This window comes from Ranitomeya imitator, chromosome 5, assembly GCF_032444005.1.
Source record: "Ranitomeya imitator isolate aRanImi1 chromosome 5, aRanImi1.pri, whole genome shotgun sequence".
In the NCBI taxonomy this organism is placed as follows: Eukaryota; Metazoa; Chordata; class Amphibia; order Anura; family Dendrobatidae; genus Ranitomeya; species Ranitomeya imitator.
This window is the reverse complement of record NC_091286.1, coordinates 675,956,690-676,028,778: the sequence shown is the minus strand read 5'-3', so window position 1 is coordinate 676,028,778 and position 72,089 is coordinate 675,956,690. Positions and strand designations below refer to the sequence as shown.

General features: G+C 42.1%; 1 protein-coding gene across 1 annotated transcript; it reads left to right on the top strand.

Annotated features, from left to right (window-relative positions):
* The first annotated feature begins 27,367 nt into the window (after nucleotides 1-27,367).
* On the top strand, nucleotides 27,368-64,961 carry LOC138680976 (serotriflin-like). Its single transcript, XM_069768161.1, has 8 exons — nucleotides 27,368-27,429; nucleotides 28,798-28,866; nucleotides 31,804-31,920; nucleotides 37,542-37,632; nucleotides 41,536-41,681; nucleotides 43,275-43,369; nucleotides 56,293-56,381; nucleotides 64,710-64,961. Exons 2-8 carry the CDS (start codon nucleotides 28,804-28,806, stop codon nucleotides 64,853-64,855), a joined length of 747 nt encoding a protein of 248 aa, XP_069624262.1. The 5' UTR covers nucleotides 27,368-27,429; nucleotides 28,798-28,803; the 3' UTR covers nucleotides 64,856-64,961.
* The last annotated feature ends 7,128 nt before the right edge of the window (nucleotides 64,962-72,089 follow it).

Below are 72,089 nucleotides of genomic sequence, written 5' to 3'. Positions count from 1 at the left end.
TTAAATACCCCTACCCTATTGTATGACTGTTCGCGTATGGTGTATGGCTGCTATCTAGCGCCCGACTAATCACTCAACGTGTCACACACGTATCAGCGTCTATTGCTGTGACCGCCAGTGCGGTGCCACGCGCCAGTGTGCGCTTCCTGACCCACGTCTGGGTGCTTTGTGGTACCTGCCAGCACGGCACAGTTCGCATTTCGGTGCTATAATTATATATTTCCTTACACACCCAGTAGCGGTGTAGTGCCAGCAAGGGTCTAATCGGACTACAATCCCTGTTGGGGTTAAGTTCGCTGACCACTTGCTCGCGCTCTATGTGCGGTACCGCGGTCCTGTGACGCAACAGGATCGCTTTCTTCACGCTGGGTGAGGTTTAACCCACGCGTGTATACTTTTGGATACCGCCATATAGTCTGTCATTTCCTAGCAGCAGGTTTCACCTGCACGGTGGACCCCGGACTGCGAACGCATCTATATCATCTCTCTTGGTGCGTTCCGCCAGTCCTAACATTACACTAGCGCAGGGTCTGGCTAGTGATGACAGACAAACAGCAATCTCTGCGGTATATCCAGCAGCTGGAGGGTAGGTTGGCGGCTCACGAGAGCGCGACTTCAGCTGTGGATGTTACTGCAGTAGCTGTACAGGCTGCCAGCGTGGCTGCAGCTACTATGTCCATTGCCACCCCTGTTCCGACACTATCTCGCCTCCCGCTGCCAGAAAAATTTTCTGGTGATAGCAAGTTTTGTAGGGGATTTGTGAGTCAGTGCTCTATTCACCTCGAGCTCCTGGCTGCACGTTTTCCCACAGAGTGGGCTAAGGTGGGATTTATTCTGTCTCTTTTGTCGGACAGGGCGTTGGAATGGGCTACGCCGCTGTGGGAGCGTGGCGATCATGTGGTGCAGAGTGCTCCGCTGTTTCTGAGCGCTCTGAAACAGGTCTTTTTAGGACCTCAAGTCACCCATGATACTGCGCTCCAATTGCTGGCATTAACTCAGGGTGAGTCCTTGGTCAGTCATTTTGCCGTCCAATTCCGCACCTTAGCATCTGAGCTGGATTGGTCGGATAAAGCTCTTATCCCCATATTTTGGAGGGGCTTGGCTGACCACGTAAAGGACGCTTTGGCCACTAGGGAGATTCCTGCCACACTGGAGGAGTTAATAACTGTCTCCACTCGAATTGACCTCCGTTTTAACGAGCGGAGGTTAGAGCGAGCCCAGTGTAGGCAGAGGTTTCGGCTGGCTCCTACTTTCGCCAAACCTCTGGAATCTCCGGTCCTGGTTCCTGAGCCACATGAGGCCAGGGAAGTGTCACAAGCAGGATCTAAGTCCCGGACCGCTTGTGCACTCAGGGTCTGTCATGTTTGCCAGCAGTCAGGACATCTAGCCACCAGATGTCCTCAGCGGTCGAGGAAACGTCAGCGTCTAGTGGTAGTAGGTGGAGGTACACTAGACACGGCGACGTTTGCCTCTAAGTTGTCCTTTAAGGGGACAATTACTATTGGCTCATTCTCCCACTCGGTAGAGCTCTGCGTGGATTCTGGGGCGGAGGGCAATTTTATGTCTTCTGCCTTCGCCCAACGTCACGCAATACTCCTGGTAATGCTTGCTCAACCAGTAATGGTGCGAGTGGTGAATGGGTCGACATTGCTCTCACAGATAACACACCAGACCATCCCTTTTACTCTGTCCATGTCGCCATCTCATCAGGAGATAATTTCTCTGCTCGTCATTCCGGAAGGAATTGATGAGGTCCTGTTGGGAATACCTTGGCTACGGTACCACTCTCCTCATATCGAGTGGTCCTCAGGCAGAATTCTGGGTTGGGGTGAATCTTGTGGGGGTAGATGTCATAGGGAGTGCGTTCAGGTTGCTACTACTGAGGTACCCGCAGATCTATCCTCTCTCCCCAAGCAGTATTGGTCTTATGCAGACGTGTTCTCCAAAAAGGCGGCGGAGGTCCTTCCGCCTCATCGCCCCTATGACTGTCCTATTGATCTCTTGCCTGGTGTTGAGTCTCCCCGGGGTCGAGTTTATCCGCTATCTCTCCCGGAGACGGAGGCAATGTCACAGTACATCCAGGAAAATCTGGCAAGAGGATTCATTAGGAAGTCAGTGTCTCCTGCTGGGGCAGGGTTCTTCTTCGTGCAGAAGAAGAATGGGGAATTGCGCCCATGCATAGACTACAGGGGTCTTAACGCCATCACCTTTAAGAATAAGTATCCTTTGCCCTTGATATCTGAGTTATTCGATAGACTTCGGGGAGCAAGGGTATTTACTAAATTAGATCTGCGGGGTGCTTACAACCTGATTCGCATCCGTGAGGGGGACGAATGGAAGACGGCTTTTAACACCAGGGATGGGCACTATGAATATCTGGTGATGCCCTTCGGGCTCTGTAATGCCCCAGCCGTTTTCCAAGACTTTGTGAACGATATCTTCCGGGATATGCTTTCCACCTCGGTCGTAGTCTATCTGGATGATATTCTCATCTACTCTCCAGATATTGACTCCCACCGGAGAGATGTTTGCAAAGTCTTCAACCTCCTACGGGCAAACTCCCTCTATGCCAAGTTGGAGAAGTGTATGTTTGAGCAGGAGTTTTTACCTTTCCTAGGCTACATCATCTCGGCCCAGGGATTGGCTATGGATCCTGCCAAACTACAGGCAGTGATGGACTGGCAGGAACCCCATTCTCTGAAAGCGGTGCAGCGCTTTATGGGGTTCATAAATTACTATCGTCAGTTCATCCCCCACTTCTCAACTCTGGTAGCTCCCTTGGTATCCCTCACCAAGAAGGGAGCGAATCCTAAATTGTGGTCCGAAGAGGTCTCCAAGGCCTTCACTTCTATTAAGTCCCACTTTGCTAGCGCTCCCATCTTACATCGTCCCGATGTGGATAAGCCATTCCTAATGGAGGTGGATGCCTCATCCGTTGGTGCAGGAGCAGTCCTCTGTCAAAAGGATGCTCAAGGTCGGAAGCACCCATGCTTCTTCTTCTCAAAGACCTTCTCACCAGCGGAGAGAAATTACTCCATCGGGGATAGGGAGCTGCTGGCAATGAAGTTGGCCTTTTCGGAATGGAGACATCTCTTGGAGGGTGCTCAGTTCCCATTCCAAGTCTTCACGGACCACAAGAATTTGGTCTATTTACAGACAGCCCAGCGGCTGAATTCTCGTCAGGCCAGATGGTCCTTGTTTTTCTCCCGGTTCCACTTCACTCTACATTATCTCGCCGGGGAGAAGAACATTCGTGCTGACGCTCTCTCTCGCTCCCTGGTGTCAACTGTGGAGGAGGAGGACGAGCCTCGGCTCATTGTCCCTTCAGAGAGTCTGAGAACCGTAGCTCCGGTTTCGCTTGAGTCTGTGCCTCCGGGCAAGACTTTTGTTCCCATCAATTTGCGTCCGGAGGTTCTCTCGTGGGCTCATTCGTCCAGAGTGGGTGGACACTTTGGGGCAAAGAGGACATCTGAGTTGTTGGCGAGAATGTATTGGTGGCCACATATGGTTCGTGACGTAGGAGACTACGTTCGGGCATGTGTCTCTTGTGCCAAAAATAAGTCTCTCCGTCAACGGCCAGCTGGGTTTTTATACCCTCTGCCGGTGGCAGACAGGCCCTGGGAGATGGTCGGGATGGACTTTGTGGTGGGTTTGCCCAAGTCACGTGGCTGTACTGTCATTTGGGTTATCACCGACCATTTTTCTAAAATGGTGCATTTGGTGCCGCTTCCTCGGCTACCATCTGCACGGGTCTTGGCAGCATTGTTTGTTAAACACATCTTCCGTCTTCACGGTATGCCAGACAAAATTGTCAGTGACCGGGGTCCCCAGTTTGCGTCTCGGTTCTGGAGAGAGCTTTGTCGCCTTCTCAGTATCGAGTTGAATCTCTCTTCGGCATATCATCCCGAGACGAATGGGTTGGTGGAGAGAGCCAACCAGACCTTGGTCACATATCTGCGACATTTTGTCTCTGCTAAGCAAGATGACTGGGCATCTTTGCTACCGTGGGCGGAGTTTGCTCTTAACAATGCTGTAGCTGACTCCACTGGACAGACTCCATTCCTCCTTAACTATGGTCAGCATCCGCGGGTACCTGTGCCCATACCCGTGTCTTCCGCCGATTCCAGGGTGGCAGACTGGGCTGTGGAGGCACGGGACATTTGGGATCGCACTCAGGATGCCATTCGGGCTTCCAAGGAGAGAATGAGGTCCTCCGCCGATGTTCATCGGCGCCCCGCTCCGACCTTTGCTCCTGGCGACTTGGTGTGGCTCTCCGCCCGTAACATCAGGCTGCGAGTTGAGTCCACTAAGTTTGCTCCTCGCTACTTGGGTCCCTTCAAGGTTCTCGAACAGGTTAATCCTGTGGTCTACCGCCTGGCTCTTCCTCCTCGCTTGGGTATCACTGACACCTTTCATGTGTCCCTCTTGAAACCCGTATACATGTCCCGGTTTTCCGAGTCATCTGCCGGGACATCGGGTTCGTCTACGGACGATTACGAGGTGAACGCTATTTTGGGGTGTAAGGTGCTACGTGGCAAAAAGATCTATCTGGTGGATTGGAAGGGTTATGGTCCAGAGAACAGGTCATGGGAGCCTGCTGAAAACATTCGGGCCCCACAGCTCATTGCTGCCTTCGAGCGTAGCGAGGCCCAAGGAGGGGGGCGTCCTAGGGGGGGGGGTAATGTTAGGTCTCGAGTTCCCGCTTCTGCACAGGGGGAATCTCGAGCCGTCTCCGCTGCGGTCCCCCATTCCTATCCAGCCGCAGTGGAGCCTGCTCAGCAGGGACGTCGGTCCCAGCGTCTTGCTCGGTCTCACTCTGTTCAGAGAGTTACTGCTGCTTCTTCAGCTCCTGCCATTAAAGTCAGTGCTGGTCAGCAGCGAGTGGACTTCTCTGGGACTAAGTCCTTGTCTGCGCACACTGAGCATGCCCAGGGCAAGATCTCCCATTGGAGATCGAGGGTCATGTGCTCAGACTCTGCAGCGCATTCTATTGGTCCTCTTGGCAGGTCTTGGAAGGGCAAAGTTTCTGTGGCCACTTCCTGTCCTGCAACTATATAAACTGCGCATGACCGCACGGCCATGCGCTAGTGTACAATTTAATACGTGTGTTTGTTGTGAGTGCAAGTCGTTCTTTAAATACCCCTACCCTATTGTATGACTGTTCGCGTATGGTGTATGGCTGCTATCTAGCGCCCGACTAATCACTCAACGTGTCACACACGTATCAGCGTCTATTGCTGTGACCGCCAGTGCGGTGCCACGCGCCAGTGTGCGCTTCCTGACCCACGTCTGGGTGCTTTGTGGTACCTGCCAGCACGGCACAGTTCGCATTTCGGTGCTATAATTATATATTTCCTTACACACCCAGTAGCGGTGTAGTGCCAGCAAGGGTCTAATCGGACTACAATCCCTGTTGGGGTTAAGTTCGCTGACCACTTGCTCGCGCTCTATGTGCGGTACCGCGGTCCTGTGACGCAACAGAATCGCTTTCTTCACGCTGGGTGAGGTTTAACCCACGCGTGTATACTTTTGGATACCGCCATATAGTCTGTCATTTCCTAGCAGCAGGTTTCACCTGCACGGTGGACCGCGGACTGCGAACGCATCTATATCATCTCTCTTGGTGCGTTCCGCCAGTACTAACAAAGGGTTTACCAACTTTTGATTGTGGTTTTGAGAACTTTTAGGGGTGCAGTTCTTAGAATGCTATCACATTTGGGTATTTTATGTTATATAGACCCCTCACAGTCACTTCAAATGTGATGTGGTCCCTAAAGATAATGGTTTTAGAAATTTTGTTGTAAAAATGAGAAACTGCTGTTCAACTTTTAATCCTTATAATGTTTTAACAAAAAAAAAATGTTAAAAAATTATGCAGATGTAAAGTAGACATAGTAAAAGTTATTTTTTAACTATTTTGTGTACCATATTGTAGCTCTCTGGTTTAAGGGCATAAGGATTAAAAGTTTGGAAATTGCAAGACTTTCAAAAATTTTTGCCATTTTTCAAATATTTTCTTGAATAAATGCAAGTAATGTCAAACAAATATTACCACTATCACAAAGTACAATGTGTCTTGAAAAACAATCTTAGAATCACTGAAATTTGTTGAAGTGTTCAAGAGTTATTACCACATAAATGTACACTGGTCAGAATCATGAAATGTGGCCTGGACAGGAAGGTGAAAATAGGTTAGGAGGGTGAAGAGGTTAAACAGGTTGTCCGAGCCTAGGTTTTTGTTTTACTTATTTACAGGATAGGTCATCAACAGAAGATTGACAGGGGTTCAAAACCAATGCCCCACTGATCAGCTGTCATTTCCTTTGCTCAGCTCTATTCAAAGTGTACCGGCTACAGCTGACCAATGTCGGCTACTGCAACACAGCTTCTAGGTAAAAGAATACGATCTGTACAGCTGGACCAAATAATAGCTCATGAGTGAGGGCCTAGGGTGTTTAATCTACACCAATCTCCTAATAATCACCTATCCTGTATATAAGTCATGAAATATACCCATATCCAGAACATCCCTTTAGCTCAATAATGGCACAGCATGCAGAAAACTTCAAAGCTCCCTTACTTGAGATAGCCACAATCAAATAATATCTCCCATCTTCCGTCACAGTTTACAATAATTAATATGAAATGCTGAGAAAAAAAATCTAAATAAAGGGGTAAAAAACGAAAGCAGCAAATAAGTAAGGATTTCTATAGTTACAATCTAGATTGAATTGGTAATCTGTTTGTTTCTCTGCAAGTTCCTAATTTTACCAAGGATACCTGGAGACTAAAACTTGGCGACTCAAGTCCGGACCTTATGCCAATACAAACTCGTCTGCCAAGAAGATTTAACTGTGATTCCCGAAATAAATATGAGCACTATTTAATTTACTTAAAATATTTCCAGTCTGCACTGATCCATAACTTCAAAACTTAATCTGTGCTGTCAGGAGGGATAACCTGTCCATGTCCCTGTACTTCATGTTTTGTGTTATTTATTTTTTCCAAATTTTTGGAGCTTCTTCTTTTTTTATATTTATTTATTTTATATATTTTTAACTTATTTGTCACATTTGATTGTCCAAGTCTTCAGAGAAAACTTAAACTTGTTTTCTGGGACTTTAGAAATGTTTACACAGTGGAAGAAATGTTATAAACATCTATTCCCGTTTAGCCAATGTTGGAGCACCATTCCTCGAAATATGGGTCCCCGGGGTTGGTCCCGTGTCGGTTAAGCATGTTTGATATATCTGGAGGATATGAGTACAGATGAGTCAATCGAGTCAGAGTGATTCAAATTTGATACACCTTTCCCAGAAATTGTGGATTTATTAGAATCTAAATTTTGGGGGATTTGATTCATGAGAATGCAGCAAAATGGCTTTAAGTCGGTTGTAATTTTCATGGATTCTTTTGACATCTGTAAGTTAAAAAATAAGAAAACATTGTGTGCTCATGTTCTGGGCCCATGCCTCACCTGTCCTGATGATGATGAAGCTCCCCAGCTGGTACACTGCTCCATGTCTCTACTCTTTGAATGGATGTTTCAGCGCTGACTAGACCTCTTGCTGAGTGGGACACAACGCACATCTTCAGATCTTCTGGTGCTTACTAGGCCTCATGCAGTGGTTGGGCATTACAAACACACTGCATTTGTCTAGTCAATGCTAGAAGATTCGTAGACTAGAGGGAGTAAGCAGAGGACCATGTGGGGACCTGTGGCAGCAGGATAGTTGAGTATAATCTTTTATCCTTTCTAAGAGTGGTTTCACACTTGCGTTTTTGTCTGCAGCGTTTTTTGCACAAAAAAAGCATGCGTTTTTTTTCCTATATTTAACATTGAAAACGCATGCGTTTTTTGTTGTACGCGTTTGGTCGCGTTTTGAAACGCATGCGTTTTTTTGCTGCATGCGTTCTTTTTCAGAAATGCAACTTGTAGTATTTTTGAGAGGCGTTTTTTTGACACATAAAAACGCATGCGTTTTCATGCGTTTTTTTGTGTCAAAAAATACATTGGAGTCAATGGCAACGCATGCGTTTTTAAGCACATGCGTTTGTTTGCATTAAAAACGCATGCATTTTTATTAAAAAAAAAACAGAAAACACACTGATATGCCACCCCCCACCATAAAGGTGATAAAGGGATCCTAACCCTAACCCTAACCCTAAAGGGATCCTAACCCTAAACCTAACCCTAAAGGGATCCTAACCCTAACCCTAACCCTAAAGGGATCCTAACCCTATCCCTAACCCTATCCCTAATCCTAACCCTACCCCTAACCCTAACCCTACCCCTAACCCTAAAGGGATCCTAACCCTAACCCTACCCCTAACCCTAATCCCTTTGGGGTTAGGGTTAGGATCCTTTTAGGCTTAGGGTTAGGGGTAGGGTTAGGGTTAGGATCCCTTTAGGTTTAGGGTTAGGGTTATGATCCCTACCCCTACCCCTAACCCCAACTATTTCTGTTTATAGTGGGTTTTTTACTTTATTTTGATGATTGGCAGCTGTCTCACATTTCTCAGCATGCGTTTAAAAAACGCAAACGCATGAAAAAACGCATGTAAACGCGTCAAAACGCTGCGTTTTTTTCACCACATGCAAAAACGCATGCGTCAAAAAACGCAGCGTTTGCACGCGTTTACATGCGTTTTTTCACCATGCGTTTTTTTAAAAAACACATGCGTTTTGAAATGCAAGTGTGAAACCAGCCTAACACATCTGTTTATTTGGGTTAGGTATGTGGAAAGACCTCAGTGCAAAATTAATGTATTTTTGGGGTACTTTAGTGCCAAACTGAATCTAATCTCTAAGCTGTCAACCAATTCTCTCATTTATAGATATGAGGTCTAAAACTAGGCAATGCCAGGTCTGACTTCTTCCAAGTCTATTTAAAATGAACATCACTTACTCAGAACTTTTCCAAAAAGGGGAAAAATATAAAACAATAAGTATTCTGTATTCTCTTCAATAAAAAAAAATGCAGAATTAAAGACCTTTTTAACCTGGAGCACTACTTTACTTGCAAGGAACCAAGAAACAGAAAGTGTATGTAGCGGGAACTATTCTGAAATCAATGTCTGAGTCATAAAAAAGTTTTGAAATAAAAGCTTTATATTCCAAACCATACACCCATCTATACAGTGTTTTTTTATTAATTTAAATTCAATTTTTAAATCAAATGCCATGGCAACTTGATGGATGAACACTCTGTAGGAAGATCGATCTTGTGCACGCGTAGATAGCACCACCAGGGTCGTCTCCTTCATTATCTTGATACTATCAAGACATCAGGTTCTGGTCTTCCTCTTCGCCTTGTTCCTTCTATTCTTTCAACTGTTATGCCCTTCTCCAGTGATTGTTCTCTTTGTATGATGCGTCCAAAATAGGCACTTGTGACTTGGTGATCCTTGCTCGGAGTGTCTGGCTTGATTTGTTCTAAAATTAATTTGTTTGTTCTTCTTGCCATTCATGGTATTGATAACTTCCTTCTCCAGCACCACATTTTGAAGGTGTCAATTCGTCACTGTCTATCTCAAATATGTCCCGGCTGTGCCTGGCATCAGTAAATATCTTTGTTTTTTTGTGATGAGTAGCAGTCCCAGGTCCGAACTTTCCTTTTTGACACTCAGTCATACGTCCTTCATTCCATCTACACTTGTTGCTATGAGTGTTGTATCGTCTACAAGTCATCTAACATGTACCTCAAAATAATTCTTCAAAAGAAAAAAATATATAATTCTTTACAATCAAGTCCTAGATTAGCTAGATAGAGGGGTATTTACTGAGATTGGAATTTCATCCAATAATTTTAACCCTAGCATGCCTATTGGAGGAATTTTAGGCCTCCATGCTTACTTTTTTGCTATTATCTGCAAAATTACTTAAGTTAGTTAGTTAGTTAGTTAGTTAATTTTGAAACTCAAGTACATTGTTGGTAATATCCAATTGTTCATATAATTTTTTTCATAGGCATTTTGGTGTAACAATGGTTTTTTGGTGAAAATCACATCTGTACGGATTGGGGACGTTTTAGGAAATCAGTGATTTTACTCAGTACCATGCATCACAATTGCAATATTGACAACAATGACAGAGAATTAAAACCAGAAATCATCCTGCATTACAATAAAACAAAATGAGGTGTAGACAAAATGGATGAGATGGTGGGAGAATATTCATGCAAGAGGCAAACAAAACGATGGCCTGTAGTACTTTTTTCAAATATGCTTGATGTAGCAGCCCTGAATTCATTCAACATTTATACAGAAACTCATACAGAATTCCATGCACGGAGGAAGGACAGGAGACCCCTATTTTTGAACGACCTTTGTCATGAACTTGTAGTGCCTCACATGTTACAGCGAAGCGACGTGAAAGGCTTGCTAAAGCAAACTAAAGAAGCAATGCAACAGTGTGGCGTACAGTTTCAGATGATTCCAGGGCCAGGAGAAAGAAAAAGAAAGCGCTGTTTCATGTGTCCAAGAAATATAGAAAGGAAAACTAAGAGATTTTGTTCAATTTGTAAGGAAAATGTCTGCAAAGAACATTCTTCCGAAAAAAATAACTTGTCAAAATTGTTTGGAAGACTAATATAATAGAAAAGAAACATACCGTATATACTCGAGTATAAGCCAAGATTTTCAGCCCATTTTTTGGGGTGGAAAGTCCCCCCTCTTGGCTTATACTTGAGGCAGAGGAGGGGGAGCGGGGGGGCTGTCTATTTATACTCACCGGCTCCAGGCGTCGTCCCTGCAGGTCCTTGGCTTCCCCGGGGCCGGCAGCTTGCTCCTGTACTGAGCTGTCACATGGTACCGCTCATTACAGTAGTGAATATGCGGCTCCACCTCCCATAGGGGTGAAGCCGCATATTCATTACTGTAATGAGCAGTAACTGTGACCGCTCAGGACAGGAAGAAGCTACAGCGCCGAGGAAGCAGGGACCACGCCAGAAGCAGGTGAGTATTATGGGGAGGGGGAGCACTGCACGATATTCACCTGCTTCTCGTTCCGGGCGCCGCTCCATCTTCAGCATCTTCTGAAGTGACGCTCAGGTCAGAGGGTGTGGTGAGGTGGTTAGTGCGTGCCCTCTGCCTGAACGTCAGTGCAGTAGACACTGAAGATGGAGCGGCGCCGGAACGAAGTCAGGTGAATATTGAAAGTGCCGGGGGCCTCAGCGATGGAGAGGTGAGTATGTGATTTTTTTTATTGCAGCAACAGGAAATGGGGCAAGTGTCTGAATGGAGCATCATATGGGGCCATAATGTATGTGCAGCACTATATGGGGCAAGTGTCTGTATGGGGCAATAACGTTTGTGCAGCACTATATGGGGCAAGTGTCTGTATGAGGCCATAACGTTTGTGCAGCACTATATGGGGCAAGTGTCTGTATGGGGCCATGATGTTTGTGCAGCACTATATGGGGCAAGTGTCTGTATGGGGCCATGACGTTTGTGCAGCACTATATGGGGCAAGTGTCTGTATGGAGCATCTTATGGGGCCATAACGTTTGTGCAGCACTATATGGGGCAAATTTCTTTATGGAGCATCTTATGGGGCCATAATCAACATATGTGCAGCATTATATTGGGCAAATGTCTGTATGGAGCATCTTATGGGGCCATAATGTTTGTGCAGCACTATATGGGGCAAGTGTCTGTATGGGGCCATATGATGTTTGTGCAGCACTATATGGGGCAAGTGTCTGTATGGAGCATCTTATGGGGCCATAACGATTGTGCAGCACTATATGGGGCAAATATCTCTATGGGGCATCTTGTGGGGCCATAACGTTTGTGCAGCATTATATGGGGCAAATGTCTGTATGGAGCATCTTATGGGGCCATAACGTTTGTGCAGCACTATATGGGGCAAATATCTCTATGGAGCATCTTATGCGGCCATTATTAACCTTTATGCAGGATTATATGGGACATATTTTAATACAGAGCATCTTATGGGGCTATCATGAACTGTAAGGAGCATAATATGGGGCTCCTGATTCAATATGGATATTCAAAAACACTTAACCTACTGATGTCTCAATTAATTTCACTGTTATTGGTATCTATTTTTACTTTTGACATTTACTGGTAGCTGCTGCATTTCCAACCCTAGGCTTATACTCGAGTCATTAAGTTTTCCCAGTTTTTTGTGGCAAAATTAGGGGCTCGGCTTATACTCGGGTCGGATTATACTCGAGTATATATGGTAATAGAAATGTAGCTGCAGCTAGTTTGGTATAGATTTCTATGCGTTTTTGTGCGTTTTTTCATATGTTTGTGTGAAATTTTGAAAAAAAATTGGGGGGTGTTTTCGGTGAAAAATTATAAATTAAATTTTGTTTACTAATCATATTTTATTAAGCAGTTTTAAAATAAACTTGTAAAAGTTATATAAGTGTGTGTTTCCTTATGATTTGCATGGGGGCCTAAAAGGCCCTCAATACGTTAATATGAAGATTTCTGATGTCACGCATACTAGGGTTTAAAAAACCTGACAGCTGATACAATGCCGTGAAAAAGTATTCATACCCTGTGAACTTTTCCACATATTTTCTTGGCACACTCACAAATTTTAAATACATTTTTTAGGCATTTTATGTGATAAATAAACACCAAGTAGCAAGTATTTGTAAAGTGTAATGATACATGGTTTTCTAATAATTCCAAAAATATAAATCTGAAAATTTGTGATGTGCATTTACATTCAGCCCTCTCATAGTCAATACTTTGTAGGATCACCTTTCCCTGCAATTACTGATGCAAGTCTTTTGGGGTATGTCTCTAATAGCTTTATACATAGAGATGTTGACATTTTTTCTCTTTTTCTTTGCAAACAAGCTCCAACTCAGTAAGATTTGATACAGACGTCTGTGAACAGGAATTTTCAACTCTTGCCACAGACCCTCAATGGAATTTAGGCCTTGACTATGACTGGGCTATTCACACACATGAATATGCTTTGATTTCAACCATCCATTGTAGCTCTGGCAGTATGTTTAAGGTCGGTGTCCTACTGGAAGATGAACCTATGCTCGCATCTCAAGTCTTTTGCAGTCTCTAAGAGGTTTTTCTCCAGGATTGGACCCTGTTTTGCTGCATCCATCTTCTTATCAAGTCTAATAAGCTTCTTTGTCTCTGCTGAAAAACAGCCTCCCCACAGCTTGCAGCTGCCATGATGTGTGACAGTGGGGATGGTATTTTCAAGGTGATGTTTCAAAGCATTTTGCCTAAAATGTTCCACTTTGGTCTCATCTGGCAGAGTACCTTCTTCCACATGTCATGTAGTGAACAAAGTAAGCATGTGGAAGAAGATACTCTGATCAAATGAGACCAAAACTGAACTTTTATGTGCTAAATGCCTAATGATTTGCACATCACCCTGAAAAAAACTATCCCCACCATCAAACATGGTGGTGGCAGCATCATGCTGTGGAGATTAATTTATTGAGCAGAGACAGGGAAGCTGATCAGATGGTCAGAGTTGATGAGAAGGATGGAGATAAAATCAGTCAATCATACAGGGCTGAAATTATGCAGCAATTGTCTGTTATATATTACCCATTGACAGGACTGCAGGAACTAACTGTCAGGTTCCTTTTAAATCAAATTCGCTAGACTAGAATCATCCAAGTTTATTAAAAAGGCACTCTTTCAGGTCTCATTCACATGTCCATTTTTCATGTACGTGTTCTATATGTAATTTTCTTATTGTGCAAAAATGGAACAAAATTTCATGGTTTGATACAGATGACATTTGCCTCTTTGATATATTGGCCCCTTGGGGTTTATGTTATCAGTTTTTTTTAGCAGGAAAACCTAATACCAATAACAGTATTAATTATAGTACAAAACACAGACAAGCTAAACATTGCCAAAATCCTCATCTGTCCAGTTCTCGCCAAGCCTTATGCCTACAAATACAGACACAAAGTTTTTGTACACATGAAGATTATACAATTTTATTTGTATTTCATGCGTGAATTATGGCTAATCCTATGTGTTAACACTTGCAAAAACTTTATTTTCTTCCCTTGTATTAAATCACTCATTGGTGTTAACGGGTTCATTGGGTTTAAGGTCACAATACCTCAATATGATATAAAAGCCATTTCCTAACAGAAGTCTCTTGTTTGACCTTCAACAACAGAAGGTGAACTGCAACCACAGGTATGGTGAACTGGTTTTGAAGTTAATATATCATTTATAGAACTGAAGAAAATGCAAGATATGATTAGCCTGAAAAAAGATCAACTAAAAAACCTTTGCCACGGCGTTTATGTTTTTTCTATGAAAAAGTTTCTTGATTCTCAAAAAAGTTATCAAAAATTTAAATTGTTTTCTTTAGCCCTTTTCAGTAAGTTCTTAAAAAGAAATGTCTAAATGTAAATATTTATTGGGCTTTAAAACAAAAACTTTTCAATATTTTTAGGCAGGCAAATTTTACATTTTTTTTTATTTATTTGAATTACTTTAATTGTTTCACTTTTATTTGTTTCAGTTTTTTTGTGCTTTTTTACAATTTATGTTGAAGAACTTCCGGTCTTGACAGTTTAGAGCTGAATTCTCACTTGTTCAGTTTCTTGTCATCTGTTGTTAACTCTATGGTACAGTCTAAACCATTTGGATAATGGGCATTGTTATGTTACAAAATGGTTATTATTATGTTATGTTACTAAAGACATTAACTATTTACTTTAGCAGAAAGAGGGGAAATAGGTGTAAGTGGTGAAAATATAGCAGTCACCCCCCAGAATTTGGTGCCTATGGAGACCCAAAAGTCATTTTGTCACATAAGAAGACATCTTTGTTATAATGCTGCCAATAGTGAGCTTACCCTTTGTGCGTTTTTTAATTCTTTAAAGGGAACCTGTCACCTGAATTTGGCGGGACTACACGCCTGCACAAGGCAATCTTGCCTTGCGCATGCGCAGTATGCTTTGCCCAACTGCGGGCAAAGCCGAAAAGCATTAGTCCCAGAAGTATTTCGCCATTTTCCGGGACATAGTACGCCGGCGCATGCACACTAATGCTTTTCGGCTTTGCCCACAGTTGGGCAAAGCATACTGTGCATGCGCACGGCAAGATTGCCATGCGCAGGCGTGTACTACGGAGGACAGAGAATGAACTTCAATCCAATATTGCGGCCAGCATGCAGCCAGCGGGTAAGGAAAGGGTGAATCAAACACCCAAAAACTCCTCCCATATGTCCTGCCAAATTCAGGTGACAGGTTCCCTTTAAGTAAAAGAGGAAAAATAATAGAATTGTTTAAGAATCTGTAAATAAAAAAAGAAACTTAGGATTAAACTATAGAAGAAACCTTGCAACCAGAATAAATTTATCTTTATGTATTTATTTACTCTTTAACTTAGTTTTTTAGCACATTTATTACATTGATAAATGCTTGTTACAAATGGCTTAATAAGCAGTTAAAGGGACCCTGACAGCTGATGCATGCTTCACGATCCATGTATCAGACTGTGGATGCATGATTTTGGCCATGTATGTTCAACTCTAAAATTCGAAGCTGCCAGGAACTGAGCTGCACGGGAGACTAGATGGGCAGATAGATCCCTCATGTGCTTCACTCTACATACTCCCCTCGAATGAGAGGTCTCGGCATTTGTGCATGTATAGGGAGATACCTATCACTCAAGGGAAGAAGGTGAGGAGAAGCCGTCAGGAACCTGATTGTCTGACCAAAAATTGCATAAAGGAACAGCATCCAATCCAGGTGAAGAACATAGAAAAATGTATTCCGCCATAATACAACGCTTCGATCAGTGTTGGTCTTGATAAAGACCAACACTGGTTGAAACGTTGCATTATGGCGGAATACAATTTTTTATCTTCTTCACGTTGATTGAATGCTCTTCCTTTATGGAATTTTTGGAGTACTTTTATGTCCTATTCGGTTCTCTGGACTTGGAGCATGCATCCTGATGTCTAACGGATGTGCTGTTGGCTGCTTTTCTTTCTTGGACTGCCTTTCTGACCAGTCTCCCCTACAGCTCGGATCCTGGAGGCTAATAAACTTTTTTTCACTAAAAATTGCAGTGTTTAAGAGTTAAACATACCTGAGATCATATAACCAGTGTCTGACACATGCTGCCCGTGGATCAGGCTGCCCGTGGATCAGTGTCTGATACATGCCCGTGGATGTATCAGCTGTCAGGATCCCTTTAAATCTAGATAAATATAGACCATACAAGGAACCATTTGTAAAATAATTGCCAAAAAGACCAATCACCAATTGGAGAGGTCTGAGACAGCTTAAGAGATAGGACGCTTCTAAATACAGCAAATAAACAAAATAAATTGGAGCACTGAGTCGAAAAATACCTAAAAATAGGTATAAATTTAATTAAATACATAATTAGTACAGAGACATTAATTCAAAAGTAATACAGTGTACAAAAAATAGTACAAGAGACACAAAAAGCAACAGGATCAGGTAAACACTGGCTGAAGTGTTCGCACCGCACCTTGAAGAAGCGAGCACGAGACCTACGTCAGTGGCAGAGTGGCGCATGTCCTGTCTGAGCGGAGCATGGGTAAGCACCTGTAGGATATGGGGTAGCGTAGGTTCTATGGATTATATGCACACTAAGACGTTGACTTGTTGAAAAAATATATATATCCATCCCACCTACTCCCATTATTGATTGATAAGCACTTAGCACTTTATTATAATTCTGCCCACTGTAGCCAGGACACTTCAGCCGCTATCTACCTGATCCTGTTGATTTTGTGGCTCTTGTATTATTTCTTGTACATTGTGTTACTTTTGAATTAATGTCTCTGTACTAATTAGGTATTTGATTAAATTTATACCTTTTTACATATTTTTTGACTCAGTTTATTTTGTTTATTCCCTTTAAATCTAATCTGCTATCCCATTTTTACAATACAAGCTGCATCAATTATTATCTCCCTCCTTTAGACCTGATTAGGCTGATGAGCTTACTTTGAAAGTTAAGTCAAGATTGGCTGTGTAATTGTATCAGAAAGTATTACAATAATAATAATAATAATAACAATATAATAATAATCTTTATTTCTATAGCGCTAACGTATCCCTCAACGCTTTACAGTTTAACAGTCATAAGTAACAATGTTAACAATAATACAATAATTAAAGCAAAATAAGACGACCCTGCTCGTGAGCGAGTATACTCATTGCTCAGGTGGTCTCCGAGTATTTTGGCGTGCTCGGAGATTTAGTTTGTGTTGACTCAGCTGCATGATTTACAGCTGCTAAACAGTCTGAATACATGTGAGGATTCTAACAAACAGGCAACCCCCACATTTATTCAGGCTGTTTAGCAGCCTCGAATCATGCAGCTGTGTTGACAAAAACTAAATCTCCAAACACGCCGAAATACTCGGAGGACACCCGAGCATACTCAGGAAAACCCAAGCAATGAGTATACTCACTCATCACTGGTTACTAGCAAATTGATTTTTAAAATCTTTCTTTTTTGGCCTTTTATTATTTCCACCTCTTGTTCCAAGAGCCATAATTTCTTAATTTTTCCATTGGCATAGCCAAATAAAGACTAATTGCAGTTTTGAATGGCACCATTGATTTTACCATACAAGTACTGGAAATGGTTAAAAAAAAGTGAGATGAAAATATAATCCTGACAATTTTTTGGGGTTACGATTTTGCAAAATTCATTGTTAAGCACGAAAATGTCAGCACTGTGACATTAACAAAAGGGCCAACAAGTGCTAAGCATCTGTGGGAACTCTTTCAAGATTGTTGGAAGACCATTCCCGGTGACTACCTCTGGAAGCTCATCAAGAGAATGCCAAGAGTGTGCAAAGCAGTCATCAAAGCAAAAGGTGGCTACTTTGAAGAGCCTGGACTATAAGACATAATTTCAGTTGTTTCACACTTTTTTGTTAAGTATATAATTCCACATGTGTTAATTCATAGTTTTGATGCCTTCAGTGTGAATGTACAATTTTCATAGTCTTGAAAATACAGAAAAATATTTAAATGAGAAGGTGTGTCCAAACTTTTGGTCTGTTCTGTATATATATATATACAGTACAGACCAAAACTTTGGACATGACTGCTCATTTAAAGATTTTTCTGTATTTTCATGACTATGAAAATTGTACATTCACACTGAAGGCATCAAAACTATGAATTAACACATGTGGAATTATATACTTAACAAAAAAGTGTGAAACATCTGAAATTATGTCTTATATTCTAGGTTCTTCAAGGTAGCCACCTTTGGTTTTGATGACTGCTTTGCACACTCTTGGCATTCTCTTGATGAGCTTCCAGAGGTAGTCACCGGGAATGATATTCCAACAATCTTGAAGGAGTTCCCAGAGATGCTTAGCACTTGTTGGCCCTTTTGCCTTCTCTCTGCAGTCGAGCTCACCCCAAACCATCTCGATTGGGTTCAGGTCTGGTGACTGTGGAGGCCAGGTCATCTGGCGTAGCATCCCATCACTCTCCTACTTGGTCAAATAGCCCTTACACAGCCTGGAGGTGTGTTTAGGGTCATTGTCCTGTTGAAAAATAAATGATGGTCCAACTAAACGTAAACTGGATGGAATAGCATGCCACTGCAAGATGCTGTGGTAGCCATGCTGTTTCAGTATGCCTTCAATTTTGAATAAATCCCCAACAGTGTCACCAGCAAAGCACGCCCACACCATCACACCTCCTCCTCCATGCTTCACGGTGGGAACCAGGCATGTAGAGTCCATCCGTTCACCTTTTCTGCGTCGCACAAAGACACGGTGGTTGGAACCAAAGATCTCAAATTTGGACTCATCAGATCAAAGCACAGATTTCCACTGGTCTAATGTCCATTCCTTGTGCTTGACTCCTGCACAAAGTCTCCCCTGAAAAGTTGTTGTAGAGATGTGTCTGCTGCTAGAACTCTGTGTGGCATTGACCTGGTCTCTAATCTGAGCTGCTGTTAACCTGCAATTTCTGAGGCTGGTGACTGGGATAAACTTATCCTCAGAAGCAGAGGTGACTCTTGGTCTTCCTTTCCAGGGGCGGTCCTCATGTGAGCCAGTTTCTTTGTAGCGCTTGATGGTTTTTGCCACTGCACTTGGGGACACTTTCAAAGTGACTGACTGACCTTCATTTCTTAAAGTAATGATAACCGCTCGTTTTTCTTTACTTAGCTGCTTTTTCTTGCCATAAAACAAATTCTAACAGTCTATTCAATAGGACTATCAGCTGTCTATCCACCAAACTTCTGCACAACACAACTGATGGTCCCAACCCCATTTATAAGGCAAGAAATCCCACTTATTAAACCTAACAGGGCACACCTGTGAAGTGGAAACCATTCCCGGAGACTACCTCTTGAAGCTCATCAAAAGAATGCCAAGAGTGTGCAAAGCAGTCATCAAATCAAAATTTGGCAACTTTGAAGAACATACAATATAAGGCATAATTTCAGTTGTTTCACACTTTTTTGTTAAGTATATAATTCCACATGTGTTGATTCATAGTTTTGATGCCTTCAATGTGAATGTACAATGTTCATAGTCATGAAAATACAGAAAAATCTTTAAATGAGAAGGTGTGCCCAAACTTTTTGACTGTACTGTATATATACTTACTTTACTTTACTAAAGTTTGTGGTTTCATGTGAATATTAGAATATTTGGTTATTTTGATTAAATTTGCAGTTCGCCTCTAATGAAAACTTTTTCTGCATCACTTCCCACACTGCTAAAGCTACAGAAAGTGAGCAAAAGTCAATTTGCTTTGCCGTGTAGGGCTCCCTATAATGCCTGCAACTATGACGTCTAGTAGACTATCATACCTTGTACAGTGGCAGTCAGTACCTGGGATATCACAGATCAGCATCTCCCAGTGGAGCTCAGTTTGTATGGCATGTGTCATTTTCCCATCTTTGGGTAAGTCTCATTCTCCTGTAGAGTGTAAGCTCTTATGGCCAGCAGGGTCCTCTCTCTCCTGTAGAGTGTAAGCTCTTATGGTCAGTGTGGTCCTCTCTCTCCTGTAGAGTGTAAGCTCTTATGGTTAGTGGGGTCCTCTCTCCTGTAGAGTGTAAGCTCTTATGGTCTACAGGGTCCTCTCTCTCCTGTAGAGTGTAAGCTCTTATGGCCAGCAGGGTCCTCTCTCTCCTGTAGAGTGTAAGCTCTTATGGTCAGTGTGGTCCTCTCTCTCCTGTAGAGTGTAAGCTCTTATGGACAGAATGGTCCTCTCTCTCCTGTAAAGTGTAAGCTTTTATGGTGAGCGGTGTCCTCTCTCTCCTGTAGAGTGTAAGCTCTTATGGTCAGCGGGGTCCTCTCTCTCCTGTAGAGTGTAAACTCTTATTGTCATCAGGGTCTTCTCTCTCCTGTAGAGTGTAAGCTTTTATGGTCAGCGGGGTCCTCTCTCTCCCGTAAAGTGTAAGCTTTTATGTCAGCAGGCTCTTCTCTCTCCTGTAGAGTGTAAAGTCTTTTGGTCATCAGGGTCCTCTCTATCCTGTAGAGTGTAAGCTTTTAAGGTCAGTGGGGTCGTATCTCTCCCGTTAAGTATAAGCTTTTATGTCAGCAGGGTCTTCTCTCTCTCCTGTAGAGTGTAAACTTTTAGTCAGCAGGGTCCTCTCTCTCCTGTAGAGTGTAAGCTCTTATGTCAACAGGGTCCTCTCTCTCCTGTAGAGTGTAAGCTCTTATGATCAGTGGGATCCCCTCTCTCCTGTAGAGTGTAATCTCTTATGATCTGTGGGGTCCTCTCTCTCCTGTAGAGTGTAATCTCTTATGATCTGTGGGGTCCTCTCTCTCCTGTAGAATGTAAGCTCTTATGTCAACACGGTCCTCTCTCTCCTGTAGAGTGTAATCTCTTATGATCAGTGGGGTCCCCTCTCTCCTGTAGAGTGTAATCTCTTATGATCTGTGGGGTCCTCTCTCTCCTGTAGAATGTAAGCTCTTATGATCAGCAGGGTCCTCTCTCTCCTGTTATGTGTACGCCCTTATGGTCAGCGGGGTCCTCTCTTTCCTGTAGAGTGTAATCTCTTATGGTCAGCTGGGTCCTCTCTCTCTCCTGTAGAGTGTAATCTCTTATGGTCAGTGGGGTCCTCTCTCCTATAGAGTATAGGCTCTTATGGTCAGCGGGGTCCTCTCTCCTGTAGAGTGTAAGCTCTTATGGTCAGTGGGGTCCTCTCTCCTGTAGAGTGTAAGCTCTTATGGTCAGTGGGGTCCTCTCTCTCTCCTGTAGAGTGTAAGCTCTTATGGTCAGTGGGGTCCTCTCTCCTATAGAGTATAGGCTCTTATGGTCAGCGGGGTCCTCTCTCCTGTACAGTGTAAGCTCTTATGATCAGCGTGGTCCTCTCTCCTGTAGAGTATAGGCTCTTATGGTCAGTGGGATCCTATCTCTCTCCTGTAGAGTGTAAGCTCTTATGGTTAGTGGGGTCCTATCTCCTGTAGAGTGTAAGCTCTTATGGTCAGTGGGGTCCTCTCTCTCTCCTGTAGAGTGTATGCTCTTATGGTCAGTGGGGTCCTCTCTCCTATAGAGTATAGGCTCTTATGGTCAGCGGGGTCCTCTCTCCTGTAGAGTGTAAGCTCTTATGGTCAGTGGGGTCCTCTCTCCTGTAGAGTGTAAGCTCTTATGGTCAGTGGGGTCCTCTCTCTCTCCTGTAGAGTGTAAGCTCTTATGGTCAGTGGGGTCCTCTCTCCTATAGAGTATAGGCTCTTATGGTCAGCGGGGTCCTCTCTCCTGTAGAGTGTAAGCTCTTATGATCAGCGTGGTCCTCTCTCCTGTAGAGTATAGGCTCTTATGGTCAGTGGGATCCTATCTCTCTCCTGTAGAGTGTAAGCTCTTATGGTTAGTGGGGTCCTCTCTCCTGTAGAGTGTAAGCTCTTATGGTCTACAGGGTCCTCTCTCTCCTGTAGAGTGTAAGCTCTTATGGTCAGCAGGGTCCTCTCTCTCCTGTTATGTGTACGCTCTTATTGTCAGCGGAGTTATCTCTCTCTTGTAGAGTGTAATCTCATATGGCCAGTGGGGTCCTCTCTCCAGTAGAGTGTAAGCTCTTATGGTCAGCGGGGTCCTCTCTCCTGTAGAGTGTAAGCTCTTATGGTCAGTGTGGTCCTCTCTCTCCTGTAGAGTGTAAGCTCCTATTGTCAGTGGTGTCCTCTCTCCTGTAGAGTGTAAGCTCTTATGGTCTACATGGTCCTCTCTCTCCTGTAGCGTGTAAGCTCTTATGGTCAGTTGGGTCCTCTCTTTCCTGTGGAGTGTAAGCTTTTATGGTCTTCAAGGTACTCTCTCCTGTAGAGTGTTAGCTCTTATGGTCAGTGAGGTACTCTCTCCTGTAGAGTGTAAGCTCTTATGGTCAGCAGGATCCTCTCTCTCCTGTAGAGTGTAAGCTCTTATGGTCAGTGGGGTCCTCTCTCCTGTAGAGTGTAAGCTCTTATGGTCAGCAGGGTTCTCTCTCTCCTGTAGAGTGTAAGCTCTTATGGTCAGTGGGGTCCTCTCTCTCTCCTGCAGAGTGTAAGCTCTTATGGTCAGTGGGGTCCTCTCTCTCTCTCCTGTAGAGTGTAAGCTCTTATGGTTAGTGGGGTCCTATCTCCTGTAGAGTGTAAGCTCTTATGGTCAGTGGGGTCCTCTCTCTCTCCTGTAGAGTGTAAGCTCTTATGGTCAGTGGGGTCCTCTCTCCTATAGAGTATAGGCTCTTATGGTCAGCGGGGTCCTCTCTCCTGTAGAGTGTAAGCTCTTATGGTCAGTGGGGTCCTCTCTCCTGTAGAGTGTAAGCTCTTATGGTCAGTGGGGTCCTCTCTCTCTCCTGTAGAGTGTAAGCTCTTATGGTCAGTGGGGTCCTCTCTCCTATAGAGTATAGGCTCTTATGGTCAGCGGGGTCCTCTCTCCTGTAGAGTGTAAGCTCTTATGGTCAGTGGGGTCCTCTCTCCTGTAGAGTGTAAGCTCTTATGGTCAGTGGGGTCCTCTCTCTCTCCTGTAGAGTGTAAGCTCTTATGGTCAGTGGGGTCCTCTCTCCTATAGAGTATAGGCTCTTATGGTCAGCGGGGTCCTCTCTCCTGTAGAGTGTAAGCTCTTATGATCAGCGTGGTCCTCTCTCCTGTAGAGTATAGGCTCTTATGGTCAGTGGGATCCTATCTCTCTCCTGTAGAGTGTAAGCTCTTATGGTTAGTGGGGTCCTCTCTCCTGTAGAGTGTAAGCTCTTATGGTCTACAGGGTCCTCTCTCTCCTGTAGAGTGTAAGCTCTTATGGTCAGCAGGGTCCTCTCTCTCCTGTTATGTGTACGCTCTTATTGTCAGCGGAGTTATCTCTCTCTTGTAGAGTGTAATCTCATATGGCCAGTGGGGTCCTCTCTCCAGTAGAGTGTAAGCTCTTATGGTCAGCGGGGTCCTCTCTCCTGTAGAGTGTAAGCTCTTATGGTCAGTGTGGTCCTCTCTCTCCTGTAGAGTGTAAGCTCCTATTGTCAGTGGGGTCCTCTCTCCTGTAGAGTGTAAGCTCTTATGGTCTACATGGTCCTCTCTCTCCTGTAGCGTGTAAGCTCTTATGGTCAGTTGGGTCCTCTCTTTCCTGTGGAGTGTAAGCTTTTATGGTCTTCAAGGTACTCTCTCCTGTAGAGTGTTAGCTCTTATGGTCAGTGAGGTACTCTCTCCTGTAGAGTGTAAGCTCTTATGGTCAGCAGGATCCTCTCTCTCCTGTAGAGTGTAAGCTCTTATGGTCAGTGGGGTCCTCTCTCCTGTAGAGTGTAAGCTCTTATGGTCAGCAGGGTTCTCTCTCTCCTGTAGAGTGTAAGCTCTTATGGTCAGTGGGGTCCTCTCTCTCTCCTGCAGAGTGTAAGCTCTTATGGTCAGTGGGGTCCTCTCTCTCTCTCCTGTAGAGTGTAAGCTCTTATGGTCAGCAGGATCCTCTCTCTCCTGTAGAGTGTAAGCTCTTATGGTCAGTGGGGTCCTCTCTCTCCTGTAGAGTGTAAGCTCTTATGGTCATCAGGGTTCTGTCTCTCCTGTAGAGTGTAAGCTCTTATGGTCAGTGGGGTCCTCTCTCCTATAGAGTATAGGCTCTTATGGTCAGCGGGGTCCTCTCTCCTGTAGAGTGTAAGCTCTTATGATCAGCGTGGTCCTCTCTCCTGTAGAGTATAGGCTCTTATGGTCAGTGGGATCCTATCTCTCTCCTGTAGAGTGTAAGCTCTTATGGTTAGTGGGGTCCTCTTTCCTGTAGAGTGTAAGCTCTTATGGTCTACAGGGTCCTCTCTCTCCTGTAGAGTGTAAGCTCTTATGGTCAGCAGGGTCCTCTCTCTCCTGTTATGTGTACGCTCTTATGGTCAGCGGAGTTATCTCTCTCTTGTAGAGTGTAATCTCATATGGCCAGTGGGGTCCTCTCTCCAGTAGAGTGTAAGCTCTTATGGTCAGCGGGGTCCTCTCTCCTGTAGAGTGTAAGCTCTTATGGTCAGTGTGGTCCTCTCTCTCCTGTAGAGTGTAAGCTCCTATTGTCAGTGGGGTCCTCTCTCCTGTAGAGTGTAAGCTCTTATGGTCAGCGGGGTCCTCTCTCCTGTAGAGTGTAGGCTCTTATGGTCAGTGGGGTCCTCTCTCTCTCCTGTAGAGTGTAAGCTCTTATGGTCAGTGGGGTCCTCTCTCCTGTAGAGTGTAAGCTCTTATGGTCTACATGGTCCTCTCTCTCCTGCAGAGTGTAAGCTCCTATGGTCAGTGGGGTCCTATCTCTCCTGTGGAGTGTAAGCTCTTATGGTCTTCAAGGTCCTCTCTCCTGTAGAGTGTTAGCTCTTATGGTCAGTGAGGTCCTCTCTCCTGTAGAGTGTAAGCTCTTATGGTCAGCAGGATCCTCTCTCTCCTGTAGAGTGTAAGCTCTTATGGTCAGTGGGGTCCTCTCTCTCCTGTAGAGTGTAAGCTCTTATGGTCAGCAGGGTTCTCTCTCTCCTGTAGAGTGTAAGCTCTTATGGTCAGTGGGGTCCTCTCTCTCTCCTGCAGAGTGTAAGCTCTTATGGTCAGTGGGGTCCTCTCTCTCTCCTGTAGAGTGTAAGCTCTTATGATCAGCAGGATCCTCTCTCTCCTGTAGAGTGTAAGCTCTTATGGTCAGTGGGGTCCTCTCTCTCCTGTAGAGTGTAAGCTCTTATGGTCAGTGGGGTCCTCTCTCTCCTGTAGTGTGTAAGCTCTTATTGTCAGTGGGGTCCTCTCTCTCCTGTAGAGTGTAAGCTCTTATTGTCAGTGGGGTCCTCTCTCTCTCCTGTAGAGTGTAAGCTCTTATGGTCAGCAGAGTTCTGTCTCTCCTGTAGAGTGTAAGCCCTTTTGGACAGTGAGGTCCTCTTTCTCTCTCATTCTTTGTATCCCCTCATGTGGACTTCCCAAGCAATTTCCAGTATTGAGAATTGCACACAATTATTCAACGCAAATTAAATTTTGAGGGGATATTCAGTTAAGTCTCTAGGTTCAAATTTCAGAACATTTGCTCATGTACAGTATGTTATATATACATATGTATATGCATATTCTTTGCTTACAATGAAAAAAATAATACATATTTAATATTGTACAACTAAAATAAAATAAAATAAACCTTAGAAAATTTCAGCCAAATTAATTGTTAAAGTCACCATCTGTAACAATTGGCATAATCTCTTTTTATAGAATTGAACATATAGTAACATATATGATACTGCATTTACATTGTAAATAGAGTTTATCTAATCTCCTGAAATTCAGCTCTGGCCGACTCCTTCATGCCCCGTCCCATGAGACCTTGGGTGGGGGGCTAATCAATGGCAGTCAGTACATGAAGAGAAATGTCAGGAAGGAGAAGAAAGCCAAAGGGGAGCCGATTTGGGGGACTTGCCAGTGGGACAGAATCTAGGAGAGGTAAGTATAAGAGTTATTATTTTTAACCCTTTCCGCTATCTATCTATCTATCTATCTAATCTTCCCATGTCCAGTCTTTACCTGTGTAGCAGAACTTGGCAGGTTATTTGGGTCTAAATGTCATGGGTGTCAGCACGTAATTAGAGCGTGTCGTTGACTATTAGAGAAGATCAACGCTTGGCTTCAAAGTTTTTGGGAGGTTAATCAGGGGGATTACATGTGTATCCTATTTCTAATCTAAAAAAACAGATGTTGAAGAAGTGAAGAGTTATATTTTACTTTTCTGGAGAAGTAATGTGCAGGAAAATATACCACATTTCCACGACAGAAAAGAAAGTGACAGTCAGGGAGAACTAATTGTTAACATGGAATCCAATGATAATAATTAATAATAAATAATAAAGCAGTAAAATTATTACTATTGTTTAGTGATTATTTCACATTTTTGTTTTATGTATTCATTCAATCATTTGCTTCTTTTTATTTGCTTATATTTTACTACATTTGTAGTTTTCTTTGAATTACAGATAAAGTTTTATAGTATCTTTAAACATTTTTAATTTCAGTATCCTTTAGTCAAAATGTGTCAAACAAAAATTCAGAGGGGCTAGAATTACTGTATGTTTTGGAGTAGTAGTAGACTTTAAAAAAATTTTTCACTAAATTTGTCCTTTTTATTTCCTTATTTTCACTTGTCTTTTTTCACACATGTTCCTCTAAAGTGTACAAAAACTATTTGAGTCACAAAAACCTTTAACCCCTTTCAGACATTGACATACAGGTACAGTAATATGTTGTGTCCCTGACTTTGATGCAGGCTCGCAAGCCAATTGCATCTTTCCCGGCACATGGTGGCTTAATTATTCAGCCATCATCCGCCTATAACAGCTTTGTAATGACAGAAAAACGACTGGCACATCCCAACTAGTGTGAATAGGTGCATACCAGGAGCAGCAACCTTCATATACAATATACAAAAAAAGCTTGCACTTTATCGTGCCGAAGCATGTCTAATATGAAATACATGAATAGAAAATGCATTTTGAACACTAGGAAAAATATTTTTAAGAGACGCTTTGCACAGAATTTGGCCAAATAGTGTGAGCCCATCAACCATCGTCAAGGTGGTCTCCTTAACCTGATGGGTCCCTGACCTCCCTGTCCAAATGTGAACACTTACCGAAGGCTAATGTCTGTATGCCTGGGTGAATGTGGACACCTCTCTCAGCAAAGCCTACATATGGGTTGGCCGGAACCAAGTGTGATTAGATGTAATTAAAACCACATGGTGAAGGCAGCTTTGTGTTACGGGGTTACTGCATCAGTGTGGAGCCAGAAGACTGCAGCGTCTGATTGCTCCTACTCCAGCGCTGAGAAGAAGCACTTCTTCATTTTAGATGTGTTTATTTCTTCTGGCAGAATAGGGGTTAATTGGCCATGTTGGAAATCCCTGTTCTCGCAGCTGAGCTCAGTTAGCCACTCCTTTCCCATTTATAAACACGGCTCTGTTACAAATCTTTGTCAGAGCAAGCACTTGCTGCATGGCTAGGGGATGGAGAGGAGTTCATATGAGGAGAGTTGGAGAAGTTATCTGTGACTGTTGATAGGTTTGTATGTGTGTTAATTCCTTATCCTTCTCTGTTTTTGTTTATTCCTTTACCTCCACACCCCGATGCATTCCTCTATTATATGTGAGCAAATATTTTGCATACCTGAAGTTTTCTGTTAAACCTTGTTCATGTTGCCTTGTTTGTCGGGATAGTGTACTACAGTGAACCAACGCTTTCCCTAGCATTTGGGCTTCTTTCCCCTCTTTCCCTTGTGTTGCACTTAGTCTTCCCACACTGTTCGTGTCAAGTACTGGCCTTCTAGATGCCTGATGGATGATTTCTATTTTCCCTAAATATGCACGGCCAGTGATAATGTCATGCACAGTGTGGGAAGACTAAGGAAGCCCAAACACTAGAGAAAGGGGGAGTGGAGACCCCTAGGCAGATTTAATAGCACCTTGCCTCCCCTACTGTCCCTATATTGGTTCCACACCAATTGCCGAGCAGGAACCTAAGCCCTGTATAACCTTAGCCCTAGGCCGTGAATAGGAAAGGGGGATATAAGCACTGGTCAGTCCCCACTGTACACTAAAGAGAAGAAGGGAGACAAACAAGGGGAAGCAACTTCGCTTGAGCAATTTCAGAGAGGTAACACAAAATGTCCACCAACATCACCATAGAGGAAGTAAGCCAACTGCTAGAGTTCCAAACCTTCACAAGGGAAAATTTTAATATCACTGATGAGTCCCTGAAGCAGACTGAGAGTCTATAAACACCGAGGTCCAAGTGTGTCAATTAGAGCCGGAGGGAGGTTGCCACTGAGTCTAAAAGTCAGACCGAGTAAGAAGGTGTCTGCAATGCCAAACGCAGAGACCTTCTGCAGCCAGATGTAGAGCAACTGTCTGTAGTTTCTGACACACCCGTAACCCAGCAGCATGTCAAAGTTTTATCCTATTAATTAGGTGTAATCATATCACGGAGCACTGTATACTTACAATTTCTCATTTTGCTTTTCTACTCTGGTAATTAATTTATTTTTTCATTAGGTCTATGTCATCACGTGATTAAAGCAGACTAGCTGAATCCTTCTAATGTCTATTTAGAAACAGGAGGTCAATTTTCTCTGTGTGAGTCGTGAGTCACTGCAAAAGTCCCTGGCAGGGGGAGGAGGGAGGGAGGGTCTGGGTCAATAGTTGAAGAGTGGAATGATTTATGCAAGGTAAAAGAGACTTCCTGCTTCTCTATAGAGCAGAGAAAAGAGAAGAATGATATGGGTACAAAGGCAAAATGAGCAATTGTAAGTAAACATTGCTATATAATATGATAATTGCAGTATATTAAGAGGATAAACACTTTATTCAATAGCTTCTTTGTACGGAACTTTTTTGTTATTAGTTTAATTTATGATTTTCTCTTTTTTTTCAGTTGAAGATGAATTTGGTGACTTCTCTGTCACTTTGTCTGACGGTATTAGTTCAGCAAACTATATGTCAGGTAATTCTTCATGGTGAATGCCTTTTTATCAAAATGTCACCCGGCAACTCAAACATTCCAAAAAGTTGTAATTTTCATTTTTTAACTACCGTATATACTCAAGTATAAGCCGAGATTTTCAGCCCAAATTTTTGGGCTGAAAGTGCCCCTCTCGGCTTATACTCGAGTCAAGGTGGGTGGCAGGGTCGGCGGGTGAGGGGGTGAGGGCGCTGAGGCATACTTACCTAGTCCTGGCGATCCTGGCGCTCCCCCTGCCGTCCCACAGTCTTCTGTGCTGCAGCGTCTTCCCCTCTTCAGCGGTCACGTGGGACCGCTCATTAAAAAAATGAATAGGCGGCTCCACCTCCCATAGGGGTGGAGCCGCTTATTCATTTCTCTAATCAGCGGTGCCGGTGACCGCTGATAGAGAAAGAGGCTGCGGCACCGAAGACCAGGCAGAGGGAATGTCAGGATAGCTGGGACCAGGTAATCATGTAATATTCACCTGTCCGCGTTCCAGCCGCCGGGCGTCGCTCCATCTTCCCGGCGCCTCCATCATCCCAGTGTCTGCGCTCTGACTGTTCAGGTCAGAGGGCGCGATGACGCATATAGTGTGCGCGGCGCCCTCTGCCTGATCAGTCAGAGCAGAGACGCCGGGAAGATGGAGGCGCCGGGACCGGACGCTGGGAGCTGCAAGCAAGAGAGGTGAGTATGTGTTTTTTTTTTTTTTATTGCAGCAGCAGCAGCGGCACAGATTTATGTGGAGCATCTATGGTCAAATATGAACGCTGCAGAGCACTATATGGGGCACAGCTATGGGGCACAATGAACGGTGCAGTGCACTATATGGGGCACAGCTATGGGGCACAATGAACGGTGCAGAGCACTATATGGGGCACAGCTATGGGGCACAATGAATGGTGCAGAGCACTATATGGGGCACAGCTATGGGGCACAATGAACGGTGCAGAGCACTGTATATGGGGCACAGCTATGGGGCACAATGAATGGTGCAGAGCACTGTATATGGGGCACAGCTATGGGGCACAATGAACGGTGCCGAGCACAGTATATGGGGCACAGCTATGGGGCACAATGAACGGTGCAGAGCACTATATGGGGCACAGATATGGGGCACAATGAACGGTGCAGAGCACAGTATATGGGGCACAGCTATGGGGCACAATGAACGGTGCAGAGCACTATATGGGGCACAGATATGGGGCACAATGAACGGTGCAGAGCACTATATGGGGCACAGATATGGGGCACAATGAACGGTGCAGAGCACTGTATTTGGGGCACAGCTATGGGGCACAATGAACGGTGCAGAGCACTGTATGGGGCACAGATATGGGGCAATAATAAACGGTGCAGAGTATTGTATATGGGGCACAGATATGGGGCAATAATGAACGGTGCCAAGCACAGTATGGGGCACAGATATGGGACAAAATGAACGGTGCCGAGCACAGTATGGGGCACAGCTATAGGACAATAATGAACGGTGCAGAGCACTATACGGGGCACAGCTATGGGACAAAATGAACGGTGCAGAGCACTATATTGGGCACAGCTATGGGGAAATATGAACGGTGCAGAGCACTATATGGCACAGCTATGGGGAAATAATGATCTATTTTTATTTTTGAAATTCACCGGTAAATGCTGCATTTCCACCCTAGGCTTATACTCGAGTCAATAAGTTTTCCCAGTTTTTTGTGGCAAAATTAGGGGGGTCGGCTTATACTCGGGTCGGCTTATACTCGAGTATATATGGTATGTATTGAATAATGTGTTATTAGAGTTTCAAGTGTTCCCATCATGACACACAATGGAGCAGGTTGTTAGAAGCAATGCATGATCTCTGGGGCCTGGGAAATAAAGGGCCATTGGTGCGCTCTGATGCCCTTCAATGCAGCACTCAATATTGCACCACTCTTGTCCACGTGATTCTATCTAGTGCTGTAGCTTTGTCCCTTTAACATGCCTTACATCTACTTGACAGAAGTCTGTCATGTCTCCTAGTATGTTTTATGGCATTAGCATTTGTAGAATTTAGGATAATTTTGTAGGACATTAGAAGTTTAATGAAACAAACATTAACATAGATGATCAGCAGTCAGATCAGCTGATTGCTGTGGGGCAAATTTTTAAAGGTATTGCTGATCAAGTCTGAGAAGAAAAGAAATCTTGAGATGGAGACCTCCAATTATAATATCTATAGAACTAAAATTGAGCAAAGGTCACAAAATTTGGTTCCGGTAGATTCCCTCCATTCAGGGGGGGGGAGTTTAGGGAAATATTCAACTTATAATTACTAAATTTGGTGCTAATTGAATCTGCCATGAAAATGTTAAAAAAAGCAATTAAACTCACCTCTCCTCAGTCATCCCAACACCTCTTTTGCCATTCCCCGATTCTCTGGACAGCTCCTCTTCTCTGCTGAGTTTACCAGCACTCATACTGTCACATGGCTTCATTCTAGAAAACCATGACTGTTAGAGAGAAGTGATCAGGAAATGGGGGTATTGGGACTGATGCGTAGAGGGCTATCGAAAGGTGAGTAATAGTTTATTGTTTTTTTTACCTTTACCTCAGTCTTCAGAATTAAACAAATGACACCCTTTTCTAGAGTTACGAAAATCAAACCTCTAAAAATTTTAATTCATTAGAATTTGAATTGTTTGCTAGATTTGCACGAATATATATTCAATTTGAATCAACTTGCTCATCTTTATATAGGGTATACTTATGGGAAGAAGTTATTTTCTTAGACATTTTAAAGCCATAAAGCAATACTGCAGCTGTCACTGACCTCCAGTGGTCACACTGTTATAGTTTGCCAAAATAAAACTTGATGTTGTAGATGAAGTTGATTTTGAATACTGCTCTCAATTCTCTCTTACCTCTTCTTATCTCCAATTTATTAGCGATCCTATTTGATTTCTTCTGCAGGATGATGCCTATAAAAAATATTCATGTGAAGAAGAAAGCATCAGACAATACATTGTGGACAGACACAACGAACTAAGATCACAAGTGAAGCCTGCCCCAAGCAACATGCTGAAAATGGTAAAACTTTACATCATTCCGATCATTTTCTAATTGGTCTATCCTCCAAAAGTTGCCAAATTTTTCCATGGTGAATGACCAGTGAATACAATATTTTGAATGTTTTGGGAAGTCCTCGTAAATATAATGGAGATCATGATCAATACGACTCTCCCGCAAACTTGGCATATATTCATGTCATGGTGATTATACAGGAATTGGAGCTGTGCTTGCAAGATCATTGCAGGAGCTCTACTCAACTGATAGACAAGCTCATGCTGTGATATCCAGAGCCGGCGCAAGCATCGCTCCCTGGTCGTTTATCCCTTTAAATGCCATGATCAATAGCAATTGCAGCATTTAGAAGGTTGTGAAAGGAAGATTCCTCTCTCACCCATTGGCATCTCCATGATGTGATAGTCATAATCAATGGAGCTCATGGCATGTCAAAGAATGACCTCCTGGCCTACCAGCTACGATGGCTTGCTGTCTAACAAGCGTTTTGGCAATGTCAAACTGACAGGCCTAACACTTTTGCAATGCATAAGTGTTGCATGGTTTTAGACGAGTGATCAGGGTATAAAATATTCTAGTCCCATAGTTAGACTGCATAAAAAAGTTTTAAAAAAATTCAAAAATAGAAAAAAAAACAATATAAACAACTTAAAATTATGAAAAAATGGTTTGTCAATCAAATTCAATTTTTATGAAAACAATAAACTAAAAAAGGACACAAATGTTAGGGCTAGCGGAACCCATCAAATAATAAGAATGATTGAATAAGGTGAGTTCGCAGCCCGGGGTCCACCGTGCAGAGATGGAACTGCTGCCAAGTAAAGACGGACTATATGGCGGTACAATGTGAATACACACACGGGTTAACTTCACCCTGTGTGAAGGAAGTGAACCCTGTTAAGTCACAGGGCTGCGGTACCGCACACAAGAGCGCAAGCAAGGAGTCACCGAGCTCAGTCCCAAGACTTTGGATCCGAGTACGTCTAGACTACTTGCGCTCGACACCGCTAATGGGGTGTCAGCGTACACAAAATAATAGTTAAAGAAGCACGAGAGTGCATGCGGTGCCACACTGGTGGACACCACTAACCACCCAGGCTTGGGTCAGGAAAGCAATGCGAAAGCACACGGCGCCGCACTAGACGCTGTATGGTGTGTAACGTGCTGTTGGTTAAGTCGGGCACTAGAAAGCAATCATCCACCTTCCGCGAGCAGTCGTCCAATAGGGAGGGGATATTAATGAACGACTTTCACTCACAACACACACACGTTTACAAATGTACACTAGCGCATGGCCATGCGGTCATGCAAACCTTATATAGCTGCAGCATGTACATGACCTTCCCAGAAGGACCAATGGGAGGTTGCCACAGAAGCTGAGCACCTTCAGGACCTTCCTGGAGGACCAATGGGATCTGCTGCAGGATCTGAGCATGGGACCCTCAATCTCCAAAGGGAGATCTTGCCCTGGGCATGCTCAGAAGGGCAAAAGCAGGACTTAGTCCCAAAAGCGTCTGCTCGCCGCTGCCCAGCACTGGCTTCAATGGCAGAAGCTGGAATAGCAGCAGTAACCCTATGCACAGAGTGAGACTGAGCAAGAAGCTGGGACCGACGTCTCCGCTGAGCAGACTCCACTGCGGCTGGAGAAGAATGGGAGACCACAGCAGAGATGGTTCGAGATTCCCCCTGTGCAGAGGCGGGAACTTGACACCTAACACACAAATTTGATATTGCCTTGCCGGGAACAACCTAATCTATAATATGATCCCATTATTTATCACCTACAGTAAACAGTGTAAAAAAAAAAGTAAAAAGCTCATCAAAATGCTATTTTTTCATAATTTTTCCGCAAAAACAGTGAAACAAAATGCATTGAAATACTTGTATGTAAATAAATAGTTATACAACTGAAAATGTCCTCTTGTACCACAAAAATTAAGCTCTCACATGACTCTGTCGGGAAAAACATTAAAAGTTATATCTGTCAGAGTATTACTATCCAAAAAACAAATTATTTCGCCTTTCACAAGGGGAAAAGCACGTCTAACAGGCAGCGAAACGCGCATCGGGGTGCATCCAATGATGTACCTCAGTACCTGAGAAAGACTACCTTTTGCCCCATATTGGGCAGGCTTATGAGATGGCCTTATTTGTATGGATGGGGTTATAAAGGAATGATGTTTTATGTTGACCATGCCCACATGAGTTATGGCAATATTACATGGGACTGGAGTTTATTCTGTTGATGATAGATGGGGACATGATCATGCTTAATTAATCCTTATGGTAGTTTCTTACATCAAAGTTATTTCTATTTGAAGTGACATCATATTTGTATATTGTACTGAGTGTGACATCATTTTTGGTGTTCCTTTTTGCACATTTTTTTAAATTTTTGTCTGCATTACTTGATTGTGTCAATAAAGATTTGTGGATACTTTTACAAAAACTCCTATAGTTCTCCTTGTTTTGACTATTTTTCTGATCAGACTCTGTTCAAAGTTTAATCAGAGTGTGGTACGAGCATCATACGATATTTCTTGTACGTGGAGATGTCGAAAAAAATCTCCACCTTCTCAATCCTGACAGTCTGTGAAAATCGGACCACACTCGGATGTTATTTGAGCGCTGTGCAATTTCTTCAGGGATCCATTGACTTGCGCTGCAGATTGTCATCCGACTCTCGGCACAAAATCAAACATGTCTCCGTGATTTTCTGAAAACCTTTTGGCCAGCGGAAAATCACGGACATAGAGTATTACAGGTATGAGTGCTGGCCCTGAAAATCACGGATAGCACTCGTACACAATAATGAAGCCTTATTTTGCATAAAAAGGAACTTGACAGCTGATATATGTTGCCCAATGAATGAACAGCATCAATAATACACTGGATGCATGTTTTCAGAAATGTATGTTTGACTCGAAATGCTGCAGCTCAGTCATTGCTTGCCAGACGGCAACAGCGTCTCCCTACCCGTTTTCCTGAAAAGTGACATCTCTCTCTCCGAGTGCTTATATTGAGACTTGTCAGTCACTGGCACTGGACTGGGAGAAGGCACCAAGGACCCATGTTTTCAACTTTCCTCCCAATGCGCCTTGATCCCCAGTATTTTTTTCTCTGAAATGCCACAGCGTTGCGGAGTCAAAGATATATGGCTGAAATCCTACAGTCAGTGCCTAAAACATGCTTCCCGTGGTTTGGGCAGCATGTATCAGATGCCAGGTTTTTTTTACTAATACAGTCATACTTCACATAACTTTATGCCACTAGCAGATGATTGAGTTGTTTTTTTTTTTGGGGGGGGAGATTTTTGTGGAATTTAGATATAGGAAATATAACTGGTAAAGCAATGGGCTAAGGCCTAAATGTATGTAAATTTAGATATTTAGGTTGACAATGTGTGAATTGTCTGGACACTTTGGGGGGAAGTTATCAATTGTTTCCACTGGAATTTGGCACATTGCGTGTTACTTTTTTGTCTATCTCCTTAACACAATATCACATACATGTACAATATGGGGTTGATCATGTGTGGAGTGGGGTCAAGAAACGAGCTCTCTTAACAAATATTGACATGTGCCTCTAAGGGCTCGCTCACACTAGGGTATAACATGGCCAAGTGCTCTCCGATGTGGACCAATGTTATTCTATGGGGCAGTGCAAATCTGCTATTTTTTTCTCATGTCTACTAGGCATGAGAAAAAAATTGCAACATGCAGCAAGTGCATCGGATTAATCAGAACAAGTGCACCCATTCAAGTCTATGCATGTGTGTAAAACATTGGCCTACACTCCAATGTCATATGAGTGCAATCCGACATCCGCGACCTAGGACAAAGGAGAAGATGGAGACATTTAATTCTCCATCTTCTCTGCACCTGTGCAATGATTCTCACATGCAAGACAATAGGAGCACAGTAAGCTGACAGTCGGCTAAAACTCTGCCGTTTGAGCCAAGTGTCATAATCGTAGCTGAGATGAACCCAGCCTAACCGACACAACCGGAGAAGATCTCCAGCCTTGGCTTTTAACAAATGAAGGGCCACTGTCAATATTGGAGAGTGTCATTTAAAAAGAACCACTGTTCTCCCTTACCAACCCACCCAACACACTGCTTTCCCATAGCAGCTCCCATCAGTGACTTGTGATGTGATTGCAGACACTGATTGTTTATCATGATTGTCTGAGGCCTGTTGAAGGCCCCAATTGCCACCCTCTTAGAATTCCTCTGAAGTTCAGCTATCTGCTGAGCTAAAAAAGGGACCCAGATTTACATTGCATACTGCAATAGTGTGTAATTGCCGTATATAGAATAAGTAAATAGATAACAGGTTGAAGTTCCCTAAGGGGACTAAAAAGTAAAGTAAAAATAAAAAAAATGGTTGAAAAATGGGGGAAAAAAAATCCAAAACTGGTGAATGGCGTGCTTCAAAACTTCAACTCATCTTGCAAGAAAACAAGCTGTGAGTATGTGGATGGAAAAATAAAAAAGTAATGTCTTTTGGAGAAAGGGGTGAAAAAAACTGCAAAAATGAAAACTGGCTGTAGAGAGAAGAGGTTAAACGCATTAAGCTGTGGTCCATTTTTAAAGTATTTTACTCTAATATTTTTAATTTGCGGTTGTCAAAAAAGGCAGTTTTATAGTTTTTGTCAAATTCATGACACACGACTTATTTAATAATTTTATATATATTGCCAATTCATTGTGTTGTCATTTCCTTGTCATTTGTTTTTCTAGTGCCATTATTTGGTATTTTTAGCTTCATATTCTTCAAAATGGCGCACACAGGTTTATGAATTTTGCCAAAAATAAAAAAAATTCCATATTTTTCTTTTTTACTTTTTTGTGCCTTTTAAGTATAAAAAAGTCACATGATGCATTATAATGTCACCCAAAGATAACATTTGTGCAAATGTTTTTGGCACACAAATAAAGAACAGCACTCTACGTTTGTGGACACGAACACATGTGCTCAAAAATGGCAAGTAATGAATTAGCCGCAAAAAATCTGGGTTACAAAAACTATGGCTGTGACGGTGAACAAAGAAAAAAACAGATGAGCAAATTAAAATCAGATTTAAAGAAAGGCAGAAATAAATGATGAATATGGTGCAAAACAAAAACAATCTAAAAACAGGAAGAACTAGACAAAAATAGACTGAAATGAAATTAGGAATTTGACCCATAATCACTCCACCAAACTGGTGGCGTAAAAGATGAAAAATCAGTTCTAGACAGAAGTTTTGTATCTAAAGAGGAATTAAATTATCAAATATTGTGCAATACTTTGATAAATTTGGTACAATTAATAACAGTCAAAAGGAAAAGTAACTTTACAAATTTGAAAGGAAAAGTAACTTTACAAATTTGAAAGGAAAAGTAACTTTACAAATTTGTCTAATTATGAATTCTTCATTTTGTGTGTCTTTTTGTCTCCCGGTCATTTTTACGTAAGTGGTCTTTAAGGTCTCTATGTCAAACCGGGCAAGGTATTTCCATTTCATTATGAGCACTGGGCAAGTGCCGGACTTTGTCATCAAAGTGTCATCGCAATGTGAGACGCCGTAAAGTATATTTATTTTTTGTTGTTTTAATCGTTTATATTTGTGTTATTTTCTTTAAGGAATGGGATGATGAAGCAGCGGCTAATGCAGTCAGGTGGGCAAACCAGTGCCAAAATGGCCACAGCACATCAGACCAAAGAGAGATTACCAGTATGTATACCTATAATCAGGGTCTTGATTTTAGACATTATGCATAAATGAACTAAAGGGTTGTACGAGAGATGCAAAAAAATCTGGCAGCAGCATTGTGTACACTATATAAAGTACTGCGACCCTATGTATTACACCTTTTACAGCCTAGGTGTCACCCCATTCTACAATCATAGGCATAAATATGGAGTTCATTCTCCTTTGTAGTCCTGGTAGCCTCTGCTCATCAGCACTCAGTCAACCGCTCTGTAAGATTATGGGGTCTCCACTTCATGGCGGAGTTGCTGTGGTTCCTTCCACTGCCCACTAATATCACTCACAGGTGATGAGGGAAGATTCAGGAGGGAAGAAATGTAATGAACGGACTTGTCCATCTGCGTATGCGCCACCTCCTGGTGGCCATTTTCCTGGAGTCCACCGCACAGGAAACCTTGGAAGAACTGCTGGGGGCTCGGGCCTTTCACAAAATGTGGGCAGAGCCCCACACAGCACCGGGGACACAGCGCAGCACCGCACTGCGACTCGAGAGAGAGAGAGCGCAGCACCACCACCGCAACACAGCCAGCATTGGCACCTGGACATCCGCAGCAGCGCGCCGATAAGGTATATATGTATCATAAGACACACCCTCATTTTCCCCCCAAATTTAGGGGAGAAAAAGTGCGTCTTATAATCTGAAAGATATGACAATTAGTCAGCCACCAATTGTGCAAGTTCTCCCACTTAAAAAGATGAGAGAGGCCTGTAATTGACATCATAGGTAGACCACAACTATGAGAGTCAAAATGAGAAAACAAATCCAGAAAATCACCTTGTCTGATTTGGCAAGATTTATTTTGCAAATGATGGAGGAAAATAAGTATTTGGTCATTAACAAAAGCTCATCTCAATATTTTGCTATATATCCTTTGTTGACAATGACAGAGGTCAGATATTTTCTGTAAGTCTTCACAAGGTTGGCACACACTGTTGGTGGTATGTTGGCCCATTCCTCCATGCAGATATCCTCTAGAGCAGAGAAGTTTTTTGCCTGTCACAGGGCAACAAAGAATTTCAACTCCCTCCAAAGGTTTTCTATGGGGTTGAGATCTGGAGACTGTCTAGGCCGCTTACTTCTTATGAAGCCACTCTTCGTTGCCCTGGAAGTGTGCTTGGGATCATTATCATGCTGAAAGACCCATCAACATTTCATCTTCCATCTTGCTGATGGAAAGAGGTTTGTACTCAAAATTTCACGATACATGGCCCCATTCATTTTTTCATGTACAATGATCAGTCATCCTGGTCCCTTTGCAAAGAAACAGCCCCAAAGCATGATGTTGCCACTCCCATGCTTCACAGTAGGTGTGGTGTTCTTTGCATTCAACTCAGCATTCTATCTCCTCCAAACACGATGAGTTCTGTTTCTACCAAACAGTTCTACTTTGGTTTCATCAGACCATATGATATTCTCCCAATACTCTTCTGGATAATCCAAATGCTCTCTAGCAAACTTCAGACGGGCCCAGACATGTACTGGCTTAAGCAGGGGGACACGTCTGGCGCTGCAGGATCTGAGTCCCTGGTGGCGTAGTATGTTAATGATGGTAGCCTTTGTTATGGTGGTCCCAGCTCTATGCAGGTCATTCACTAGGTTTCCCTGTATGGTTCTGGGATTTTTGCTCACCGTTCTTGTGATCATGTTGACCCCACATCGTGAGATTTTGCGTGGAGCCCCAGATCGAGGGAGATTATCAGTGGTCTTGTATGGCTTTCATTTTCTTATTATTGCTCCCACAGTGGATTTCATCACACCAAGCTGCTTGCCTATTGCAGATTCAGTCTTCCCAGCCTGGTGTAGGGCTACAATTTTGTTTCTGGTGTCCTTCAACAGCTCTTTGGTCTGACTCTTCACCATAGTGGAGTTTGGAGTGTGGCTGTGGACAGGTGTCTTTTATACTGATAACAAGTTCAAATAGGTGCCATTACTACAGGTAATGAGTGGAGGACAGAGGACCCTCTTAAAGGGACTCTGTCACCTGAATTTGGAGGGAACAATTTTCAGCCATAGGGGCGGGGTTTTCAGGTGTTTGATTCACCATTTCCTTACCCGATGGCTGCATGCTGGCTGCAATATTGGATTGAAGTTCATTCTCTATCCTCCGTAGTATTTTCCTCCATAATTTGCAAAACAAATCTTGCCAAATCAGACAAGGTGATTTTCTGGATTTGTTTTCTCATCTTGACTCTCATAGTTGTGGTCTACCTATGATGTCAATTACAGGCCTCTCTCATCTTTTTAAGTGGGAGAACTTGCACAATTGGTGGCTGACTAAATACTTTTTTCCCCCACTGTAGATCAGAATGTTGGTCTGAAAATAGTCTACAAATCACAATGTCTTACAATGTCCAAACTAAAATGCCATTTGCACATTGCTACCACGTAATGATGCCGTGCTGAGCAAAAATTTTGAAATGCAAAACAATGAAAAAGCAATGTGTCTTATAGTGCAAAAAAACAAACCAAATAATTTCCAAATTATCAAAGAAATTGAAAAATACGGCACTCTCCATTCCTTAAAAAAACAATCCTTTATTCCTCTATGTGGGACAGTTAAGCAGCGGACAGAGGATGCGGGGAAGAGAAAGTGGATGATGGACATTTTGCGCTCAACGGAATGCTTCCATGGGTCCAAACAATGGTTTTTTTTCAATTTCTTTAAAAAGTTTTGGTCTGCTACTATGGCCGAGCACCACTACAACCTTTTCGAACTGTAATAGTTTGCAACTGTTTGATATTTCTCTTTGTTATAATTGATTTGGTACCGTAGACACTTTAATTTATTGTACTATCCAAATTATAGTGGTCAGAGTACCCAAATATCAGTGTGAATATGAGAAATAAAGTCAATATAATTGAGCAACGTTACGCACAAATATTATGGTGGCACAATATATAGATGACAATTATATCAATGGTGCAAAAACATTAGAGGGCATTTTTTTAAAAACTTAAATACATGAATGTTAGGATGAAACAAACTGTTGCAAATGAGTTTCAATAAAAGTTTTTCATAGTTTGACTTTTATAAGTTCCTTATTTTCCTGGATGCAGAATGGCTTAATGAAGAATCCGTCAGCGAACTCTTTCCAAAGGAGCATTTGCAAATTTTTTTTTATCTCTCTCTTCCTGAGCTGCTCTTTGCTGGTTTACAACCACAGACCACATAAAAGTTGAGCTGTGGTTTGACATGGTCCAAGCTGAGAGGAGCTTAGAAACAGATGAATAAAAAAAATACAAATTCCTAAGTCGGAATAAAATTCTCAGTTAACGCTTTGGCTACTTTCACACTAGCGTCATGCACTGCACGTCGCAATGCTTCGTTTAGGAGAAAAAACGCATCCAAAATTGCTTGCAGTTTGCGTTTTTTCTCCATTGACTAACATTAGCGACGCATTGCGACACTTTGCCACACGTCGTGCGACGGTTGTGTCGTGTTGTGGCGGACCCTCGGCAGCAAAAAACGTTACATGTAACGTTTTTCGCTGCGTTCTGTCTGCCATTTCCGACCGCGCATGCGCGGCCGGAACTCCACCCCACCTCCCCACAACTCACAATGGGGCAGCGGATGCGCTGGAAAAATGCATCCGCTGCCCCCATTGTGCGGTGCTTGCACAGTATGCGTCGGTACATCGGCCAACGCAGCGCGACGGCACCATACCGACGCTAGTGTGAAAGTAACCTTTCTGACTCCTGCAATGTGAAAAATTGTACGAAATTCTTAGCGAAACCCGATTATTACATTATTTTTTTGCCCAAAATGCATACAGTAAAACAAAAACCTCACCTATAGTTTGAGCATGCTTTTACGTTAATGCATAACTTTACGCAAAGTTATTACAAAATTATGATTTTGCTTTCAGCTTTTGGATGTGGAGAGAACTTATACAGTTCTAGCAGGCTGCACAACTGGGCAAAAGTCATCCAAGGCTGGTGGGATGAAAATCAATTCTTTGATCATGGAACAGGAGCAACAGAAGACGGTGCTGTCATTGGTCACTACACCCAGGTAGGCATCTGTGTATTTGGAAGTAGAGACCTCTCAGAAAGCAGTGCTTTCTCAATGTTTTTTTTTTCTGACATGCTGTATCATCGGACTTAGTTGTGTCATCAAGGAGAAGATGTGGAGGGCAAGAATCTATTAAATGCAAACACAGCTCACAGCTTGAGTAATGTCAAAGTGACCACACCATAGATGGCTAGGCGTAAAGAGATGGTGATTAGAAACCAGTGTTGAGCGACTATGCTCGGATATGGTGTTACCATGCTCGTGTGCTAATCGAGTGTCTTCGGCGTTCTCGAAAAATATGTTCGAGTCCCCGCAGCTGCATGTCTCCCGGCTGTTCGACAGCTGCAACACATGCAGGGATTACCTAACAAAAAGGCAATCCCTGCATGTGTTGTGGCTAACAACAACGAGACATACAGTGGTGGGGACTCAAACATTTTTCAAGCACGCAGAAGACACGTGCATAAATGTAATAATTCAGCATAAACCGAACTACGGGGAAACGCGTTGAGGTGCAGAATGTTCTGATAAGTAACAGGCATCATTGCATATGCTATTGACATACCCTATGGGATTGCTCAAATGTATCTGTATTAGCATTCCATGGTAATACCTTTTGCTGTCGGCCCCATTTAATGGGGTAGTATACTGCTTACTGACATCTTTGTTGAAACCAGGCAGGCAGCTTACCTGAGGTATGGGTAATAGCTATGAGTTTATGCTGAAGTATTACATTTATGTTTCATATCTGATAGCGTATCTATTGCAGATTAGTAGGATTGACTGATTGGCTATCATAATGGCTGGATCCCTGTAAAATTATAGTACTTGTCCTACAGTTTGCTTTTTTTGTTTTATGTGGCATATCTGACAACATACCCATTGCAAACTGGCAATATTCATTGGCTGGCTATCAAAAAAGGTTTGGACCTCTGTTTAATTGCAGTATTTGTCCTGTACCTGCCTCCCCTTTTTTTGCTGATTTCATTATATTGTGTTTTTTTTTATTTATTTTTTTACCATTTTTTTGCTTTCTTCATCTCTGTTCTTATATTATTGTTTTCTCACCTGCATTGTAGGGTGAGACAGGGCAGTGAGGGTCAGTCCACGTTGAGTGGGGGCGCCAAAAAATCGTTATTAGGATGCCAACCTCCACAGCCAGGCAGGGGGCAGGAGAGGTTATTGTAGGGTATGCGCTAGACCTTGGTCAATTTTTAGGTAGACATTTTTTTCTGCCATATATAGCACTGGGTTGGTGTATGTTTTTAGACATATCGTTATAATAAAGTTTGTTTTAAGGGGATTTATGTTCACTAAGTCTGATTCTAGTTCCCAATATGATACGTAAGTTTTTCTAGTACATACCTTTCCCCCCATGAATCGTTGTTGACTTGTTGTTTTTCAGGAGTTCACAGTCTCCCGGCTAATCGGAAGCTCCACTTTTCCTAATACCTCATATCGCAATAGAATTTTTGTTGGGCACCACATCACCTTTAATTTGTCCTGTTGTCCCTAAAGATACAATGTGTACTCTATATATCTCTTTTTGCAATCTTTTGTCTCCATGTTACTGCTTCATTTCTTTACTTGCAGCTTGTCTGGTATAAATCCTTTAAATTGGGTTGTGCGATTGCCTATTGTCCCGGCCAAAAATTACCTTACTTCTACGTTTGTCACTACTGCCCAGCGTAAGTAAATTTTTAGCATTTTTTTAAAATTCTGATACTTTATGTATTATAGTTTATTGCTGTCTCTAATTTAGCTAATTACTTCCAGTTTGACCCAATGACTAACTAATTTGAATGGGACACCTGTATGCCCCCTGATGTTCAGGATCAGGCATGTGTTTGGGGGAGATGGGCTTGATAGATCTCTGCTGAATGACTATTTTCTGACTGCTATTTAACCCCTTAATCCCATATGACGTACTATCCCGTCCAGGTGACCTGGGACTTAATTCCCAGGGACGGGATAGTACGTCATATGCGATCGGCCGCGCTCACGGGGGGAGCGCGGCCGATCGCGGCCGGGTGTCAGCTGCCTATCGCAGCTGACATCCGGCACTATGTGCCAGGAGCGGTCACGGACCGCTCCCGGCACATTAACCCCCGGCACACCGCGATCAAAGATGATCGCGGTGTGCCGGCGGTGCAGGGAAGCATCGCGCAGGGAGGGGGCTCCCTGCGGGCTTCCCTGAGACGATCGGTACACGGTGATGTACTCAACGTGTACCGAGCGTCTTCTCCCTGCAGTCCCCGGATCCAAAATGGCCGCCGGGCTGCATCCGGGTCCTGCAGGGAGCACTTCTGGGTCAGGATCAGGCTGCAGCTGCAGCTCTAATCCTGCCCGGCTGTATGTCAGATCACCGATCTAACAGAGTGCTGTGCACACTGTCAGATCGGTGATCTGTGATGTCCCCCCCTGGGACAAAGTGAAAAAGTGAAAAAAAAAATTTCCACACTTGTAAAAAAAAAAAAAAAAAAATTCCTAAATAAAGCAGAAAAAAAAATATATTATTCCCATAAATACATTTCTTTACCTAAAAAAAAACAAAAAAACAATAAAAGTACACATATTTAGTATCGCCGCGTCTGTAACGACCCGACCTATAAAACTGGCCCACTAGTTAACCCCTTCAGTGAACACCGTAAGAAAAAAAAAAAAAACCGAGCCAAAAAACAACGCTTTATTATCATAACGCTGAACAAAAAGTGGAATAACACGCGATCAAAAAGACAGATATAAATAACCATGGTAACTCTGAAAGCGTCATCTTGTCCCGCAAAAAACGAGCCGCCATATAGCATCATAACCAAAAAAATAAAAAAGTTATAGTCCTCAGAATAAAGCGATGCCAAAATAATTATTTTTTCTATAAAATAGCTTTTATCGTATAAAAGCGCCAAAACATAAAAAAAATTATATAAATGAGGTATCGCTGTAATCGTACTGACCCGAAGAATAAAACTGCTTCATCAATTTTACCAAACGCGGAACGGTATAAACGCCTCCCCCAAAAGAAATTCATGAATAGCTGGTTTTTGGTCATTCTGCCTCACAAAAAATCGGAATAAAAAGCGATCAAAACTGTCACGTGTCCGAAAATGTAACCGATAAAAACGTCAACTCGTCCCGCAAAAAACAAGACCTCACATGACTCTGTGGACCCAAATATGGAAAAATTATAGGTCTCAAAATGTGGAGACGCAAAAACTTTTTTGCTATAAAAAGCGTCTTTTAGTGTGTGACGGCTGCCAATCATAAAAATCCGATATAAAAAATGCTATAAAAGTAAATCAAACCCCCCTTCATCACCCCCTTAGTTAGGCTAGGTTCACATTGCGTTAATGGGTTAACGCTAACGGACAGCGTTGCACGGCGAAAATGTCACAATTAACGCCGTGCAACGGGTCCGTTAGCACAACCATTGACAGCAATGTGATTTTCGGGTGTAGCGCATCGCTAGAGCGTGCCATTTTCGGCTCGCGCTAGCAAGGTGCCATTCTTTTGTGGCGCGCCTCAGACGCTGCTTGCAGCGTCCGCGGCGCGCCCGAGGTCCGATCCCCGATCTTCCAGAGCGGGGACGTTAACGCGACCACTAAACACGACACCTAAAAAGACATTGCGTTAGCGCAATCCGCTAGCGCTAAACGGATTTCCCTAACGCAATGTGAACCTAGCCTTAGGGAAAAATAATAAAATTAAAAAAATGTATTTATTTCCATTTTCCCATTAGGGTTAGGGCTAGGGTTAGGGCTAGGGTTAGGGTTTGGATTACATTTACGGTTGGGATTAGGGTTGGGATTAAAATTAGGGGTGTGTCAGGGTTAGGTGTGTGGTTAGGGTTACAGTTGGGATTAGGGTTAGGGGTGCGTTTGGATTAGGGTTTCATTTATAATTGGGGGGTTTCCACTGTTTAGGCACATCAGGGGCTCTCCAAACGCGACATGGCGTCCGATCTCAATTCCAGCCAATTCTGCATTGAAAAAGTAAAACAGTGCTCCTTCACTTCCGAGCTCTCCCGTGCGCCCAAACAGGGGTTTACCCCAACATATGGGGTATCATCGTACTCGAGACAAATTGGACAACAACTTTTTGGGTCCAAGTTCTCTTGTTATCCTTGGGAAAATAAAAATTTGGGGGGCTAAAAATCATTTTTGTGGGAAAAAAAGGTTTTTATTTTCACGGCTCTGCGTTGTAAACTGTAGTGAAACACTTGGGGGTTCAAAGTTTTCACAACACATCTAGATAAGTTCCGTGGGAGGTCTAGTTTCCAATATGAGGTCACTTGTGGGTGGTTTCTACTGTTTGGGTACATCAGGGGCTCTGCAAATGCAACGTGACGCCTGCAGACCAATCCATCTAAGTCTGCATTCCAAATGGCGCTCCTTCCCTTCCGAGCTCTGCCATGCGCCCAAACAGTGGTTCCCCCCCACATATGGGGTATCAGCGTACTCAGGACAAATTGAACAACAACTTTTGGGGTCCAATTTATTCTGTTACCCTTGTAAAAATACAAAGCTGGGGGCTAAAAAATCATTTTTGTGAAAAAAAAAGAATTTTTATTTTTACGGCTCTGCGTTATAAACTGTAGTGAAACACTTAGGGGTTCAAAGTTCTCACAACACATCTAGATAAGTTCCTTGGGAGGTCTAGTTTCTAATATGGGGTCACTTGTGGGGGGTTTGTACTGTTTGGGTACATCAGTGCTCTGCAAATGCAACGTGACTCCTGCAGACCAATCCATCTAAGTCTGCATTCCAAATGGCGCTCCTTCCCTTCCGAGCTCTGCCATGCGCCCAAACAGTGGTTCCCCCCCACATATGGGGTATCAGCGTACTCAGGACAAATTGGACAACAACTTTTGGGGTCCAATTTATTCTGTTACCCTTGTGAAAATACAAAACTGGGGGCTAAAAAATAATTTTTGCGAAAAAAAAAAAATTATTTTAACGGCTCTGCGTTATAAACTGTAGTGAAACACTTGGGGGTTCAAAGCTCTCAAAACACATCTAGATAAGTTCCTTAGGGGGTCTAGTTTCCAAAATGGTGTCACTTGTGGGGGGTTTTAATGTTTAGGCACATCAGGGGCTCTCCAAACCAACATGGCGTCCCATCTTAATTCCAGTCAATTTTGCATTGAAAAGTCAAATGGCGCTCCTTCCCTTCCGAGCTCTGCTATGCACCCAAAAAGTGGTTTACCCCCACATATGGGGTATCGTCACACTCAGGACAAATTGCACAACAACTTTTGTGGTCTAATTTCTTCTCTTACCCTTGGGAAAATAAAAAATTGGGGGCAAAAAGATCATTTTTTGTGAAAAAAAATTTTTTTTTATTTTTACGGCTCTGCATTATAAACTTCTGTGAAGCACTTGTTGGGTCAAAGTGCTCACCACACATCTAGATAAGTTCCTTAAGGGGTCTACTTTTCAAAATGGTGTCACTTGTAAGGGGTTCAAATGTTTAGGCACATCAGGGGCTCTCCAAACGCAACATGGCGTCCCATCTCAATTCCAGTCAATTTTGCATTGAAAAGTCAAATGGCGCTCCTTTCCTTCCGAGCTCTGCCATGCGCCCAAACAGTGGTTTACCCCCACATATGGGGTATCGTCGCACTCAGGACAAATTGCACAACAACTTTTGTGGTCTAATTTCTTCTCTTACCCTTGGGAAAATAAAAAATTGGTGGCGAAAAATCATTTTTGTGAAAAAATATGATTTTTTATTTTTACGGCTCTGCATTATAACCTTCTGTGAAGCACTTGTTGGGTCAAAGTGCTCACCACACATCTAGATAAGTTCCTTAAGGGGTCTACTTTCCAAAATGGTGTCACTTGTGAGGGGTTCAAATGTTTAGGCACATCAGGGGCTCTCCAAACGCAACATGGCGTCCCATCTCAATTCCAGTCAATTTTGCATTGAAAAGTCAAATGGCGCTCCTTTCCTTCCGAGCTCTGCCATACGCCCAAACAATGGTTTACACCCATATATGGGGTATCAGCGTACTCAGGACAAATTGGACAACAATTTTTGAGGTCCAATTTCTTCTCTTACTCTTGGGAAAATAAAAAATTGGGGGCGAAAATATCATTTTTGTGAAAAAATATGATTTTTTATTTTTACGGCTCTGCATTATAAACTTCTGTGAAGCAATTGGTGGGTCAAAGTGGTCACCACACATCTAGATAAGTTCCTTAGGGTGTCTACTTTCCAAAATGGTGTCACTTGTGGGGGGTTTCAATGTTTAGGCACATGAGGGGCTCTCCAAACGCAACATGGCGTCCCATCTCAATTCCTGTCAATTTTGCATTGAAAAGTCAAATGGCGCTCCTTTCCTTCCGAGCTCTGCCATGCGCCCAAAAAGTGGTTTACCCCCACATATGGGGTATCAGCCTACTCAGGACAGATTGTACAACAACGTTTGGCATCCATTTTATCCTGTTACCCTTGGTAAAATAAAACAAATTGGAGCTGAAATAAATTTTGTGTGAAAAAAAGTTAAATATTCATTTTTATTTAAACATTCCAAAAATTCCTGTGAAACCCCTGAAGGGTTAATAAACTTTTTGAATGTGGTTTTGAGCACCTTGAGGGGTGCAGTTTTTAGAATGGTGTCACACTTGGGTATTTTCTATCATATAGACCCCTCAAAATGACTTCAAATGAGATGTGGTCCCTAAAAAAAAATGGTGTTGTAAAAATGAGAAATTGCTGGTCAACTTTTAACCCTTATAACTCCCTAACAAAAAAAATTTTGGTTCCAAAATTGTGCTGATGTAAAGTAGTCATGTGGGAAATGTTACTTATTAAGTATTTTGCATGACATATCTCTGTGATTTAAGGGCATAAAAATTTAAAGTTGGAAAATTGCTAAATTTTCTAAATTTTCGCCAAATTTCCGTTTTTTTCACAAATAAACGCAAGTTATATCGAATAAATGTTACCACTAACATGAAGTACAATATGTCACGAGAAAACAATGTCAGAATCGCCAAGATCCGTTGAAGCGTTCCAGAGTTATAACCTCATAAAGGGACAGTGGTCAGAATTGTAAAAATTGGCCCGGTCATTAACGTGCAAACCACCCTCGGGGCTTAAGGGGTTAAAGTGAATGTAAGCTTTGGCCTGTGCCTCAGGCAGCAAAATTGGAGGGCGGGTGGAGCATATTACTGTGTTAGGTTTGTCACTAATACTGCCTTATCGAGTGAGAATTCTGATACATTTTAGCTTATTAACCCCTCTGTGACCTTAGACGTACTATCCCGTCGAGGTGCCCTGGGCTTATCTGACCCTGGACGGGATAGTACGTCATAGCGATCGGCAGCGCTCACGGGGGGAGCGCCGCCAATCGCGGCCGGGTGTTAGCTGCTTATCGTAGCTGACATCCGGCACTATGTGCCAGGAGCGGTCACGGACCGCCCCCGGCACATTAACCCCTGGCACACCGCGATCAAAGATGATCGCGATGTGCCGGCGGTGCAGGGAAGCACCGCGCAGGGAGGGGGCTCCCTGCGGGCTTCCCTGAGCCCCCCACAGCAAAGCGATGTGATCGCGTTGCTGCGGGGGTCTTACCTCCCTCCCTCCCTGCTCTAGCCCCGGATCCAAGATGGCCGCGGATCCGGGTCCTGCAGGGAGGGAGGTGGCTTCACAGAGCCTGCTCAGAGCAGGCACTGTGAAGGCTGCAGCGCTGCTAGTCAGATCAGTGATCTGACAGAGTGCTGTGCAAACTGTCAGATCACTGATCTGTGATGTCTTCCCCTGGGACAAAGTAAAAAAGTTAAAAAAATTTTTTCCAAATATGTAAAAAAAAAAAAAAAAATCCAAAATAATGAAAAAAAAAATATATATATATTATTCCCATAAATACATTTCTTCATCTAAATAAAAAAAAACAATAAAAGTACACATATTTAGTATTGCCGCGTCCGTAACGACCCGACCTATAAAACTGGCCCACTAGTTAACCCTTTCAGTAAACACCGTAAGAAAAAAAAAAAAAACGAGGCAAAAAACAACGCTTTATTATCATACCGCCGAACAAAAAGTGGAATAACACGCGATCAAAAAGACAGATATAAATAACCATGGTACCGCTGAAAACGTCATCTTGTCCCACAAAAAACGAGCCACCACACAGCATCATCAGCAAAAATATAAAAAAGTTATAGTCCTGAGAATAAAGCGATGCCAAAATTATTATTTTTTCTGTAAAATAGTTTATATCGTATAAAAGCGCCAAAACATAAAAAAATGATATAAATGAGGTATCGCTGTAATCGTACTGACCCGAAGAATAAAACTGCTTTATCAATTTTACCAAACGCGGAACGGTATAAACGCCTACCCCAATAGAATTTCATGAATAGCTGGTTTTTGGTCATTCTTCCTCACAAAAATCAGAATAAAAAGCGATCAAAAAATGTCACGTGCCCGAAAATGTTTTCAATAAAAACGTCAACTCGTCCCGCAAAAAACAAGACCTCACATGACTCTGTGGACCAAAATATGGAAAAATTATAGCTCTCAAAATGTGGTATTGCACAAAATATTTTATGCAATAAAAAGCGTCTTTCAGTGTGTGACGGCTGCCAATCATAAAAATCCGCTAAAAAACTCGCTATAAAAGTAAATCAAACCTCCCTTCATCACCCCCTTAGTTAGGGAAAAATAAAAAAAATGTATTTATTTCCATTTTCCCATTAGGGCTAGGGTTAGGGCTAGGGTTAGGCCTAGGGTTAGGGCTAGGGTTAGGGCTAGGGTTAGGATTAGGGCTAGGGTTAGGGCTAGGGTTAGAGCTAGAATTAGGGCTAGGGTTAGGGCTAGGGTTAGGGCTAGGGTTAGGGTTAGGGCTAGGGTTAGGGCTAGGGTTAGGGCTAGGGTTAGGGCTAGGGTTAGGGCTAGGGTTAGGGTTAGGTTTAGGGCTAGGGCTAGGGTTAGGGCTAGGGTTAGGGCTAGGGTTAGGGCTAGGGTTAGGGCTAGGATTAGGGCTAGGGCTAGGGTTAGGGTTAGGGCTAGGGCTAGGGTTAGGGCTAGGGTTAGGGCTAGTGTTAGGGTTGGGGCTACAGTTAGGTTTCGGGTTGGGGCTAAAGTTAGGGTTAGGGTTTAGATTACATTTACGGTTGGGAATAGGGTTGGGATTAGAGTTAGGGGTGTGTCAGGGTTAGAGGTGTGGTTAGGGTTACCGTTGGAATTAGGGTTAGGGGTGTGTTTAGATTAGGGTTTCAGTTATAATTGGGGGGTTTCCACTGTTTCGGCACATCAGGTGCTCTCCAAATACGACATGGCGTCCGATCTCAATTCCAGCCAATTCTGCATTGAAAAAGTAAGACAGTGCTCCTTCCCTTCCGAGCTCTCCCGTGTGCCCAAACAGGGGTTTACCCCAACATATGGGGTATCAGCGTACTCAGGACAAATAGGACAACAACTTTTGTGGTCCAATTTCTCCTGTTACCCTTGGGAAAATACAAAACTGGGGGCTAAAAAATAATTTTTGTGGGAAAACAAAAAGATTTTTTATTTTCACGGCTCTGCGTTATAAAATGTAGTGAAACACTTGGGGGTTCAAAGTTCTCACAACAAATCTAGATAAGTTCATTGAGGGGTCTAGTTTCCAATATGGGGTCACTTGTGGGGGGTTTCTACTGTTTAGGTACATTAGGGGCTCTGCAAACGCAATGTGACGCCTGCAGACCAATCCTTCTAAGTCTGCATTCCAAATGATGCTCCTTCCCTTCCGAGCCCTCCCATGCGCCCAGACGGTGGTTCCCCCCACATATCGGGTATCAGCGTACTCAGGACAAATTGGACAACAACATTTAGGGTCCAATTTCTCTTGCTAACCTTGGAAAAATACAAAACTGGGGGCTAAAATATAATTTTTGTGGAAAAAAAATATTTTTTATTTGCACGGCTCTGCGTTATAAACTGTAATGAAATACTTGGGGGTTCAAAGCTCTCACAACACATCAAGATGAGTTCCTTAGGGGGTCTAGTTTCCAAAATGGTGTCACTTGTGGGGGGTTTCTACTGTTTACGTACATTAGGGGCTCTGCAAACGCAATGTGACGCCTGCAGACCATTCCATCTAAGTCTGCATTCCAAATGGTGCTCCTTCCCTTCCGAGCCCTCCCATGCGCCCAAACGGTGGTTCCCCCCCCACATATGGGGTATCAGCGTACTCAGGACAAATTGGACAACAACTTTTGGGGTCCAATTTCTCCTGTTACCCTAGGGAAAATACAAAACTGGGGGCTAAAAAATAATTTTTGTGGGAAAAAAATTTTGTTTTATTTTTATGGCTCTGCATTATAAACTTCTGTGAAGCACTTGGTGGGTCAAAGTGCTCACCACACCTCTAGATAAGTTCCTTAGGGGGTCTACTTTCCAAAATGGTGTCACTTGTGGGGGGTTTCAATGTTTAGGCACATCAGTGGCTCTCCAAACGCAATATGGCGTCCCATCTCAATTTCTGTCAATTTTGCATTGAAAAGTCAAACGGCGCTCCTTCCCTTCCGAGCTCTCCCATGTGCCCAAACAGTGGTTTACTGCCACATATAGGGTATCAGCGTACTCAGGACAAATTGGACAACAACTTTTGAGGTCCAATTTCTTCTCTTACCCTTGGAAAAATAAAAAATTGGGGGCAAAAATATAATTTTTGTGAAAAAATATTATTTTTTATTTTTACGGTTCTGCATTATAAACTTCTGTGAAGCACTTGGTGGGTCAAAGTGCTCACCACACCTCTAGATAAGTTCCTTAGGGGGTCTACTTTCCAAAATGGTGTCACTTGTGGGGGGTTTCAATGTTTAGGCACATCAGTGGCTCTCCAAACGCAACATGGCGTCCCATCTCAATTCCTGTCAATTTTGCATTGAAAAGTCAAACGGTGCTCCTTCCCTTCCGAGCTCTCCCATGCGCCCAAACAGTGGTTTACTGCCACATATGGGGTATCAGCGTACTCAGGACAAATTGGACAACTTTTGGGGTCCATTTTCTCCTGTTACCCTTGGTAAAATAAAACAAATTGGAGCTGAAGTAAATGTTTTGTGTAAAAAAGTTAAATGTTCATTTTTATTTAAACATTCCAAAAATTCCTATTAAACACCTGAAGGGTTAATAAACTTCTTGAATGTGGTTTTGAGCACCTTGAGGGGTGTAGTTTTTAGAATGGTGTCACACTTGGGTATTTTCTATCATGTAGACCCCTCAAAATGACTTCAAATGAGATGTGGTCCCTAAAAAAAAAATGGTGTTGTAAAAATGAGAAATTGCTGGTCAACTTTTAACCCTTATAACTCCCTAACAAAAAAAAAATTTGGTTCCAAAATTATGCTGATGTAAAGGAGACATGTGGGAAATGTTACTTATTAAGTATTTTGTGTGACATATCTCTGTGATTTAATTGCATAAAAATTCAAAGTTTGAAAATTGCGAAATTTTCAAAATTTTCGCCAAATTTCCGTTTTTTTCACAAATAAATGCAGGTACTATCAAAGAAATTTTACCACTATCATGAAGTACAATATGTCACGAGAAAACAGTGTCAGAATCACCAGGATCCGTTGAAGCGTTCCAGAGTTATAACCTCATAAAGGGACAGTGGTCAGAATTGTAAAAATTGGCCTGGTCATTGACGTGCAAACCACCCTTGGGGGTAAAGGGGTTAAATCTGCTCCTATAATAAAAAATAAAGATTCCGGGTCAATAGGAAAAAAAGTGGGTTCATAATGTGGGGTCTATATAGATTGGGTCTCATCTTGAGTTTTCATAAATCATGGCTCTGATCTAGGATCTCTATAGATGGGGGCTCTGTTTTCTTATTTGTAGAGATAGAGGAGTCCGATTTAAGGTCTACGTAGTTGATGGTCTGAGCTGGGCTCTTTATCAAAGATCTGTATAGATGAGTGGTCTGGACTACGATCTGTATAGATTTGGGTTCACATGGGATATGCTTATACAGGGTGGTCCATTTATATGGATACACCTGGGCGGGCCATTTATAAAGTTGCATCCAAAATGGCCAACTACAAAATGTCCACCATGGTCGCCACCCATCTTGAAAAGTTTTCCCCCTCCCATATACTAATGTGCCACAAGCAGGAAGTTGATATCACCAACCATTCCCATTTTATTTTGGTGTATCCATATACATGGCCCACCCTGTATATTTGGGACTTTAATTGGGCTCTGGTAGGGTATAGTCAGTGTTCTTTAAAAACGAAAGTCTGATATGGAATTTTCATAAATTGGAATCTAAGGATAGATGGGGCTATGATTTGGAATCTGAATACATGGAGGATCGGGTCAAGTGTTTGTATTGGTTGCAATGATCCTGTCAGGTGTCCGTGTTTATTTTGGGACATGTTGAGTGGGCTAATAGACTATGGACTATTTGTGATTCTATGATACGTAGCTGATAGTGATGACAAAGATTGCCAATAGCATACTGCAATTGTGAATACAAGGAGCAGAAGCTTATACAATACAAAGTAAGGCTATGTTCACTCCATGGCATAGGGAACTCCACTCCAGATTATTATTTGATTATTATTTCTACTACATATTGACCCCATTGTAATTGAAACCTGTTGTGCCACAAACAACATACAGTGCCTTGCGAAAGTATTCGTCCCCCTTGAACTTTCAACCTTTTCCCACATATCATGTTTAAACATAAAGATACCAAATGTAAATTTTTGGCGAAGAATCAACAACAAGTGGAACACAATTGTGAAGTTGAACAAAATTTATTGGTTATTTTAATTTTTTGTGGAAATTCAAAAACTGAAAAGTGGGGCTTACAATATTATTCGGCCCCTTTACTTTCAGTGCAGCAAACTCACTTTAGAAGTTCATTGTGGATCTCTGAATGATCCAATGTTGTCCTAAATGCCTAATGATGATTAATATAATCCACCTGTGTGTAATCAAGTCTCCGTATAAATGCACCTGCTCTGTGATAGTCTCAGGGTTCTGTTTGAAGCACATCATGAAGACCAAGGAACACAGCAGGCAGGTTCGTGATACTGATGTGGAGAAGTTTAAAGCTGGATTTGGATACAAAATGATTTCCAAAACTTTAAACATCCCAAGGAGCACTGTGCAAGCAATCATATTGAAATGGAAGGAGTATCATACCACTGCAAATCTACCAAGACCCGGCCGTCCCTCTAAACTTTCATCTCAAACAAGGAGAAGACTGATCAGAGATGCAGCCAAGAGGCCCATGATCACTCTGGATGAACTGCAGAGATCTACCGCTGAGGTGGGACAGTCTGTCCATAGGACAACAATCAGTCGTACACTGCACAAATCTGGCCTTTATGGAAGAGTGGCAAGAAAAAAAGCCATTTCTCAAAGATATCCATAAAAAGTGTCATTTAAAGTTTGCAACAAGCCACCTGGGAGACACACCAAACATGTGGAAGAAGGTGCTCTGGTCAGATGAAAACAAAATCGAAGTTTTTGGCAACAATGCCAAACGATATGTTTGGCATAAAGGCAACACAAGTCATCACCGTGAAGACGCCATCCCCACTGTCAAACATGGTGGTGGCAGCATCATAGTTTGGGCAGTTCTTCAGCAGGGACAGGGAAGATGATTAAAATTGATGAGAAGATGGATGGAGCCAAATACAGGACCATTCTTGAAGAAAACCTGTTGGAGTCTGCAAAAGACCTGAGACTGGGACGGAGATTTGTCTTCCAACAAGACAATGATCCCAAACATAAAGCAAAATCTACAATGGAATGGTTCACAAATAAACGTATCCAGGTGTTAGAATGGCCAAGTCAAAGTCCAGACCTCAATCCAATCGAGAATCTGTGGGTGGAAAGAGCTGAAAACTGCTGTTCACAAATGATCTCCATCAAACCTCACTGAGCTCGAGCTGTTGGCCAAGGAAGAATGGGCAAGAATTTCAGTCTCTCGATGTACAAAACTGATAGAGACATACCCCAAGCGTCTTGCAGCTGTAATCACAGGAAAAGGTGGAGCAACAAAGTATTAAGTTAAAGGGGCCGAATAATATTGCACGCCCCACTTTTCAGTTTTTGATTTTCCACAAAAATGTAAAATAACCAATAAATTTCGTTCAACTTGTTGTTGATTCTTCACCAAAAATATACATTTGATATCTTTATGTTTGAAGCATGATATGTGGGAAAAGGTTGAAAAGTTCAAGGGGGCCGAATACTTTCACAAGGCACTGTATATCATACACACACTAGTTAACAGCATCATTACTGGACATCTATCCTCTGGGGAATCCACCAACCATAAGAGCTGGGGAACCTAAAGTCCTCTGTGTGAATGGAGCAGATGTAAGCATGTGCAACCACACCCCTAAAAACTTCTATCACGGAGCAATGATTGCACATGCTCACTACAATTTTACTCACACTAGAGACTTTCAAAACTTTGGAACCCTGTTTTCTTAACTGTTTGGGGTTCCAGCAGTTTGAATTCCAAAGATTGTACATTTATTTAATTATCCCGTGGAAATGTGATATTTATGTGATAACCTTTTAAAAAAGGCCAAATGTTGAATGTGGAGTATAAAGAATAAGTAAAATAAGATTCTAACTATTTCCCATTTTATGACAGAGGAAACGTAAAAAAGAACATGAATACCCCGTATGAAGCCGGAAAAGCATGTGCCCAATGTGAAAATGATTGTGTGAATGGCCTGTGTGGTAAGATTTTGTTCCTTTTAGCTTAAATAAATATGAAGTTATTATGTTCCCAACTTTGGGGCCCGCAAATAATGTGAAAGCAGGTGTTCCATGGACTTAGATGAACTTTTCATAAAGAGAATAATGAGAATAACTAAAACTGGGAAATACTTCAAAAGCAGAAACACCCTTTAACCCTGCTGTTGTCTTCGGTCAAAAACGACCGACCTTGAACTTCAATATTCTTTAACATTTTCAAGATGCGGCTCTGAAACCCGTGGCCGACCGACCCATCCTCATTTAAGTCAATCAACCACAAGTTTCAGAACCGCATCTTGAACACCCCAAAAAATACCAAAGTTCAAAATCGGTCTCCCCAGACCGAAGACAACAGCAGGGTTTAAAAGAATTTGGATCAGAATATATAAAACTCATTAAAAGAGTCACCAATTGTAGCCCCTTTCAACTTTTCTATTAGCCATAAATACTCTTTCTAACTAGCAGAGCACATCTATGAACGACCAGGATTTATTGAAATTGAATTAAAAAGACTTTAAAAGACAGAGCTCCCTGTGCAGATAATACGAAGAGTAGCTTTCAGACTGGTCGGCATGGTATGATTAATTACGTAAACTGGGGCTATATTAAAATATAATCCCATTGCAGCAACCACTAGGAACAGACATGAAAGATATAAACATCTTTTCACTGATTTTTTTTTCTTTTAAATGTTCATTTGATTCCCAAATGAAAAATTAGGCAATGGTCTAAATAGCCTAAATTATAAATTGACTACGTTTTTGTTGTTGTACAGCCTGTGGAGTTTCTTCACATAGCTGGCTGCGTCGTTCCTTCTTAGATACTTTCCGCAGCTTGGTGTTTTTGGTTTTGTATAGGCTCGCTACTCTCCACTGTCCTGATCTTAGTATTAGAGTTTGCAGCACAGAATGGGAGAGGACGTACTGGGCAGATCCAGCACGTATTGCTGGGAGAGACACTCCCACAAGTCTGAAACGAGGATCTGCCAGGAATTAAGTTTGCGATCTTAAAAGTAGTGTAACATTTTCAACTAAAAGTAACCACAATCATTTCTAAAAGTCTTTTTTTTTTGTATTTCAACTTTTCTTTGCTAATTTGCGTCACTCATTTGCATACAGCAGACTCCATTCATTTTAGTATGGCCGAGAGTGAGAGAATAATTGGATTAGTGTAGTCCTTTACTTCTACATAGATATAAGACAAATAGATAGATAAAGAGATAATAGATAGATAGATCGATAGATAGATAGATAGATAGATAGATAGATAGATAGATAGATAATAGATAGATAGATAGATAATATATAGATGATAGATAGATAGATAGATAGATAGATAGATAGATAGATAGATAGATAGATAGATAGATAGATAGATAGATAGATAGATAGATAGATAGATAATAGATAGATGATAGATAGAATGGTCCAAGATGTCGGCCCCAAAATACAAAGATGCCATCAACAGACCAGAGATCAAGGAGAAGCTCCAATGTTTCCATAATAACGTGTATGAACTCAACCCAGAAGGAGTACACCTAGCGGTAAGAGACCTTGACGACATTCTATATGCCATGGCAGAAATGTCTGACCTGAAAAGAAGCATCAACAAGTGACCGAGTAAACAAAATCCCAACAACTGGTTTGACAAAGAATGCAAGACCATATGGAAGGCCCTAAGAATGGCCTCAAATAAAAAACACAGAGACCCCAATAACCCCACTCTGAGAGAAGCCTACCACACCGTACAACGAAATTACAAAGCCATCCTCAGAAAGAAAAAGCAAAACGACGTCTCTACCAAACTCCTCCAACTCCAAGATGCCCTTGAAGACAACAAATTTTGGGAACTGTGGAATCACCTTGGATCCAACCAGAAAAGCAACAGCCTCCACATCCAGAGCGGCAACATCTGGCTCCAGTACTTCAAGGACCTCTACAATGACATCCCAAGTAAAGACCTGAACCTGGCACAAAAAGAGCTTGTGAAAAAACTGAAAGATATGGAGGAAAAGTTCAAATATTTCCAAAATCCTCTGGATACACCAATCACACTGACAGAAATAACAGAAAGGATCACACAGATGAAGGTAAAAAAGCCAGTGGTCCAGATGGGATCCTCCCAGAAATGCTGAAATACAGCCCTCCAGACATCCAGGCTGCGATAACAAAACTATTTAATATTGTACTGCAGGCCGGCTGCTTCCCCAAAAACTGGAACCAAGGCCTCATAACCCCTATACACAAAAATGGGGACAAGTACGACCCATCAAACTACCGAGGGATATGTGTCAGCAGCAACCTGGGTAAACTCTTCAACTGCATCCTGAACAAGAGGATCCTCACCTTCCTCACCGAGCACAACGTCATCAGCAAGAGCCAAGCAGGGTTCATGCCAAACCACCGCACCACTGACCACATCTACACTCTGCACAGCCTCATCAAGAGCCACGTCCACAATACAAAGAACGGGAAGATATATGCTTGTTTTGTGGACTTCAAGAAGGCCTTCGACTCAGTGTGGCACCCAGGACTATTCCTAAAATTGCTGGGAAGCGGAATAGGAGGCAAAACATATGATGTCATCCGAAGCTCCTACACTGAGAAGAGTTGCAGTGTGAAGGTCAACGGAAGGAGGACGGTCTATTTCCAACAGAGTCGAGGAGTGAGACAGGGCTGCAGCCTCAGTCCAATGCGCTTGAACATCTACATCAATGAGCTGGCAGTGGCCCTAGAGTCCTCCTCAGCACCAGGACTCACCCTCCTTGACACCCAGGTGAAATTTCTGCTGTATGCATATGACCTTGTGCTGTTATCACCAACTGAGAAAGGCCTCCAAGATCACCTGAAAATCCTAGAGACCTTCAGCAGCACATGGGCACTGCCAATCAACGAGAAAAAAACTAATATCATGGTGTTCCAGAAAAGAAAGCAGAAACCGTCCACTTACTGAAACCAACAGGTACACCTACCTGGGCCTAGAACTCAGCCAGTCAGGGAGCTTCAAGCAAGCCATAGAGTCACTAAAAGACAAGGCATCCAAAGCCTTCTATGCCATCAGAAGGCATCTGTACCACCTCAAGGCACCAGTAACCGTATGGCTAAAAATTTTTGACTCCATCATTGCCCCAATTCTTCTATACGGTAGTGAGGTCTGGGGCCCAGTCTCATACCCAAACTGGTCAAAGTGGGACGCTGGGCCGACAGAAATATTCCACCTAGAGTTCTGCAAGCATCTTCTCCAAGTCCATCGAAGCACATCAAATAGCGCTTGCTGAGCAGAGCTGGGCAGATTCCCACTACACATCGCAATAAAGAAGAAGGCACTGTCATTCAAGGCTCATCTACAAAGTAGCAGTCCCAGCTCCTACCATCACAAAGCCTTCCAACACCAGGAAGCCTCAAGAAGCCTCCCAAGAAAAAGTACCCAAAGCCAGTCTGACCAAGCCATCAACCTCCATGGCCTGACAAAAGGTGAAATCCAGAAAATGGTATACAAAGTCAAAGCGGAATATCTCAGCATCTGGAGGAACGACATAAACAAATCCAAGAAACTGACAATATACCGGAATCTACAGAGGGAGTACAAACTGGCCCCATATCTAGAGAAACTAGAAAACCCCAAAGATCGACAGATCCTGAGGCGGTACAGACTGAGCGCCCACAGCCTACTCATCGAATCCGGGCGGCACCGACAGAACTACAAGCCTCGAGAGAGCAGACTCTGCCAGCAGTGCCCCCAGGAGGCCGTGGAGGATGGGGCCCACTTCCTGCTGAGGTGCCTCAAATACTCCGCAGTGAGGGACACTCACTTCAAGAGACTGTCTGATCTCCTCCCAGACTTCACCTCCAAGGAGGAGGAAGAGAAACTGTCGATAATACTGGGGGAAGAGGAAAGTGCAGTGGCCGTAGCAGCGGAATATGTCAGTGCCTGCCACAGGCTAAGAGGAGCCTGATATGTCATGGACTCCCGTACCCCAACACTGGACATATCCCTATCCCCCAACTAAAGAGCTTGATATGTCATGGACTCCTATACCCCACCCTGGAAACATCCCCTATCCACTAAAAGGAATTTGATATTCCCTGGACCTCTATATGCCCCCCCCCCTCCCCCACCCCCGTATTTTTACCATATGCTTCGGCAATGCTAACATGTACTTAGTTCTGCCAATAAAGCTCATTTGAATTTGAATTTGATAGATAGATAATAGATAGATAGAAGATAGATAGATGATAGATGATAGATAGATAGATAGATACATAATAGATAGATAGATAGATGATAGATAGATAGAAAGATACATAATAGATAGATAGATAGATGATAGATAGATAGATAGATAGATAGATAGATAGATAGATAATAGATAGATAGATAGATATAGATAGATAATAGATAGATAGATAGATAGATAAATAATAGATAGATAATAGATAGATAGATAGATAGATAGATAGATAGATAGATAGATAATAGATAGATAGATATAGATAATAGATAGATAGATAATAGATAGATAGATAGATAGATAATAGATAGACAGATAATAGATAGATAGATAGATAATAGATAGATAGATAATAGATAGATAGATAGATAGATAGATAGATAGATAGATAGATAGATAATAGATAGATAGATAATAGATACATAATAGATAGATAGATAGATGATAGATAGATAGATTGATAGATAATAGATAGATAGATAGATATAGATAGATAGATAGATAGATAGATAGATAGATAGATAGATAGATAGATAAATAATAGATAGATAATAGATAGATAGATAGATAGATAGATAGATAGATAGATAGATAATAGATAAATAGATAATAGATAGATAGATATAGATAATAGATAGATAGATAATAGATAGATAGATAGATAATAGATAGACAGATAATAGATAGATAGATAGATAGATAGATAGATAATAGATAGATAGATAATAGATAGATAGATAGATAGATAGATAGATAGATAGATAGATAATAGATAGATAGATAATAGATAGATAGATAGATAATAGATAGATAGATAGATAGATAGATGATAGATAGATAGATATATAGATAATAGATAGATAGATAGATAGATAGATAATAGATAGATAGATAATAGATATATAATAGATAGATAGATAGATAGATATATAGATATAGATAATAGATAGATAGATAATAGATAGATAGATAGATAAATAATAGATAGATAATAGATAGATAGATAGATAGATGATAGATAGATAGATAATAGATAGATAGATAGATAGATAATAGATAGATAGATAGATAGATAGATAGATAATAGATAGATAGATAATAGATAGATATAGATAATAGATAGATAGATAATAGATAGATAGATAGATAGATAGATAGATAGACAGATAATAGATAGATAGATACATAATAGATAGATAGATAATAGATAGATAGATAGATAGATAATAGATAGATAGATAGATAATAGATAGATAGATAGATAATAGATAGATAGATAATAGATAGATAATAGATAGATAGATAGATAGATAGATAGATAGATAGATGATAGATAGATAGATATATAGATAATAGATAGATAGATAGATAGATAGATAATAGATAGATAGATAATAGATAGATAATAGATAGATAGATAGATATATAGATATAGATAATAGATAGATAGATAATAGATAGATAGATAGATAAATAATAGATAGATAATAGATAGATAGATAGATAGATAGATAGATAGATAGATAATAGATAGATAGATAATAGATAGATAGATAGATAGATAGATAATAGATAGATAGATAGATAGATAGATAGATAGATAGATAGATAGATAGATAGAGAGATAATAGATAGATAGATAGATAGATAGATAGTTATAATAGATAGATAGATAATAGATAGATAGATAGATAGATAATAGATAGATAGATATAGATAATAGATAGATAGATAATAGATAGATAGATAGATAATAGATAGATAGATATATAATAGATAGATAGATAGATAGATAGATAGATAGATAATAGATAGATAGATAAATAGATAATAGATAGATAGATAGATACATAATAGATAGATCGATAGATACATAATAGATAGATAGATAGATAGATAGATAGATAATAGATAGATAGGTAATAGATAGATAGATACATAATAGATAGATAGATCAATTCTAAACTTCAGATGCAGTCGAAGTTCAGACTTTCAGCTTTCATTTGAGGGTATCCACATTAAAATTGAATGAAGGGTTTAGGAGTTTCAGCTCCTTAACATGTGCCACCCTGTTTTTATAGGGAACAAAAGTATTTGGACAGATTCAATAATTTTAAATGAAATGTTCATTTTTAGTACTTGGTTGAAAACCCTTTGTTGGCAATGACTGCCTGAAGTCTTGAACTCCTGGACATCACCAGACGCTGTGTTTCCTCCTTTTTGATGCTCGGCCAGGCCTTCACTGCGGTGGTTTTCAGTTGCTGTTTGTTTGTTGGCCTTTCTGTCTGAAGTTTAGTCTTTAACAAGTGAAATGCTGCTCAATTGGGTTGAGATCAGGTGACTGACTTGGCCATTCAAGAATATTCCACTTCTTTGCTTTAATAAACTCCTGGGTTGCTTTGGCTTTATGTTTTGGGTCATTGTCCATCTGTAGTATGAAACGACGACCAATCAGTTTGGCTGCATTTGGCTGGATCTGAGCACACAGTATGGCGGCTCTGAATACCTCAGAAGTCATTCGGCTGCTTCTGTCCTATGTCACATCATTAATAAACACTAGTGACCCAGTGCCACTGGCAGCCATGCATGCCCAAGCCATCACACTGCCTCCGCCGTGTTTTACAGATGATGTGGTATGCTTTGGATCATGAGCTGTATCACGCCTTCGCCATACTTTTCTCTTTCCATCATTCTGGTAGAGGTTGATCTTGGTTTCATCTGTCCAAAGAATGTTCTTCCAGAACTGTGCTGGCTTTTTTAGATGTTTTTAGCAAAGTCCAGTCTAGCCTTCTTATTCTTGATGCTTATGAGTGGCTGCACCGTGCAGTGAACCCTCTGTATTTACTTTTCTGCAGTCTTCTCTTTATGGTAGATTTGGATATTGATACGCCGACCTCCTGGAGAGTGTTGTCACTTGGTTGGCTGTTGTGAAGGGGTTTCTCTTCACCATGGAGATTATTCTGCGATCATCCACCACTGTTGTCTTCCGTGGGCGCCCAGGTCTTTTTGCATAGATGAGTTCACCAGTGCTTTCTTTCTTTCTCGGGATGTACCAAACTGTAGATTTTGCCACTCCTAATATTGTAGCAATTTCTCGGATGGGTTTTTCTGTTTTCGCAGCTTAAGGATGGCTTGTTTCACCTGCATGGAGAGCTCCTTTGACCACATGTTTACTTCACAGCAAAACCTTCCAAATGCAGCACCGCACCTCAAATCAACTCCAGGCCTTTTATCTGCTTAATTGAGAATGACATAACGAAGGGATTGTCCACACCTGTCTATGAAATAGCCTTGGAGTCAATTGTCCAATTACTTTTGATCCCTTTAAAAACAGGGTGGCACATGTTAAGGAGCTGAAACTCCTAAACCCTTCAACCAATTTTAATGTGGATACCCTCAAATGAAAGCTGAAAGTCTGAACTTCAACTGCATCTGAATTGTTTTGGTTTTAAATTCATTGTGGTAATGTCTATAACCAAAATTAGAAAAATGTTGTCTCTGTCCAAATATATATGGACCTAACTGTAGATAGATAGATAGATAATAGATAGATAATAGATAGATAGATACATAATAGATAGATAGATAGATAGATAGATACATAATAGATAGATCGATAGATACATAATAGATAGATAGATAGATAGATAGATAGATAGATAGATAGATAGATAGATAATAGATAGATAGGTAATAGATAGATAGATACATAATAGATAGATAGATCAATTCTAAACTTTTGGTGCTTGTTTAGATCTTCTAGGTAAAGTCCTGTGATCACAGCAGCATCAACATGGATTCTTGTAGGCAATCCCTCTCTTCTGCGGCAATGTAAGGGACAGCGAAGAGGCGATGCCAGTGTTCTCTCATCCTGTATATACCTGTATACACCATGCTGGGACCAAGTTATAACTTTTCAGTGTTCTATCAGTGAATTAAGAGCTGTTTACAGCACAATGACTGAGCGTTCAGTGGGAAGTCTTTAGTTTGTCACTGTTGGTTTCAGTGTAAATCTTTATTACTGGGAAAAAAAATCATTTTTAATACATTGCAGTAATGGTTGCTCTCATTTATTTCAGCGAATGCCTGTCCACACGATGACGACTATGACGAATGTCCAACGTACAAGGAATTATGTGACTCAGACGAGGAAGGAATAGATGAGGAGTATCAGATTAGGAACATTTGTAAAGAGACTTGTTACTGCGACGAAGAGATTCGTTAATCCTTCTAATATCCGGCAGATCAGCTAATGCATCATGTACCAATCAATGATAGTTTGCAGACCATATTTCTTGTATTTCTTATGTGACACATTAAAATTTAAGGAGAAAATAAAACTGCGTGCCATTGATTTTTTTATTCTTTTTTTTTTTGTTCTAAAGAGCAACCTTTCCACTGACATTTAGTGAGACCGTCATCTATCTATCTATTATCTATCTATCTATCTATCTATCTATCTATCTATCTATCTATCTATCTATCTATCATAACTATCTATTATCTATCTATCTATCATAACTATCTATTATCTATCTATCTATTATCTATCTATCTATCTATCTATCTATCTATCTATTATCTATCTATCTATTATCTATCTATCTATCTATCATAACTATCTATTATCTATCTATCTATTATCTATCTATCTATCTATCTATCTATCTATCTATCATAACTATCTATCTATCTATCTATCTATCTATCATAACTATCTATTATCTATCTATCTATCTATCTATCTATCTATCTATCTATCTATCTATCTATCTATCTATCTATCTATCTATCTATCATAACTATCTATTATCTATCTATCTATCTATCTATCTATCTATCTATTATCTATCTATCTATCTATCTATCTATCTATCATCTATCTATCATAACTATCTATTATCTATCTATCTATCTATCTATCTATCTATCTATCTATCTATCTATCTATCTATCTATCATAACTATCTATTATCTATCTATCTATCTATCTATCTATCTATCTATCTATCTATCTATCTATCTATCTATCTATCTATTATCTATCTATCTATCATAACTATCTATCTATTATAACTATCTATCTATCTATCTATCTATCTATCTATCTATCTATCTATCTATCTATCTATCTATCATCTATCTATCATCTATCTATCTATCTATCTATCTATCTATGATAACTATCTATTATCTATCTATCTATCATCTATCTATCTATCTATCTATCTATCTATCTATCTATCTATCTATCATATCTATCTATCTATCTATCTATCTATCTATCTATCTATCTATCTATCTATCTATCTATCTATCTATCTATCTACTGTATCTATCTACTGTATCTATCTATTATAACTATCTATCATCTATCTATCTATCTATCTATCTATCTATCTATCTATCTATCTATCTATCTATCTATCTATCTATTATAACTATCTATTATCTATCTATCTATCTATCTATCTATCTATCTATCTATCTATCTATCTATCTATCTATCTATCGAAAAAAATTAGAACAGCATCATATTACCAAACTTATAGTGCAAAGCTCTCCAAACCAATATTCCAATGATTCCAATAATATGAGAAAAAAAGGAAAACAGCACACCAAAAAATAATAGAAAAAATGGGCTTTTAATGCCTGAACGGCGTGGCAAAAGATATATGCGAGAAAAAATACATGTAGCCGCAGTAAATCCAAATGACCTTAGTAGTCACCCTGTTTTCATTCACTTGACTACACGGATACTGAGAACATATTTAAATAAAGTGCTTTATGTGCTGCATATATCTTTTTCATGAGCATATGCCTACATATCTATAGTGTACAGCCAGCTATCCTGACATAAGTACAGTTTTGTGCATATTTACCTATATATTTAACTGTACTATTAGTAGGACAGCATAGAGTCAGTACAATCTACTATAGTCAGTACTGGTCGTTCATAATTTTATTGGAGACTTATAGGCTGTCGCGCTGGTTTAGATGGTTATTTTTAGCCAGGACTCCACGGTATAACTACAAAAGCATTTCTGGACAAAATACAGTAGTCTAGTCTGAGGAACATTTCGAGGTGCATCTATTGGGTTTATTATTATGGATCTAATGTGATCCATATTTTTGTTTGTTTTTTGTCTGTGTTCACTAGTTTTCTAGGGACTACCCAGGGATAGAAGGGAGAGCCGCCGTGGAGCGGGGGCGCCACATCGCTTTATAGGGTGCCAACCTCCGCTGTTAGGAAGGATAACAGATTCCAGGGCCTATTAGGGCTAATATAGGCATATTGTATCCCAAAAAATTTTTTTGATTGTTTCATTTGGTGATTTTTTATTTTTATTTTTGCTTTTTCACATTTTTTTCATTTTTTCTAATTGTGTTTTTTTGGGCACTACTATTTATTGATATAGAGGGTACGTTCAACATTTAACTGTACCTCTATTCCCTGGAGGGTCCCTATAGGGATGTGTTTTGATTTTTTATTTTTAATATATTGTGGCATTGTACGTAATTTATAATAAAGATTGATGCTTTTAGGGGTAGAGTTTTTTCTGTTTTGGTTGGTCTAGTCATTTACTCCCCTTTCAAATTATTGGTAGGATAGTTGTGTTTTTTTTTAAGGTATTGGGCCCCAAGTAGACAACCAGCTGATCACCGTATTGAAACCTACATTGATTTGGTCTCTAGGGTGGTGATGGCCATAATTTTCAAGGAATCTCCCAGGGTAAGACCAAATCTAGATAAGAGACAAATTGTTCCACTTCAAATTTTGCAAAATAAGATGTCCATTATTTATAAACCAGCCGATAAAGGTAGAGCCTTGGTGGTTCAAGACCGATTTGACTATGTGGATGAAATATCTCGACAATTGGCAGCTGAGGAGGTATATGCAGCGCCCCAGAGTCCTGGTCGTTGCAGTAATGTTGTTCTTCCACCAGGGGGAGTGATGTTACGTCTGGAGGCAATGAAGGAGATCTTCTGTCCAGGTATCACAGCCACAAAACACACTTCACACTCCAGTCCGCCAGGGGGAGCCATGCTTCTATCTATAAGGGCACTCCTCACAATTAGGTAAAACTGGTAGTCGGAAGAGAAAGTTAGTCAGTACGAGGAGAGGAGAGCAGACGGAGGTCTGTCGGAAAACAGGGGTTCATGGAGCTGCACCTGCCCCACGTGTGGCAGCATCCAAAGAAAGAGACATTGAAAGGAATTGTGTTGCAGTGAGTGAGAAGAGAAGTCATAGCAAAAGTAGAGGAATATCAGAGGGAGACCAGCTAGAAGCAGGCTGCCTCCTTCTGAAGTGTAGTAACTGGTAGCCAGAACACCGAGGGAGTAAGGATCTCTATGCTTTACTTCAGAGACTGGCAGGACAGTTGTTTCCACATTGGCTGCCCGACCATATACCCAGGAGGCACGGTGGCAACTTGTGGGGGCCGGGGTGTCTCTAGGTTCCCTATAAAAAGCCTCAGGCCACCAGTCATACGGGTTTGTCCTATCCATCAGGGGGACAGAGAGAAAGAGACTTAACATCTACAACAGTTGTGAGGACCTTACCGACTTGCTCTGCAGGTAGGAACTACAACACTCAGGCGCTAGAGGAAGGCTATTGAATTCCACCTGGATGAGGGGACTCTGGATTTGCCTTCAGACCGGTCGGACTCTGCCTACTCTGTGGTCCCTACCCTGGACTGTGGATGCTGAAGCCTTCAGTAAAGGTAAAGAGACTGCAACCTTGTGTCCTCGTTATTCACTGCGCCTTACATCATCCACCATCCACCATCATCACTCTGGGAAGCCCTGGGGATATACTTCACCTGTGGGAAGGTATACAATCTAGCTGCCATAACATCAACCCAGCGGACCCCTAAGCAGCGTCGGACACCCTGACCGAATACCACAGGTGGCGTCACGAACTCTATCCCTTTAAATACCTTTCCCCATTTACAACGGACATCCCTGACGAGAACCAAAGGACCCGGTACCGAGTAACCCTTAGCCCTTGGGGGCGCTCCATATATGTATGCCTTTATGGTGACCACAAATTTGGGATCCTGTTAGAATCTGCTTAGTTTGTTACTATCCGCCATTTTCTTGTGGAGTTCTGGCTGCAGGTCTTTTTCCTCTGGTGCTGCGTTTGTCTTGGGTCAGGTGTTTGTTTCACTCTTTATTAACCAGCACCTGCCTCCCATTACTTGCTGGACAACAGTGTTAATCTGCTTGAGCTCTTGGTGCTTTGCTTTGTCTTATGTGTGTATAATTTGTGCAGTTCTGGGAACTCTGGTTCTGCTAGCCTTAGTTTCTGATTTCTTTTGGTTTCTGCAGCCTTCTCTGTGCCTTCTATTAGGAGGTGACCCGTTTTTATACCCAGTCCTTATATCTTTCAAGGATCCCCTTCCCCTTATCTAAAGGTCTTCGATTGAGATTAACTTAGGATCGTTGGTGGGTCTATTTGCAAGGAATGGGTCGCCCACTCCATCGTAGGGTTTCAGCCTAGTCATAGTGCAGGGGCAGTTTTCCCCCTTCTACTTTAGTCCTGTGTTGCAGATCCGTAACAGATCCAAAGGCAGATTGTAATGAAGCTAAATTAAATAATATAAGGTTTTGGGAGACAAGAAGGGGGGGCTGGAAAATACTTATACATTAGCCAAAGTTCAGGGCTAGGTCAGCACACATAAGCTTTGGTTTTGTCGTCAAAAGCCCAGAGATTCCTTGACAACGGGTATCCGTGACTCCTGTGAGCTCTCGTATAATACCATTTACCTTACCTTATGACACCCCGGAGTAACGGCCACCTCCCCCTTTCCTGCGACAGAGGATTACCCCCTATTAAACACACGACAATTAAATTGGATTAATTGGCCACAGCAGCCGTTTATTAAAATTTAACATACAACAATATAATAACAGTAAACCACGGAAGTGGATGGTCCTCGAAGCCCGAAACCAGTATTAACGTTTTTCAGCCAACCGTCCCACCTATTTTGGCCTTATAACCGCCTTACCCCCAGCCGCTAAGCACCAGCTCGGAGGCAAACTCCACCCGCCAGGCCAAAACCGCACACCAGTTTGTGGGTCCCCCAATAATCCCCTCCACGGGATTATCCATACCCCTTTTACCATTTCAAATTACCCCGGGGAGTCCAGGACCTATTGAGATCCCCCCCCGGCAATCCGCCATTTTCCACTTCCACCAACTTCGAGGACCACCACCCCAGCCATGCTGCCGCGACATAAGATCATCCATACTTAAATTTACATAAGTACCTTCATAATGTTAAGCATCCTAGCTCTAACCTCATACTAACAACAGTTGCTTCTACCCTTGAACCTTACCTACAAAAGGGAGGGTGGGTGGGAGCTTCTCTTCTGTGGCTGGTGAGTACCCAAATGGTTGCCCCCTCCACGTGGCCACCACCTTTTATATAGGCCCCCCCCTGCCCTGTCTCCGACCCCTCCTTCCTTTTTCAAATTAAAAAAACTCCGTCCCTCCTCTTAGCTTCTGTTAACCCTATACCCCCCAACTTCCTACGAGCTCCCTATTGTCCCACGTCACCCTGTCATGGCGGCCTCCCCCAAGGGCCGGAGGCCCAGTACGGCCTTTCTTGACAACGGGTATCCGTGACTCCTGTGAGCTCTCGTATAAAACCATTTACCTTACCATATGACACCCCGGAGTAACGGCCACCTCCCCCTTTCCTGCGACAGAGGATTACCCCCTATTAAACACACGACAATTAAATTGGATTAATTGGCCACAGCAGCCGTTTATTAAAATTTAACATACAACAATATAATAACAGTAAACCCCGGAAGTGGATGGTCCTCGAAGCCCGAAACCAGTATTAACGTTTTTCAGCCAACCGTCCCACCTATTTTGGCCTTATAACCGCCTTACCCCCAGCCGCTAAGCACCAGCTCGGAGGCAAACTCCACCCGCCAGGCCAAAACCGCACACCAGTTTGTGGGTCCCCCAATAATCCCCTCCACGGGATTATCCATACCCCTTTTACCATTTCAAATTACCCCGGGGAGTCCAGGACCTATTGAGATCCCCCCCCCCCGGCAATCCGCCATTTTCCACTTCCACCAACTTCGAGGACCACCACCCCAGCCACAAACATAAATGTACTAACCCCTTAGCCATTTATGTCCCTCCATACCTTCAAAGCTGTTTCGATGCCCTCCTGGATCGCCAGACACCACATGTCAGTACCAACTGCATTCAAGTGCACCCCATCCAACCTCCAATAACCTCCCGTACCGGACTCCAAATTTATATCACGCACCACCACCGCTCCGTTCCTTGCCATGAACCTCGAAACAGCTTTGTTTACCTTAATCCTTGCCCTGTTCACCCCTTCTGGTGACCTAGCACCCCGCCAAACCTTCCGCGGTACGATGTCCGACCACACTACCAAGACCTTTGGAAACATCGCCCATAACCTCAATACGTCGAACTTAATATCTTTTATACGTTCCCTGCATGACCTTTTCCCGAGGTCATTACCCCCCAGGTGAATAACTAACATTTGTGGGACCTGGTCCCAACACACGAAACGATGGAAGTCCGGTAAAAATTGACTCCATGTCATCCCCCTTTTCCCGATCCATCTCAGCGTTGCGACGTCCCGCGAAAACCCCAATTGGCGGCCATCCGGGCGAACCGCTGCCCTCTCCGCCACCCAGAACACGAACGAGTGTCCCATTATCCACACCAGCCTTCTATCGTGCTCTGTAAGAGAATAAATATTGACACCGATCATTTCGAGAAAACCCACCGAATACGTGACCATGTAAAATTAAACCAGATCCGGGCGAACATAAAACCGGAAGCTTTCCGATTCCCACCGCCCAATTCTTTTAACCACTTCATCCCCCAACCCTCTCCTGGCTGCTTCCGTTGCAGCCCCTATCCGGAATGAATGTCCGCTATACTTCGCTGGCGAAATCCCCCCTGTCTCCAAACACTTCCGAAAAACTGAAACAAATTGGTAGCGCGACAAGAACGAACCATCTGCATGAACCAACAGTGGATCGGATAATACACCCCCTCTTCTCATCAACCTATCCACGCAGATTACCGGGCACAATGGACAATTTGGAACTTGAAATAACACTATTTTGCACCCTTTGCCAGTTACATCCGTTTTTGACGACCTAATAAACACCACTACCTTGTCAGACGTAACATCCACGTCTTCTCTCCGTAAACCCCCTCCCTTAAATCTTGAAGGGCTAACCAACTCCCCCAAGCGAAATGCCCCAAAAAACGCCAACGCAAAAGCCGCTTGGAATAAAATTACTTCCCAATCCGAAAAACAAACCGCTCGTAATTGCCTTCCGATTGTCAACAGCACCTCAAAGGAGACCGGTCGTCTACCATCGAACGACTTCTGCCCTTTTTACGATACGATACGATACACTTTATTGATCCCGTGGGAAATTATGGT

Excerpts from the sequence above, each read along its gene's own strand:
- LOC138680976 (XM_069768161.1), top strand. The coding sequence starts at position 28,804 with ATGAATTTGGTGACTTCTCTGTCACTTTGTCTGACGGTATTAGTTCAG. Across the intron at positions 31,921-37,541 it reads CAAGCAACATGCTGAAAATG|GAATGGGATGATGAAGCAGC; the intron begins GTAAAACTTTAC and ends ATTTTCTTTAAG. Across the intron at positions 43,370-56,292 it reads GTTTGTCACTACTGCCCAGC|AGGAAACGTAAAAAAGAACA; the intron begins GTAAGTAAATTT and ends ATTTTATGACAG.